General features: G+C 45.2%; 1 protein-coding gene and 1 pseudogene across 1 annotated transcript; one reads left to right on the top strand and one right to left on the bottom strand.

Annotated features, from left to right (window-relative positions):
• Positions 1-13,103: 13,103 nt before the first annotated feature.
• LOC119378381 (mitochondrial-processing peptidase subunit beta) lies at positions 13,104-36,303 on the bottom strand. Its single transcript, XM_037647544.2, has 13 exons — positions 36,148-36,303; positions 33,743-33,967; positions 32,895-33,024; positions 31,847-32,045; positions 30,664-30,743; positions 29,982-30,097; positions 29,759-29,863; positions 27,238-27,377; positions 25,607-25,675; positions 25,164-25,280; positions 22,946-23,003; positions 21,727-21,802; positions 13,104-13,254 (listed from the first exon to the last, which is right to left on the bottom strand). The coding sequence occupies exons 1-13, from the start codon at positions 36,211-36,213 to the stop codon at positions 13,190-13,192; spliced, it is 1,446 nt and encodes a 481-aa protein (XP_037503472.1). The 5' UTR covers positions 36,214-36,303; the 3' UTR covers positions 13,104-13,189.
• A 241-nt stretch (positions 36,304-36,544) lies between these two features.
• On the top strand, positions 36,545-46,862 carry LOC119378382 (uncharacterized; annotated as a pseudogene).
• The last annotated feature ends 13,139 nt before the right edge of the window (positions 46,863-60,001 follow it).

The following is a 60,001-nucleotide window of genomic DNA, read 5'->3' as shown; positions in this document are numbered from 1 at the left end:
TGTGAAATATCTCTAAATCACCGGATTCAGACAACGATTGCGTCTCGATGAAGCAGTAGTGGACGCCGTCAGAGTGTAAGCGAAGCCCCATCGGCATGTCCAAGGTTTGTTTTCACAAACTCACTTGTATCTGCTCTTTGTTTTTAGGTTTCAAAGAAACATTTTCATCCCCAAAGACTGGAGAGGTTAGGGCACTTTCCATGGTGCAGTGCAGTGAAGCCAATCATTTGCATATTTAAAAAAATATATATTTAGCGTGTATCATATGCAAATAGAACGCAATTGAATAATTTTTTTAGATGTTTCAAGACACTTTGAATCATATAGGCAAATAAAAAAATCTGTATTTTTGTATCGTTTTCAGCCAAAAAAGCTCGGTAGGGAAACAGTTGAGAATGCAGATGTTTGTAGTTGATAAGACGGAGTGCTTGGCACCTTTATAATAATAATAATATCTGGGGTTTAACGTCCCAAAACCACGACATGATTATGAGAGACGCCGTAGTGGAGGGCTCCGGAAATTTCGACCACCTGGGGTTCTTTAACGTGCACCTAAATCTAAGTACACGGGCCTCAAACATTTTCGCCTCCATCGAAAATGCAGCCGCCGCGGCCGGGATTCGATCCCGCGACCTTCGGGTCAGCGATCGAGCGCCATAACCACTAGACCACTGTGGCGGGGCTGCTTGGCACCTTTATATGAATGGAATTCTTGCAGTTGATAAGAAAATTGCCTGACACTGTGTCAATTAGGAATGCTGTTGTTCGTCAGTGATAAAACAGTGTGCCTAGAACAGCGATAAGAATGCCATTGTTTCTAGTCAATAAAACATATTGCTTGACACCGTGCCAGTCAAGAAAGCTATCTTTCGTCGTTAAGACTGCATGCTTCCAATTGTGGTGAGAATGCCACTGTTCATAGTCAATAAGACTACCTGCTTGACACTGTGCCAATTATGAATGCTGTTGTCCATCGTTGATGAGATGGTGCACCCGTAACTGTGTTAAGAATGATTGTAGTCGATAAGAAAATTTCTTTACACTGCGCCAATTAAGAGTGCTGTTCTTCGACAGTGATAAGATAGTGCGACTGGAACTGTGATAAGAACCGCATTTTTGTAGTCGATAAGAAAATTTCTTGAGAATGCACCAACTAAGAGTGCTGCTGTTCGTCAGTGGTAAGACAGTGTGATGGAAACTGTGATAAGAACGACATTTTTGTAGACGATAAGAAAATTTCTTGCCACTGCGCCAAATAGTGCTATTCTTCGTCAGTGATAAGATAACGTGACTGGAACTGTGATAACACCAGCATTTTTGTAGTCGATAAGAAAATTTTTCGACATTGCGCCAATTAAGAGTGCTGTTGTTCGTCAGTGATAAGATAGTGTGACTGGAACTGTGATAAGGACGGCATTTTTGTAGTCGATGAGAAAATTTCTTGACAATGCACCAATTAAGAGTGCTGCTGTTCGTCAGTGGTAAGGTAGTGTGACTCGAACTGTGATAAGAACGGCATTTTTGTAGACGATAAGAAAATTTCTTGACACTGCGCCAAAGAGTGCTGTTCTTCGTCAGTGGTAAGATAATGTGACTGGAACTGTGATAAGAGCAGCATTTTTGTAGTTGATAAGAAAATTTCTTGACATTGCGCCAATTAAGAGTGCTGTTGTTCGCCAGTGATAAGATAGTGTGACTAGAACTGTGACAAGAACGGCATTTTTGTAATCGATAAGAAAATTTCTTGACACTGCACCAATTAAGAGTGCTGTTGTTCGTCAGTGGTAAGACAGTGTGACTGGAACTGTGATGAGAACGGCATTTTTGTAGTCGATAAGAAAATTGCTTGACGCTGTTTCAATTAAAGGGCCTCTAAACCACCTCCGATATTTTTTCGAACATTTCAAGTAAACATGCACATCGTGTGCAGAATGCCGTCACGATCAACGAGGCCACATGTGGCAACGCTACAAGCAGCGGGCACACCACAAATTTCAAGAAACAATTACAGCTCCTCTTGGGGCACTTCCAGTCTGCCTAGTGACGTGTGTGACGTCAGCGCGCAGAATCTGTGATGTGGTAAGCAGGCGATGCTGCGATTGGTCGAACAAGAACCTACAACTTCCGGTTAGTCTGCAAGCAGCTGCCCACACTCCTTGCTGTTCTTCGTCTTGTCGATTCGCAAGCACGCACACGCGGGCAAAAACTGCAGCCCGTAACGCAACTGCCAAATCGCTAGCGTACCAGCACAGTCACGCCTAGCGGTCTGATAAGCTGTGCGGACTGAATGCGACAGTGTTTTGGGATGGCTTTCATGCATCAGTGCTTGGCTGCAAAAGTGCAGACTGGAAAGATGAAAAGCGCGACACGTGTTACCATACGCGTCCATCATGTTGGCGATCCTTTGAAGGCATGCGCACAACACAGGGTCCATACCAGCACAATTCGTACGAGCAAGGGAAGTCACGGCCACAACAGCGGTTAGCCGAGAAGCACGGAATTCACGGAGTCGTGGAAACTGGAAGTGCCCACTGTTTCGAAGAGTGCGTCAGCGATGACGGTATGTCATGTGAGATTGGGAGGGGCACTCGGCGAGGAGGGCAAAGCGGCTTTGGAAGAGGAGACCAGCAGACGAGTGGAGGGTAGTGAAGGAAAGAGTGAAACGAGGAATCGCAGCGTTTCGATCATCAAACGTGTGTAACTCCACTATTACGGAACCATTTCGAAAAATTCTCACGGCTATGTATTCATTGTAGACTCGTTCAGAACTGTGACAACTACATTTTGACCTCTGGCTGGTTTAGGGGCCCTTTAAAAATGCTGTTATATAACTCATTTTATTTTTCTCATTACTCTGTCTCTAAGACTGACATACAAAGCTCAAACCTTCAATGCCACAGGAATGTTTCCCTTGTTTTTACAGCTGTGTAATAGGCCTTAACACACCTTAGGAGGCGTGGCAGACATTACATCGTCCCCCGCATTAGACAGATAACTTGTGGCCTACCTTGTGAACTTATCAACAGAATGTTACATCTTATGTTGCTGTACCTTACTGATGTTTGCTCCAAATTTGTGCAGTTTTCTTTTGTTTGTTTGCTCTTGCACAACAGAAGTCCACAGACATCAATAGTCAGCGCTCAAGAGTTGCATATTCAGGTCTAAACCATTAACTAGAAGGGCACTGCAGTGCAAACCCTACCATGCATGGGCGTGCGCACAGGGGGGGCAGAAGGGGTGGCCGCCCCCCCTAATCACCTAAGAGGGGGGGGCGCAAAATCTGTCCCGTACATTGACCCTTCTAGTCACCCAAGATGAGGGGGGCGCAAAATCTGCCCCATACATTGACTTAGTAGGGTGGGGGGGCGTTGCGACGAACCTTCGCCCCCCCTTAAGGGGGACCCTGCGCACGCCTATGCTACCATGAACATGGACATGACAAAAAAATGTTCACCCCCCCCCCCCTTGCCCTTCAAACCAGAATCCAGAGTAAATTCCTGCACAAGATGTAGACAATAAGCATGAGGTGCATGACATGCCATGACATGTACCAGAAATGGCGGCCGACTATTGCAAAAGTGCACCTCCTGAGCAACCTAAGATTTCACATTCATTGGATAGGTATTGAAAAAAAATAATAAAGCAGGCACCTGCATGCTCTGGACAAGCTGATTGTTGCAGAAAAAAGCAACACACATACCTGCCGGCAATGCCAACAAAACGAGGAGAAGCATAATCTGCAGGAGGGTGACGTGCCACCCCCATGACTCCATACTGCCGCCGTCGTTGCCACTGCTGTGGGGCCGGCCTGCACATTGTGGAAGGCACGAGGCACCGACATAAAATTTGTATCTGATCTTTGGAATGTCACTATGAGAAATGACAAATAAAAGTTCAGTGTACAAGAAGTTACAGCTTCAGTGATATTGTGAACAAGCATTAAAAAGAACTCGGAAGCAATATTTTTTATAAATTGTTTGGGCATTAACTAGTGCAAGTAATGAGATCCTGTACAAAACTTCGGGGGGGCCAGAGACTACATTCTTTTGAACTTTTGGCTGAATACCCGGATGTTTTCGTTTTGCTCTTGCAACGATGCTCGGACAATCTCGTCTGAATGGTCTAGTTTAAATGCCCGGATAATGGAGATTTTGGCTCCAGGTCATTTCAAGGTCACCGACAAGGACAGCTATGAACATTTCATGCTTTAAAAACTTTTTAACAAGCTATAGGAGGCATGCAGCTGCATAATGGGTAAGATAGCATAACATTTAGGCCATACATGTGTCAAGCCATCGTTTACACTTTCCTACACGGTGGTCACCCCAGGTAACCACATTTTCTTAATTTTTCAACCCTGTGCATCGAATTTCAAACGGTGCGTTCTTTAAAGCTTTTGCCATTCTGACATAGATGACACTACTTTGTTCGGGCTTAAATGTTTCGTATTGCGTTTGTTTTCTTCCGGCTGTGGTCGTCTTCAAGGCACATTACATGATAGACCTGAAAGATTTTGATAGTAATAAAGGGATGCCCTGTTCTTATTGAATTGATAACGTAGGATGCCATGGTGTATAAGTCGCTAATACAAAGGAATCTAGAAATGAAGTTTGCACTCTTTCAGTGCAAAGTGCCGCATCGCTGAAGTTGGCGGCCACCTAGGGTGACCCACCGTGCATGAAGGGTCTTAGAAGGCTGCTAATGTTTTCACTGTTTAAATGGAGGAGTTTTGCTGAACTACTTTCAAGAACCTTCAAGAATGAGATAGCTGTACGCTACATTCAACGCCCCTTTCTCCTGTGGGGAAACAAGTACTTTTTTGCAGCCTTCCACCGAAACTGACTGGTAGGCGATCGCATCACATCTTTTGAACTAAAAGTGCCAATTTTTTTTTTGTATTGTGAGAAAAGCATTTTCTCGAAAAGAGTTGAGCAGTTTTTCAATAAAACTCTGTTCCCCGTGGAGTTCTGTGCATGAAAGAGTTAAGCGACATCGAGGTGATCAACCTCCCAGTTTGATACCGTTAGCGAGCGGCAGCTAATGCACAATTCATCCGGTTTTGCAATGTGGGCAGCTTCAACAATCTCTCCAGTCTTCTGATCACTGTGTGAAAACAAAAGGCAACTTTCCTTAACCCTTTCAGACGCCACCGATGAAGAGCTGCGGGCAAATGCGTCATATCGATACAATGTTACTTCAAGGCACTCGATATTCTATTGCAACAAAAATAATGTCATAATATGCTAATTTATGTGTGTTATAGTAATTATTCCCAAATAAATTGTAATTAAATATATATTTATTCTGAAGTCATTCGTGCTTTGTTATAGCATAAACAGAACCAAATCTCAGGCTAGAAATATAGCACGAATTCATTTACGGTTATGTCAAATTTGAGCAAAGAAAAATTATACTTTAGACATGGCTCGTGGGAAGCTGCATGTCGAACATGGTAGTGCCTTCAGCAAAGTAATTGTATGCAACGATACACTGCAAAATGAAGTTAAATGAAGACATTTATTACGCAGGAGGTTCAATTCATCCAAAGCTCAATGTATCTGGCCCTTAGCCACCAGTTGATACAACTAACAAAAACAAGTGATGTACAAAATTGCATATATAGCGTATGAAAGGGTTAAAGGCTTGCACCCGCAGGCCTGACGATGTGCAGATAGGTGTGAACGTTTTTAAGCACTCAATGCTCTTTCAATGTTGCACAGGCGCATATTTACATATTGCCCAATTTGACTGACGTACACACGTTTGCAAATTCTCTGCAACTTGCGAATGCGTGTACGTCAGACAAAATTGGCGATGTGTCAACATACGCCTGTGCAACCATGAAAGATCATTGAGCAATGACAAGCACTCGCGCCTATCTGCACATTGTCGGGCATGTGGGGGCAGGTCTTTGTCAATGAAACTTGTGGTTTGTTTCACAGAGATTGGAAGACATGACAGATTGTCGAGGCTGCCCATATCGCAAAAGCGGGTGAATCGTGCATTGTCTGCCCACCGATCGCGTTATCAAAGTGGGATGTTGATTACCTTGATGTTAATTACGGAGGTCCTGAACCACTTTTCCAAATAATCATTGAATCACCTCAGTATAGGATTTCATTGCCACACGATTCGATTGCCACAGAAGCTACTCAAATCCATCAAGAACGAGCCGAGTTACAGGGATTTTTCACACACTTTATACGCTTTCCCTCTTCTCTCGTCCCAAGGAGTGCGCTGGAAGCTACACAGAAAGGGACGGCATGGAGAAAAGAAGTTATGGCAGCACACGACATGACCTTAACAGCGTGTGATGTAATGCGATCGCTCTCTCCTGTTGTGATTCCTGGGCACACATGTGTGGCTACTGTGTAATGCTAGCAGATTATGGAGTGCAGCGCTGGCACGAGGTGGCCCCCCGTGGCAAGAAGCGCATCTAATCCAAATGTCACTAGACTGACGTCGGCTGTTGGCCAATATAGCACGCTATCTGTTGTGCAACGCCAAACAGCAGATGCAGGCAGCTCCAAAGAGAGGGAGCACAGGCCTCTGTATGAAAAGAGGGCGAATGAGAAAACGGCAACTTCGCGCTCTACTTCTAAACTCTCCTTGCTGTGCACAACTGCAAGATTTGGCTGAGCCGTTCATAGCAGTGTCTGCTTTCCGCAAGACCCGTTTTTTCACCAAGCCCGAGGGGTGGTTCGTGACCCCTTTAAACGATGGCTTGACACGTGTATGGCCTATTAGTTATGCTATCTTACCCATTATGTGACTGCACGCCTCTTATCTCTGAAAAATTTTTTACTGAATGTATACATTTTTCTGGGTTTTGCCATTAAACTTCAGTTGCTAGTAGTGCGTCGTCCTGTCTTATTCGTTTCTCCCTGGTGTCATTTTTTGTGCGCTTTATTTCACAAGCGAAACAAGCAATCACAATACCAGAATATCGCAAAAATTACCATAAAGTGGGTGAAATGCGCCACTCTCAGTACCATACTTTCTTCAACATGTTAGCTGATTGGTCTAAGTACAGAGGCCAACTTCAGCACTGGCGTAAATCAAGGGGGGGGGGGGGGGTCAGGGGGGATCATGGCTCTCCTTGTGTTCAGGCTGGAGGGGAGGGGGGGCACCCCTTGCATTGTCCCCCCTTGAGATTTCTTTCAAATGCCATGTATTTGAATTGCTTGAGAGTTAAGTATAGTGCAGTCATAATGCCTGTTTATTTTGTAGTGTGTGTAGGCCTGTGTTCAATACCCTTCAGCTGTGTGAGACTATTGAAATCACAACTACCACTCGACCGCTTTCGGAGAAGACTCAATAGAACAATGCAATTACATGAGCTTGGAATCCCATGCTCGTTTTTTTAAAATTTTATTTCAACGCATGATTTTAATTTTTATATAAATAAAAGTAAAAACAAAATGGCATTCATAGCACGATGTATATCCCTCCTTGTGATTTAACTGGATTTACACCACTGAACTTCAGCATAGTGGACTAGAATGAGTGCATACTACTAAGGCACTCAGACTAATTCTCTGCACGCGCACAGCAGATAACGCATGCATTCCATTTCCTCCGAGATGACGAAATCCATACAACAGGCAGTATCAGTGAGACGACTTAGTACACTGTCAAGAATGTAGAGAAACTCGCTATCTACAAAAATCTTGGTTGCCTTATTGCCAGTGCAAACGTACGGCATGAAACGACGTTTGAACTTCGCTGATAAACCCACAACAGAGATAGTTGCAAAGACTTTCAAGGTTAGCAGCTGAAAGGATGACTGCATCCGTTTCCTTTTAAAAGAAGTTAGATAGTGACCCATTTCCTGCAGTGTTGGGTATATCAAATGAATGCATAGCGAGAATGTGTCATGCAGTTTTTATTTTCTTAATGTGTTTATCATCCAGTGCTACTACTATTTTCTCTCTGTATTTATTTATTAATCTAGTATACTCTCAGGGCCAGAGGCATAAGAGGAGAGTAATGAAATTAGCATAAAAATTAATAAAAAGTAACAAAAATAGGGGTAATAAGCAACATACAATAAAAGCAGCTCCGTACACATTATCAAGAAAATCAATAAGGCAGGCAAACACACGAAAAAGTTCAATAAAATGATACTGTGAGTGGTATACAGTATAAAGAGCTATGCTATCCAATATGAGATATGGAGTTTTTGAATGCTCAGTGTTTATTATGGAAGAAATATAGGCAAAATGGTTATCCTACTCTTGGGATGTGCATGGTAAGAATGATTCAAAAGTATTACTTTTGCATGACGGAACACTGACCTTGCGACGATGATGAAATTGGTGCGATATGTAATCAAGAAGTAAAATAAGTTCATTACAAAAATAAACAATGGTGAAAGATATTGTGAGAAAGGATCATGAGAGGTTTCATGGCACATATTTCAAAATGTATCAAATGCAAAAGCATTGCTTTGGCTACCCCTAACCCACTTTGCCCTGGCTGGCTGTCTAACCTCGAATGAACCATTTTGCCAATATGTGTAAAAGAAAGGAAATTCTCGCTCAGTGAGGAATCATGGTTTGTTTGAGACTGGATAGCAAGCCAGGCCAATGCGAGTATGAGTAGCCAAATAATGAAGCTGAAGAAATACTCTCACACTCAACAATGTGGGGACCCCTACGTTATGAAAGATAAGTCACTGTGCTGCTTGCAATCCATATGCAGCTAATGTAAGGCAGAATTTTTTTTTTTTCTGGGGGGGGGGGGGGGGGCGGCTTGACAACAAAATTAAATTTGTAAAACAAGCCCAAGTTTGGAAACTATGAAAAATTCGAGAGACTTGAGATGACTGGCATGAAGGCGAAGACATGGACGGAAAAAGCATCTCATCTACATTTACACTAATAACGATTTTGCATGAAAAATGCATTCTGTTAACACGAGCCAAATGCCTCTGCTATTTACTCTTATTGGGATAAAGAACGAGAATTCCTGGATGAATTTTACCAACCCTCGAAAAAAAAATGAAAAAACACACACCACAAATGCTAGACAGCAACTGAATTTCACTGCGAACATTTGCAGTAAATGTCAGTTGCCGTACAGAATTTTGTGCTGGGCTTGTTTTCACTATGCGCAGTTTATTCAGTGCTGGTAAAAATGAACCAGGAATCTCGAAACCAACTGGCCTGTGTGACAGCGCTACTTGAAGAACAAGAAGCTTCTGTAAGAAACTGAAGGAAACTGTAATAATAATAATATCTGGGGTTTAACGTCCAAAAACAACTGAAGGAAGCTGGGAAACTATAGAAGGCACAGAATGAAACCCTTAAAAGTTATAACTTAATCAATGAGTGGCTTCAAAGTTTCACATTACAAACCCCATCAGGGGGGTGTGGCGATCACACGAGTCTTTTTCAAGTGTTTTCGAAGAGATGGGAGGAAACGATGAGTATTCATCTCTTAAGCACTCAGATTACTCCAAAAAGCCAACGAACTCGCATGACGCACTTTGTGAAGGGCATGAGGAGCTTGTGTCAGCGCGTTTTTTTTGTTGTTGTTTTATCTTCTGAAAACACCGCGTTAAAGAATCTTGGGATGCGCCCAATTTCCACAGCGACCCTGCCCCTGACCAGTTACGGAACCTACATGTTTTGAACACCTTGTACACTCATCGCTAGGAGGATATATGTAACGGAAATGCGCTGGTGACGCACGCTAACGTAACTTACCGTTGCAGCGATTGCAGTTGCGATATCCGAGTGTTGCACCGAAACGAGTCTTCTACGTGTAGTCTTACGCACTCGCGAAACAGCGCAGGCCGGGTCAGTGTCGGCGCACGAACAAGTCGTTTAAAAGCGCGACTCCCGAATTTTCTTGCTTTACCAAGCGACGCCGCGGTCACACTGAACTAATAGGAAATGAAACCAGCTGGGCTGGTACGGCGCCGTTTGCGTTTTTGTTGACTTTGCATGAGGCACAGACGCCCACACAAACTGGATCACAAGAAGCCCGTGATCGACGGTCACTGCATTTCTTTTTCGCTACTGCACCAGCGCAAGGGCGTGGCGAGGCGCTTCTTAACTCGCGTCAAAGGCGCCAGCCGCGCAGTCAACGAGCGATAAAGCGTCACGAAAGAACGAGGCAAGAGAGGCGGCTATCGCGTAGGATGTGTCACCACACGGAACGATTCAAGCTCGTCCGGGACTTCCTCCGCGTTTTGCTAGCTCGGGTTCGCAAGTTCTTAAACTGGACGGCTCGAATCGATCGGGACAAAGTTTCACAACTTACTCGAGGTTTGTCACGCTACCGTCGTCATGGCGAGGTGTCCTCGCATCGTCGCCTCTTGGAGGCGAGACCGAAGTGGCGTCGTTACGTTGTTAGCGTAGTGTTCCTTCCAAAGAGTTCGAACACGATGGCCTTGCTTTTTCCCTATCGAGGATTCACGCGCGAGCAGGGTTTCGTTTTCGGGCGCCCAGACACACTCGTCTAGTCCGGCACTGAAGCATGAGGATCAATTTTGTCGAGCCGTGCGCTGGAGAGCTGTTACGGGCCGCCGACGGTCCATCGGTTTTGCTGCGCTGACCGTGGGCCAGTCCACCGTACACCACCCCGTTCACGCACAACGCAGAGAGGAATGAAAGATGTCGTTTCGGCAGTTTCGGCCCCCTTGCCGTTGTTTCGTTGGTTTCGTAGTGGCATAGAGAAATGATCAACCTCTTTGTGGCGCTGCCGTCGCAGCGTCGTTCTACTCGTGGAGGTATTAGAGGAAGTCAGGGTGTTTCTCCACAAATCCCGACGTATCGGCTAATGTGGACTTAGCCAATATCTGACCGAGTGTAAACGCCTTGCTTCTCGCACTCACACGCTAAATGAAAGAAAAAAAATTGTCGCAGCAAACCACTTCCCTCAGAACCTTCCTTTTCAAGCATCCAAGTTTTGATTATTCAGTAAGAAATCGTTTGTTGCATTTACTGGCTCTTCATTGCAGTGCCACACAGAGTTGGTTCCAGTAGGCCAGCAATCTTTGACATTCGTGCACACCTTAACCCACTTTCTTGAGCACATCTCAATACAAGCATCCCAATATGTATGCGGTACACATAAAATGTGGTTTTTTCTGTCAGTGTCTCTTTAATGACAAGGTGGGAGAAAAGTGGCAATGGTAATTGTAAAAAAACAATACTGGTAAACTGTTGACTGTGTAAGATCATTGGCGGAGTTTTCCATGAGTGATAGCAGTGCCAGAATGCACAGGCTAGCATGTGGAAGAAGCAAAATCGGGCCATGGCTGAACTAGAGGCAAAAGCGTACAGCTTGTCTCACCCCACCAGGGCAGGTGGAGCCATGACCAAACTAGAGGCAGGAACTCACACACTTCTAAATTTCTGCACACTCCATATGGCCAATGATGGCGTTACTGGGCTGTAATGGATGGATGGATGGATGCTATGAGCGTCCCCTTTATAACGGGGCGGTGACATGTCTGCCACCAGGCTCGAAGGCGAAAAAAGAAAGAAAAAAAAAATAAACTTCCTTGTTTCATGTTGTCCTAATGCCTTATCTACATTGATTAAATCTACGTTATTATACCAAAAAATATAAATTCACGGTCCATCTCTCTGCCTCTTAAGGCAGAATGACCTTTTTTTTTTCCCCAGTTATTTATTTTTGTACTTTATCTCTACTTTTCTGCCACCAATACTCTAACCGTCTCTTACTTATTTCTATCGCGGGCGTGTTCAGCTTTCCATTGTTGTCCCTAAAACCAAGGCTTCATGTAGACTCGTGCCCACACGTATACCTGGGTGAATATCGCCACATTCAATCAGTACATGTTCCATCGTTTCCTTAGTTCCCCGCAGCATGTACATTGTTCTTCTTCGTTACTGAATTTCGCTTTATAACTACGCGTTCTAAGGCAGCCCGACCTTGCTTCAAACAGTAAAGCGCTTCCCCTTGAATTATCGTAAAACCTTTCCCTCCTTATTTCGTTTTTTTCCTTTTCGGTAGTTACTCAGAGCCGGCTTCTTTTCCATCGCTGTCATCCAATAAGTCCTCTCCGCCTCTCTGACCTTCCGCTTAATGCTCCTTGTGCCATATCGCCCGCACTGCCAGCCGTATATTTACTGGTGAGCCTCCTAGTTCTTTTTCTCCACTGCGTGTCAACGCTTTTTCTATACAAATACCTGAAAACCTTCTCTGCCCATCTACTCTCCTTCATTTTCCTCAGCCTCTCTTCGAATCTCATTTTGCTCTGCGCTTCCCTCACTTCAAAGCCTGTCCATCCCATATCACCCTTTACCGCCTCATTTGTCGTCTTCCCGTGCGCGCCCAACGCGAGGCGGCCCACCGTCCTTTGATTTACATCCATTCCTGATTGCACCTCTGACTTCATGCACACCACTGAGTTCCCAAATGTAAGCCCCGGAACCATCACACCCTTCCACAGCCCTCGAAGCACCTCGTACCTATTGTATCGCCATAAAGCTCTGTGCTTCATAATTGCAGCATTCCTCTTTCCCTTTGCCTTTTCTGTGCACTGACCAGAGAGCACGCAGCGCCCTCTGGTCAGTGCACAGTGCCTATACGCTCCAGCAACGTAAACTTGACACTTCCTCCAATGCATCGAGTCAAATGCTATGCATTAGGTGATGCTGATCAAAGCAGTTGCAGCACATCACTGAGACCTTAAGAACATGCACCCCCAGGTGTACAACAGCACAGTTCATCCATGAGGAAACACAGTAGGGCACAATAGGCAACCATTCTGAAACCATAGATAACATTTGCCTGAACTGCCATAATATTGACAGTACTGTCGATATAGGTCTGTAGTCTTTCTTATTCAACTCCCTGCTCGCATGAAATCACCCTCAATGCAAGGATAATGTAATCGCGTAGCTAACGTTTGCTGCCCAGTGTTATGCATTTTGTTTGCGTAGCACAGGTTGGGAAAGGATTGTCAAATGAGTGTTGTCTGTGATGACAGTTTAACATAGTGAGACAAATAAAGAAAGGGGTAGAGAACACACCAGTGTGCTTTCCAAAGTGAGGCCTTTTGAAGCAAGTACAGAACAGCACTGAGACACAGCAGGCCATTAAAGTGACAACAGCTTTCGCGAGGGCCGAGGAACAACTTTATTGATGGCGAAACACCAAACGCTACTATACAAGAGTCGGCAAGAGAACTGTGCAGTTGCAGAACAATTTAGTACCGGATGCGGTACATGTTGCTCCTCAGTTGGTTGTAGTCCGTCAGCGCCTCAACGGGACCTGCAAGGACAACAAGTCGGCCATCCATTACTACAGGTACCAACACAACGGGCTAGAAACTCTGTCGTCGTTCAGATGCTGTTGTTCGTCGTTGACAAAACAGTGCGTTTGGAACTTTGTGAAGAATGCCACTCTTTGTAGTCGATTAGACAGTTTGCTTGGCACAATGCCAATTAAGAATGCCGTTGTTCGTAGTTGATAAGACAGTGTTCATCACGCTGAGCCAATTAACAATGCTGTCATTCGCCACTGATAACACAGTGTGCTTTGAACTGCGGTAACATTGCCATTGTTTGCAGTCGATAAGACACTGTGATACTGTCGTTCATAACTGATAAGGATGTGTGTTTGGAACTGTGATAAGAATGGTGTTGTTCGTAGTTGATAAGACAGTGTGCTCGGAAAAACTGTGATAAGAACACCATCGTTTGTAATTGATAAAACAAATTCCTTGACACCGTACCAATTAATGTTGTTCATCCCTGATAAGACTATGTGTTTGGAACTGTGTAAAAATGCCCTTGTTAGTAGTTGATAAGACAGCTTGCTTAGCACTGTGCCAATTCCAAATACTGTTGTTTGTAGTTGATAAGAGAATGTGCTTCAAACTGTGTTAAACATGCCATTGTTTGTAGATGATAAGAGAGTGTGCTTCAAACTGTGTTAAACATGCATTGTTTGCCGTCGGTAAGACAGATTGCCTTAAACTGTGCAAATTACAAATGCTGTTGTTTGTAGGTGATAAGAGAGTGTGCTTCAAACTGTGTTAAACATGCCATTGTTTGCCGTCGGTAAGACAGACTGCTTTAAACTGTGCAAGTTACAAATGCTGTTGTTTGTAGATGATAAGAGAGTGTGCTTCAAACTGTGTTAAACATGCCATTGTTTGCCGTCAGGTAAGACAGACTGCTTTAAACTGTGCAAATTACAAATGCTGTTGTTTGTAGATGATAAGAGAGTGTGCTTCAAACTGTGCCAATTTCAAATGCTATTGTTTGTACATAGTTGATAAGACAGCCTGCTTGGAACTGTGATAAGAATGCCATTGTTTGTAATTGATAAGGAAGGTTGCTTCACACTGTGCCAATTAAGGGGCAATGAGGGGATTATTAAAAACTAGAGCTGTGCTAATAGCAATATTTTGGGTTCGAAGTGAATTCGAATGTTAAAGTATGAGAGCGAATCGAATCAAACATTTTTCGAATATTTTTCAAGTACTTCAAAGCGAAATTACAGAAAAAAAAAGTTGCAGAGGATCCCCAGGCACATATTCTTATGAGATAGGAACATGAAAGCGTTTCTTTTGGCTAAGCTAATGAAGTGCTGGAGGGGTGGTGTTCCCTAGTTGTCTTATCAAGGATGAGGCAATGCAGAGGCCAAATTGTATTTATTTAGATGATTTGGTGCAACCAGTGTGGTGTGGATAATACTTTACACGTGAAAGGAAAAGACACTATTTCCTCAACCTCTCTTCCTCCAACTTCTGTGGAGGCCCATCTGATGTGGCGGACACTGGCGCACTCCCTTCAAATCCGGAGTTCCTAATCTGCCCCATACAGTCAATATATAAGAACATCTGAGACTTTGGACGCTCAAACTGTTCGGCACCGATTTTTCGGACTTTCTGCCCAAATTTCAGGTCCGAAATGGCATTAATTAAAGCAGCGTCTATCCATCACGTAGGTTCGAACCAGTGCTTTCGCAAGTCGACCCGTTTGCGGCCGTGGCAGAGTCTGAAAGGCAGCTTTGCTGCAATGCCAGTGTGATGGGGTGAAGCATATCGAGAATCTGAATGGGGCGCAGTGCAGCGATGTCTTTACGGATAGGCAGCGGAAATGCACAGATGATGGCAGGCGGCAAATGCGCCAGTACAGCCTAATCGCCGACAACTCCTACGATAAGCATCTTTAGCTAACTGCTCAGTAGTGCATGTTGCCTAGTGCAGTGGTGTGCGTATAACCTAAACGCACCGTGCCACCGTTCATGCTGCCTCTGTGCAAGACCACTAAGTGCGCCGCACAGGCGCGTTGCCTTCCCGAACGCAAGTAGCTCGCCATCGCCGCGCCCGTGTGCGGTCAGGAACGAAGTGAGCATCACGAACACTTTCATGACAAATGCGTGCATACAGTACAGCAAGCCCCCCCGACAGCAACGGCGTCAGCTTAGTCAGCGATGTGCTGCACACAACTAGGAACGATCGGCTTCACGCGGCAGCAAATGCTGCATACCGGCAGAGATTCGGAGCTGTGCGCACATGCATTGGGTAAAGCCGGACGAGTCGTCCGCTCTTCCGCCAGTCTGTGTTCTGCGTCATCGTTTCCAAGCGCTCCATGCGAGGGAGCCGTAATCTATTCCGCGCTTTGCTGTTATCAGCGGCGCTCATCATGAGACAAAAATTTGCAACTGGCGGGTGGCACGTAGTTAAGCGGGGTTCGCAGAAGGTACCGAATGTATTCACGAGAGCCTGGGCACACACCAAAATGCCTGACAAATGTACTGGGAGGCATTAAAGCCATTTCGAAAGTGGCTGTGGCGAATCGACCGCTTAAACGGAATAAAAAAGCATGAATTCGTTTTTCCGCACTGCTCGATTTTTCGGACGATTTCGTGGCCTAAGGAGTCTAAAAAATCGGACACTGACTGCATATATCTTCTGGAAGTTCAAATACTTCGAAGAGTCAAATTCCGGTGCGAATCAAATCAAATAGCAAACACTTTTCGAAAAATATTCGAAATTTCGAATATTCGCACACCCCTATTAAACCGTTTTTGTTTCTTGGCATAGTGTTGAAATTTTGCACACACACTCTACAATTAAATTTTTGTTAAGATATCACGACTAGTTTTTGTTTTATAAAAAGTTATAAGAATTCAGGAGGGCTTTCCACAAGCAAGGACATACTAGGGGGCTGAACTACCTTGTTTGCTCACATGTTTATACACCTACACATGGTTAGATATTTTTTTTTACTGCCCTAATAATTTTCTGCCAAACAATTCATGCATGCGACTGTGTTTCAGTGAATTGCACGGTGCAGTAATTGTGAAATACTAAAATAACGGAAGTCACAACGAATATTTGAAGAATGTCCTTATGTACAACAAAGTCAATCAATTACAGTCGAACCCGTTTATAACGAACTCGAAAGTGTCGCGAAAAGTGGTCGTTATATCAGTAGTTCGTTGTATATGGAATCGCCCTTAAAAACGTACGCTTAGCGGCCAAGCCGTTTTTTTTTCTTTGTGCACTTTTATTAAAGTACTAACAACCCCTTCGGTGACAAGCTAAGCCTTTTCGCGTTGTGAAGCGACGCCCACTGCGTGCTCACGAGTGAATTAACCGCCTTTGCAATTAGCTGACACCGTTTCACCGAAGCGCGGTACCGCGACGTGGAGCCGATCATCCCTGGCTAGTTGCGTGCAGCGCGTCGCCTACTCGGGTCGCGGAGTCACTGCCGGGCCGCTTGCTGTATGCCGTATGCGCGCGTTTGTACGTTCTTCGTGCTTGCTTCACTCGGGACCGTGCACGGGTGCGGCGACTAGACTCTTCGTTCAACGCGGCGAAGACAAGCATTTTGCAAGCAACACGCACTCGACGTCTCCGCGATACTCTCGCGGCCCTGCACGACGATGCGCAGCGCACTTGAGTTGTGACCTAGTCAAACACGCAGTATATTCTCGCTGTCAGTGCATCGACGTTTCTCGGTGCCCGCGCCGCTCAACAACAGCGAGCTACTTTCGTTTCTACAAAGCGACGCGCACTTTAAAGCGGTCTCGCACGACGCGGCGGCGGCGAACTTGCGAACGGCAGGCAGCATGGCGCGCTCGTACTGCCGGTCAATCCGCAGTGTACGGCGTATTCGCAATGCCCATAGACTGTCGCGCCACCGAGCGGAATTCAGGAGCGTCCTCTCGAGGAGGGTTAGTAGACGACAAAATGGCGGCACTGTGCAGTCGCTCCTTTGTTCGGCTGTGCTAGCCTCAGTGTTAACGCGTTGGCAAGAAAGGAACACTACGACTTTGCATCTTCCCTTCATCAGTGAACAAACCGGGCCCTCCGGGACACGAGAAATCTGATTCGTTCTTGCGAGACGCGAAGTTTTCGTGAAAATACGTGGCAACTCGCGCTTTCAATGCTAGCCCACAGTGTACACAGATACTATCAGCTTCGCGAAGCTTTCTGTAGCCACGTAGGTAAGTTAAATGTTATCGTCTGACATATTCAGTTGAAGCTCACCCTGTTTTACTTGCATATATAATTGGTCAGTGTTTCTTGTAGTGCATGAGTCCCATAACACTGTACGTGGAGGGAGGGTCGCGCGGGCTCGCGATGTGCTCATGTATAGCTGAGCGATCTCAAGTTGGCGATGCATTAAAATAGGGCATCTATCCTTTGTCAGCAAACCGCTGTTATGAATCGTGCGAGCAATGTTTCAATCATTCGAGGACGCGTCTGCTCGACGCCTTTCGTGGAGCGAACGCTTTCCATCCACGCCGTCCTTCGCCAGCGTGTTGGGTTTCCAAGCCACCGCTGCGCCGCTTATTTTGTACGTTTGTTGATAGGTGGCAGCACACTGCAAGCGATTGCTTGTTGACCGGTCTGAGAGCAAAACGTTCTCCGCGCCCAGACGTCTGTCTAATTGTAAACGTGGTGACGCGGAGTGGTCGAAGTCGTTTGGCGGAGGAAATTCTTCAGATTGCTTTCAGCAGTGATGTAGAAAGAAACTATCTTGACGACGAGGATTTTTCACTGGACGTAGAAGACTGTGAAAGCACCGAGAGTGACAGCGACGATGAACCACCAGCTGCTAACTCACGAGGAGCGAGTTGCACTTCACGTCCCCTCGTGCGTTAATGTTCTTTCACGCTCGTAAGTCACTTTGATTGTATTTAATGTATAATATCATTGAGCGAGATCAAAATAAAAGCATAGTTCCTCTTGTGCATTGCATGTATCACAATTATTGTGGATATTATGGAGCGCCGCATGCTGCCAACATGCTCGAGCTCGACCAACGAAGCGAAATGGTTAGAGCAATGGAACGTGCAGTCACGGCCACAATCCGTGCCTCTCGGCGAACTTCTTCGACGTTGCGAAAAGCACACGTGTGCATTCTTTTCGATATTCACGTTTCGATCGTGCTGATCGAACCTGCAACATGCGAGTGAAGTACACCCGGCTAGAGTCTCAGCATGACTGTGACACAAGCGCTACTGAATGGCATGTTAAATGCTTGTGTTCCGTTGAAGACGTAACTCCGCGTTTTCGACTGCGCAAGTAATGACGACGGGGTATTATCACAAAACACTTTTATGTTTGCAAGCCATCGTCACGCGCAGCAGCGATGGCGCTACTCGATGGCGGTCTACTAGTGCGGCAAATCCATCAGGCAGGCTCGGTAAGTACTACCTCGGAGTACGTTCAGCTCATACGTCAATTCTAGTTCATACAGGTTTATGTAGCACGCACAGCATTTCGCAAAGCATCGTTATGCACGGTAACAGAGCTGAAATACAACCTTTCACTTCGCAGCAAATAATTAGGTGGCGAGTACATAGCACTTTCCATGGTTTGGGAAAGTATTTTAGTCTCATAATCCATTTCAGCGCAGCTCATGACTTCATCCGGTGAAAGTGGCACGGTCCGTACGTCCGCACGTCCTATCTGTTCCTATGCTAACAAACGGGTTGACCCTCCTCCTGGCGCCATATTGAAAAGCACGGCGCGCCACCTATAGTTCGTGGGCATTGCGAATACGCACACGCGCAGCCGAGCAGATATCTACAGATGACTGTGATATAAGGTTTGTCGGCTATAAGTCGTAACTGCACGTTCATCGACGGCCGCCACCTCGCCTTCGCTCTTTTCTGATGCTTATCCGCGAAGGCATCGCCGCAATCGCGCGGAAGTCGTAATCACCGATCGACCGGTCTCTGCCGTTACCGAAAAGACGGACGACTTTTCGCGGCACATTGTGGCGTCGACGAGTTTAGGGACGCAGTGAACCTCTATGCGATGGAAAGTTATCGCGGTTATCACTTCTTGCATTTATGCCTTCTTGCATTCCAAGGCATTGTTTGGTTCATCGCAGGCGGTCGTATAGCTGCAGAGAACCGCGTCAGGAAAGGTTACCGTGCGAAAGCTGACCGCAAGGCTTCATGGTGCCTACTATTTTTTTCCCCCCCTCACTGCCATTCTACCACTGAAGAAACGCCTGGAAAGTGAGCGACCTCGCTCGCAGCGTCCGAAATCTGCGTGCGGTGCTCACCGATCTGGGATATCTTAGTCGTGAGTAAACTGAAGCGGGGCATGCGCGAGCGCGCGCCCCTGTCACGCTTTAGAAGGCATGTTTTAACCTTTTTTCGCTTCGTATGCGCCATATTTTTACCGCGACCGTGTCCGAAGTGTTCGTTGTAAAAGTAGAAGGCTTTGAAAAATGTTCGCTATATCTGGACGCAGCTTCAATGGTTAGCATAGGAAAATCGTAAGTGCACCCAAATATGGTCGTTATAACCGATAGATCGTTATATGTGGGATCGTTATAAGTGGGTTCGACTGTATAACAAAACAAAGGGAATCAAGATTGGTCCAGGCATTGTTGTGCAATGCTTTCCACAAGTGAAGCAGCAGGCACAAATAACTCTTTTCAGAAAATGAGCTGCAAAGTTTTGGTTTCAGATGACCCCCATACTAAAGTGTGTCAGGACTATAATACTATTTAGTGTCCTTGTCAGCAGGCAACCTTTCGGGCCTCTGCTTTTTATATTGGCAGGGTTTCGGACATTTATTAGCCTCTATGATTTACCACAGATGTCTTTGTGCAGCCCCCTGGAGTGCAAGTGCTCCAGGCTGCATGTCAACATAGGAAGAAACGTCGGACTGTATCGGTACTTCTGCAGCTGCGAAACGTGTCACGTGGCAGCCTGAATAGTGGTGTATAGTTTGAAGAAGTTTTGCGATCACCTTTGTCAACTATTTACGCCAAAGGATCAATTTTCATGCAGAAAAAACCCCACTGGTGCAGGAGAACTTGGCCTTCTCGGCAGTCTGTAGCCATGCCACCTTCTCAACGAACTAAACCGCAGACGCGCTTCCTTACGTTGTTAGCTTTCCCAAGGGGAACAAGAACGCTTTTTCCGCTAATGGCAACATTAAACATGTGTAGTTTTGAAATGGAATTGAGAATGCATGCACACGAAGATCGGGTCGCAGCGGAGCGGTGGAAGAGCGTCGCCAGATCATCTCTGGTCTGCGAAGCAAAACGGAACCTGCGCGTCACCTCACAAGTATTAAGCAGTTTGATGACAAAGCGCAATCGTTTATTTCGCTGCCACTTTATTACCGTCACAGCAACGGATGGCTCGCTCGGGATGCCGCTATCTAATCACCGGCTCGTTGAATCCTTCCGATACCATTCCCCCTTTTCCTCCGTACAAAGTAGAAGAAGCTAGCACTTTTCTGCCTGTACATGCGTCACCTTTCAAACATTTTCTTGCTTAAAGTGTAAATAGATTTACAGACTCTGTGAAGGTAACTTCGGCAAGTTTCATAGTGTTTAGCTGACAAAGACAAGCAGCCTGCTACAGTTATCCCTATGCGACACGGCGTCTTCATTTGGAGATGAGGCTTACCTTTTTTTAAGAAAGTGACATTAGTGCAAATAAATACGGACACAAAGACGAGGCAGACAAGGTCAAGGTTAAAATGCAAGACCAACTAGCTCAACAGTCTGTTCTACTGGCTTACTTCTGCCATGTCTGTGCATTATAGGCAAGGAAGAGACCACAAAAACTGAGCTAATGGTGAACTAAGCACTTGGATCGCCTAAAGTTCCTTTATATCACTTCTGGTTGAAATATCTCGCTACTCACAATGACTTTGGTGAAGGCAGTACTGTGTTTAAATAAACGTTAGAGATGGGACATTTCGTCAGGGATTTAAATATAATTTTTTACCTTGTTAGGAATGCTTGCTGTCACCAGATAACTATTGCATGTAATTTGAGTGGGTCAATGAATTCGGTTAGTGAAAAAATATAGCATGACCAACAGTACAATAATTAGATCATTATTTACGTGGCAATTACAATTAATTGTTGTAAAGTGTACTTTAGTTTATTCTAACACTTGCACTTGCTGTAAACTTGATCTCCACAACCTTAGCACCAAATTATGTAGATTTCACGCACTTATAGTCAGTCCATCATTATGCTTGTTGCAAAGGGTTATAGTAGGCATCAAGGTGCAAAAAAAAAAGAAACCTGAACAAACACACATCGACAAGATGGAAGCCGAAGAAACACTACGCTACTGTATCCTTATCGAATCAAGTGGCCGTTATTCTCAAACACTTAACCTGTAAAAACTAAAAGTGCGTTAGATTCAAATAGATATTCGAATAACCGAGTATTTCGCCCACAGTTGAAAGAATCTGCTGCAGCCTATTGTTTTTGTGAGACACCGTCTACTCACCGACGCCGGCAACAGCAGGGCAACGGTCGTATAGGTATTTTGTGCAGACATCCCGCACCGTCTGTGCCGAGACCGCCTGCGAGATGGGCATAACAAAGTCTGTAAACATCTGAACCATGTGGAACAATTTAAGGCTGACAGAGAAAAAAAGCTCTTTCTCATTGTGCGTCATAACTGTGACTGGCACTGTCAGCGGCGAAGGACGACACTGCCACCAGAATCGGCTGTTGTTGTGAACTCATAACAGCTTACGCTGCAAAACCATCAGCATCACCTGAGTAACTACAAACTAAGACTCCCGTGACAGACGTCTTTTGGGAAGACACGTTCTAGAGTTGGACTACGGTATAACTCCAGTAAAATGAAAACAGTTCAAACGGACATTACCACTTAAATGGGCCACTCAATTGGATAACATTCCAATTCAGTAATGCAAGAAAAAAAAAACTTGATTCATCTAAGTGAAAACATTAGGCATGGCTGACTATTCAAGCACTTCTAATACTCGAATTATTATTATTCGAAATTTAAAAGCACTCGAAATGAAGGAATAGCCGTACATAGAACGCATGTAACCCCCTTGTAAAGGTGGTTTCACTGCAGCGTAGATGTGCTATGCCATGAAAACATCTATCAAGGAAACATTCGCACTGCCGCGAAGCCCCACTTCACGGGCAAATGAACATATTACCCTCACATCGATTAATCATTTTTTTAATCTAAAAGCTTGTTATATGGGCTTATGACATTCGCATATGCCTTGTTCAAATCTTTAAAAATACTGTGCAGGTTAGTTGGGTCACGACAAATCTGTTCATTTTTTTTCTTTATAATATGTGATATATACTATTCGAACTATCCAATTTGAAATTATTCAACGAAATCACTATTCGCTTCAAATTCACTTCAAACGTAAAATTGACTATTCGCACATCCCTACAAAACCTTCGTATCTCGCCGTGGGACCAAATAGATATGTCAAATTCTATTCAATAAGAACAACTGGCAGCTGAAGACCTAAATAATTTTTTTTTTCCAGAAAGAACCAGATTCTTTTAATGCCTGCTTTCGATACAGAATGCTATCCATAAAAGGCAGTTTCAAGGGCCAGTTAAATGAGACATTTTTTTTTCCCAGTTCCTTCAGCTTTCGTTCAATGAGATTTCACCGTGAATCTAAAGAAGTGACGAAGTAGCCGAGGTGATTTCAAAGCACTCACGTCGATCCTTGCTTCCAGCTCAGGCAGGGGAATGCGCCGTCCATAACAGAGCATTTGTCTGCAACAAAAACGAGATGTGAGCGGTGCAGCTCTCTTCCACACAAACGGTGAGCAGAGAAAAGAAATCACAACCGGCTTGCAAGCATCAGCGTGTACAATGTGCCTGTGCTTCCGTAATCAGGAGGCTGTTTCCAAGAATGCTCTACGAAGCAGTAGTGTTCTTTTTGTTCTTTAGCTGCTAGTAATTTTCTAGGCGTACAGTGAAAGAATCCACTGCTTTTTTTCCTGTCTGTGTGAAAGGAACCACTTGGTCGTAACAATAGTTAAGCTTGACAAGACACTGTTTTATAATAATTGTTGGGATTTAACGTCCCAAAACCACGATATGATTATGAGAGACGCCGTAGTGGAGGGCTCCGGAAATTTTGACCACCTGGAGTTCTTTAACGTGCACCTAAACCTAAGCACACGGGCCTCGAGCATTTTCGCCTCCATTGAAAATGCGGCTGGGATTTGATTCCAAGACCTTCGGGTCAGCGGTCAGGCACCATAACCACCAGACCACCGGGGTGGGTGACAAGGCACTGTTGCCATATCTATTGCATGATGTACAAAACACTTGCACACTGTCCCCCACAGTCGACAAGCGTTACGAGATTACATTAGAGGTCAACCTCAACGAAACTTCAGACACGAAAAGACAACATTGTGAAAAGCTCACAAAAATTTTAATTTTTGACACCAAAATTGAAAAACATAATAAACGCTGCCATTACTGCTTGCCAGAAGCAACACGTGACAAGGGTACGACCTAGAATGCGTCGTTCTTCAGCATGATTCTGACACAAGGAGGTGCTGAAACATCTCGGAGGTTGTGTGCATGGACACATTTCATCGCAACCGTCACCAAATGTACAGCAAAAACCAGAATACAGGTCGAATACAAAAACAACAACAAAAAGAATGCCATGGAAATCTATTCTTGTCTTATATACCAGTCATTGGCAGGAAAACTACGGGAGTCTGGCAACTATGGGCAACTAAAGTCACCTCCTTTAGTTGCCTCGCCATCGTTGGTGTCGCTTTGTTTACTACTACCAGCTTTGTGCCGTTGGGCGGCACCATTTCACACTTTTGTTGTTCTCTTCTGCATCCATTTGGGCTCTGGGCTGCTTTTTTTTTTCCCACTTTAGTTTTTAGTGAAAACAAGCGGAGGCCGACGACAGCTCAACAAAGCGTTCAAGAAAACATTGATCAAGTTCACAGAGCCACCTAGAAATCTGGCAGCACAATGCGAGTTCGGAGCATCTGAGGGAAGCATTCACTACTGGTCAACGCAGAACGATCGCATCACGACATGCAGCAATAGAAAGAAAGCTTCATTCCAGAGCCAGACCACAGCATACCCAGAGCTAGAGATAACCGCTATGGAGTTTCCCGGGAGCTGTGTTCATGATTGCTACCGGTGACCTCCGAGTGCTTTCGAATGAAAGGCATTGTGCACTTTGGACATACAAGGGTGCATTTCAAAGGCTTTTCTCAAGTCATAGTCAACATTTTATATTATTATGCTTGAGCCATTTTTATTTGTCCGTCTGGCATGAGGAACCAGCGTGTAAACGTACATGTCCACAAATGGCATTGGCACTGCGCAGCATTTGAAATTGCATTTGTTTCAAAGTAAGGGCACTTTTCTACTCCAGCCGTTCCATGTACATTTTTTCAGATTTTCAGTACTTCTAATATGGAAGGCAGGCCGGGGGGGGGGGGGGTCGACATACATTCCAGCCAGACCTACATTCCGAATTTTTGCGGTATGCTTAGGTGATGTTTGAAGGGCAATAACAAGAAAGCTGTGCCATTACCTGCCCTGCGGCCTTGCCGAGATTTTATGAAGGGGTACATACTACTCACTTGTGAATTTAGACAAAGGGAAATTTTATAACAGCTGACCTTTTAAACAGCATCGACAAAATTATTTCTGGGGTTTCATTAGCCTAAACCCTACCATCTGGTGTTCTTTAACATGCAGCTGAATACATAAGTGCACAATGATGTTTCACTTTGTCGCCATCAAAATGCGGCCGCCATGGCCAGGAATTGAGCTTATAACCTGTACACCGATGATTAGCAACGCAGCACATTTGCTGCTAAGCTACCATGGTGAAACCTTGGCAAGGGACACAATGAGAAACAAGATGTTGAAGTCACTACGCACCGGCCAATGTCTTCGCAGATGGGCGTCGTGCCGTCCAGCTGCAGCAACATGTTGGTCTTTAGCAGGTTCTTGGCCCGCGTGACTTCGCCCTCGGTGGCACTCATGCAGATCCGCATCCTGGTGACAAAAGAGTGCAGAGTATTAGGACGTCCACTATCACAGTGTACGCAACACCTTTCACTCGTCTTTCACAGCATCTTTTTTAGGGGAAAAGAAAGTGCGATCATTATGCGAGTAAATAAAGTGCGTAATGAGTGCAGTCTGATGTTGCGAAGATGTGAAAGGTTTGGTGAATCATGTTTACAATAAGGCTGCATCAACAATGCTTCAACAGATAAAGCTTATCTGTGTTACTCGGCCCACCTCAACCGGAATACATATCACTGGAGCCTAAGCAGCTCGACAGCATGGGTAGAAATCAGTGCACACACATCTGCACTCACCATTCCCTCTGAACGGCATGCACGAAGAAGTCCATCTCCTCCCGACCTTCAGACACGAAGTAGATACCCCTGGGTGACGAGAAAAAGCATATTCATTAGTTGGAGAGCTGCAGGCAGTTGGATGTGTTTGCATAGCACCAAGTAGGCATGGGCGAATATTCGAGCCCTTCAAATATTCTAATGAATATTAAAGTATTCGAAATGAACAAGTAGACATATATTTGATCGCATGTAAACCCCCTGTAAAGATGATTTCACTGCACCGCGCGGCTGCTATGCCGTGAAACTACTCCTCCAGGGGAAATCTGCACTGTCGCGAAGCCACCCTCTAAAAGTTTAAAAGCTTGTTCTACGGGCTACTGTTAACACCCTACTGTTATTCAAATCTTGGTACTACAATTCAAGGTTGCTTCCACTTCACTTCGAACCAAAAAAGTGACAGTCGCACATGCCTTGTTCCAATGCTTAAAAATATTGCGCAAGTGAGTTGGGTCATGACAAGAATGCCCATTTTCTTTTATGTCATATATATACTGTTTGAACTATTCAATTCAAAATTATTCGACCAAATCACAATTCACATTCACTTGGTTTCGAACCTCAAATGTACTATCCCTAGTGCCTAGCCATTCATAAGTGCCAACTTGATTGCCACAGCATTTGCTGAAGAAATCAGCAGAATGCAGCATGGTCAGGTGACATAATGGTTGGGTAAGAATGAAGTCAGCCAATGACCATGGTCAAAACAAACTGAAAGTAAAATAATTAATCATGTGATAAAGGGATCTGTGTAAACCTCAAAACACTGTTTTCTTTTGACCACAGCACTGTATCCATCATACTCACTTGACTAACACATTTGCGTAAAAAAAAAAAAAAGGAAAATGTGACTTCGTCACGTCATGCTAATATACTGAAACTGCAGTTAAGGCACATATAATTCAGAAAGTGGCACTGCCCTTCCGTTTTTCTCCTCAATAAAGAACCAACCATTTTCTATTATAAACACACATAAATCCAGCCTTGGAACAAACACTACACCAGAACAAAACAACTTAAGCGTTTCTTTCTGGCAGCCGCCCAATTGCGGAGAATCATCGTGCCCAGCCAAGATGCTGGTTCTCAGCATTTCAAGTTCTGTGTACCTTTTAGCAAACGGTAATGGAGACATTTCTTTAAATTCTGGCATCAAGAACGTCTGAATTTGCAGAATTTTCATTGAAAATTCGTGTTTCTTTCGTAACTCATTCGTACAGCAGCATTTCAAGAGTTAGTTCCCAGGTAGCCATCACCAGGTAGCAGTAATTTTTTTTTTACGAAAACTGGGTGCCCGCCAAAAGTTGTATTGTGCAGCTTTACATGCCAAAACCATATGATTGTGATGCATACCACAGTAAAGGACTCCGGATTAATTTTAAATCGCCTTACGTTCTTCGAAGTTGCATGCAAATCAAAGCACACGGGTGCTTTAACATTTCGCCCACTTGAAATGCAGCCACAGTGGCGGAGTATTGAATCTGCAGCCTTTTACTCAATTGTGCAAGCCCATAGTCTCTAAGCCATTACAGCATGTCAACACACACTTCCAACCAACCCCCTGAAATGTTGAGAAAGTAAGGGAGCAGACGCACCAGAGACCCGTGTCCTTGTAACAGGTGTTGAACGACTGGAAGCTATGACACGGGTTGTCGGGATCCGCGGCGCACTCCGCGGCCAGGCGGCTCGACACGTTGGTGCCGCCACCGTGCGACCGGTCCCAGTTGCCGATGAGCTGCGGAGGGAGGAAGGTTCAGCACGCCAATCTATGACACGCATCGCACTTTGTAGGATGCGCTGTATTCGGCATTCTAGCAAAGCTATGCTCCTTTCTCCAGTTCTTTTCAACGAACGTTAAGACATTTCAAATGAAAGTATGCCGAGTGATGCAACGTTCTGTGTAGGATGCAGAAATTGCTTGATTGATGTGTCTTCTTATGGTGCAAGTGCCAATTATGGCCAAAGAGCGCCAGACACATTATATAAGGGACAGAGAAACAACTACCACCATGGTTCGGGAAAGTGTGTGCTGCCTTCCTTAGACAGCCTGCCCATGCTTGCTCCACCCAGAAACAGCTGTAGTGGTTGAGTGCACAGGTGGCTGGCACTCCTAATATTGTGGTTCATCCGTGCGATGCAAGACGGGTGCAAAAGATGAGCGAGCTGAGGTGGTTGGTCACTTCATGTGCATTGCCTTCCCGTGAGCTTAGTGTTCGCAGTCGCATTATGTCACCGTTTTGGGGAAACAAAGCGAGAAGCAATGCGCTGAGACTTTTTCTCAAAAACTGCCATTATTGAATGTGGTTAAACCTAGTTTGTTGAGTGATCGCTCGGTTTTGCTTGCTTTGGGAAAGGACGAGACCAGTGGTTTGCAGAGATTTAACATCATTGCATGTCTCGTATTAGGCAGTGGGCTGCTACTGTAGCAGCAACTACTGCACCACAAGACAATACACATAAGCTGCTCAGTGTTGTCAGTGCAAACACACAGTGAACTTGGATGCAGCCAGCCCTTCTGGCGGTGTCAGTACGATAGACTGACCTTGAGCCACTGTTCGTTTTCACAAATTCATCGCACTGGCACTTTGCTGAAGCTCTTTGGCCGACGTCGCAACAATACGCGAGGTGCGTGGAACAAAGCGCGTGATCAACACGATAATATGCTGGAGAAACGTCGGCACAACCTCATTGGCAAAAACTTTGTGCCACCTAGCGGACAAAGTGCAAACAATTCTCCGCAGTGCTGATGCAACTCAGAGATTCTGGCATGACCTTGGCTTCGCTTGAAGGTCAGATTCAAGGAACCAAGTGTTTTCTGGGGTTGTACCTGAAAGAGTTGAGCTATTGCTCCAAAAAGGCCGTCCATAGGAGCCAGAAATTTTGATCCAAGTAAAGTAGGCTCTCGGAAAATGGAAATTTCTTAAATAGAACTGCTGCTTAAAGGCAACCGCCCCTAATATGATTGGTTTCATACTTAGATTCTGCACCCCTGCTCCTCTCTCGGTAAACAGCACACCTGTTAAACGGAACTTATTTTCCTGGTCCCTTCAGGTTCCGCTTAATGAGAGTCTACTGTAAATGTTAGATAGCTCTTGGCCTTTAAATTTGCGGGAGTTTTACCTTGTTCAAGTATTACAGTAGACTTTTATTAACTTAACTCTAGTTAATTTGATTTTCCAACTACTTCAATCTGACAGTCCCAACCAGCACACCATGCATTTACATATGGCACCAAACTTTCATTATTTGATCCTGAAATTGGCCTTCTCCAGATAATTCGAATTTGGCTGGTTGTCTTACACACACTCGACCCTAATGGTGACCACAGTGATAGAGTTCCAATAGCAAAAGCGCCCAACTTTTGCAGTTTTTAAAGAACAGTGAATCTCCCGTCAAAACACCTATTTTTTACCTGCCCCAGGGATATTCTAACACAAGAACAGTAGCTCACAATTAAATTTTGCACAATTTATCAGACTCTAAAATGTGCTTTTATTTCTATAAAATATTCTTCAAGAAAATCTTCATGTGATACGATCTAATATGAAGCTAAAACTGTGTTTGCAATGACATAGATCCAGCCTGGCAAGCATAATCACCATTTGCATCACAAGATTACGACCACCATGGATAGCGAGTTCTCGCAGCACAAAAACGATGGCACACATTGCTTTCAGTCCGATTACGAGTGCACTTTCAAACGACGAGTTATTTCACATGCTCTGCTATTGGCAACAAGTTGCATCATGTGTTTTCAGCAATCTGAATATCTGAATGCATTGTGATATCTTAAGACAAAACTATACGACAATCTCACGTCGAATGTCATGACACATACACGTTTTTGTTTCACATAAAACGAAATTTAGAAAGTTGGTCTTACAACACAGCATTACCTGCGATGTAAAAAAACCATCTACAATTGAACCTGCATATACTGAATTACTGTGTATATCGAACAGTTGTAAAATTCCCTCGAATATATTTTCGATATATAAAATATTTTAGTATATTGAATTACGCTTATATAGAACTCTTTTATGAACTCCTTCACATTTGACATATATCCAGGTTCGACTGTATAATAAACACCATAATACAAAATGCTCATATTACCGTGTTGGCCACCATGAGGGGGATGTTGTCTGGGTCGGCCCAGCCGCAGCTTTCCACGGCGATGGCCACGTGTGCGTACGGCATGTCATCGTCGCGCACCCGAACCTGCGACAGAACCCCACATTCGACAAGTTGCAATGCCCACGAGACAACAACAAGCACATTGCCTGGTAAGCAACAGCAGCAGCAGCTAGGAAAGTGACAACAGCCGCATCAAACCCACCTCACTGCCGGTGAAGCGGCAGGGAAGCTCCACGGGAGGCACCTTGGCATCGTAGTCGGTCCTGACCGAACCAAAGTGCTGCTGGGCCAGTTTGACCAGTTCGTCGTGCTTCACGCCTGTGCAAAACCACCAGAATGAAGACGATGGGTGAGGGGACCTCCGCAGAATGCTAAGACAGGCAACCATTAGTCAAAAGGAGATCGTGCAACGCTTCATTGCCGATCAACGGCCAGCAGTGGACGTGACAACCTCATGTACAGTACGGTCCACTGTTAAAGGGTACACCCTAATGAGCATATTTCATATTGGTGGCCTCGTGACTTCTAGTGGATGTGGAAACATTGTTTGTACACGGTACAAGTCTGTGAAAAGGAGTCAGAAAAAAAAAAACCTAATTCGAGAGGCATAAGCAGTTGTGAAGAAAAGACACGTCGCAACAATACGAGAGAAACAAACAAAATAGCAGCGTTTACATGTCGGTCAGCAAAGCACTACAGAGTACAGTAAATACTGTCAATGTACGTTTCCGCTTACCACCCCAACTAGGACCCCACTTTGCTGCCCATTACTTTTGCCTACAACTTTTAAAGGCATAACACCACTGGTCATTCACTATTATATCTTCTTTATGGGCACAAATATGCCAGAAATAAAAACATATATGTATAAAAAATTCAGGCACCTCCAGCTCCCGCAAGGACGATGCGCGGTCCCTTGTAGTGAAGAGAGATGTAATCAACCAGGTCTTGCCTCTGGATGCTCCTGCAAATGAGTTACAACAAAAAGAGTGCCATGAGCCAAGTTTATTGGCCACATAGATTGATACATACAGCACTCAAGGATTTAAATGAGACATTTATTATTTTTTTTAGTATAACGACTGCTATGAGCAGTTGCTCGTGATAGTCGCGTCATGTCGCTTCAAATCTGGCCGCTAAAGGTAATGTTGGCTCTGATGTAGGTGTTCTGAGTGAAAACTACGCCGATGTGACACGGACTGTAGATGCTGGAAACGAAAGTATCTGCATAGCTTAGCCTTAAATTTTCACGTTTCGATCCACGAGTGCTGTACATCTGTACATAAGCAGATGAGACGAGGAGGGGGTGGGGGGGGAGCCACATCAGGGCACCTTGACTTGTCTAACGTCTTTGTTCAAATCATTTCAACCACAAAATGCAATATAAGAGAATACCAGTAAAGCTTTGCAGCAAAATTCGCAGGTGTCATGCGGTTACTCGTTCGTTTTTGACCTACTCCTCGAAGAATGACAACACCTATTACTACAGTGCTACGTTGCTACTTGTTTGGACATGTAGCTGAACAGAACACGAGTGTCAATGAAAACATGAACACTGCAAAATTCACAATCTCTGAATTTTTTCCGAGAAACTGGTAAAAACAAAAATGCACAGCTGATAAAAACAAAAGAAAAACTTTTGGAAACTCATTTTGTAATGATGTGGCACAAAAACAATGATATAAGTAACTTGAAGCAGTGTGAACAGATGAAGACAGCAGAAAGAAAACAGACAGACTTGTTTTAAAAAGACAGGGCGTGCAAACACGGACACAAGAAAGAAGTCAGGACACCACAAACGCCGTTTGGCTTGTTTTGTTATGGCTGAACAAGAACAACAGGTTCTCGTTCCCATCTTTTTATATTCTTGCTGCTTCAAGTTACAGTAGAATCTGTTAATTGGAACTTCAAGGGACCACGAAAATTGCTGGACATGTTAAGTGCATCATCTGTCATGATGATGATGGTGAACCATCAATCAAGGTTGAGTCAGTGGTCGTCGTGCTACAACTGAACTGACCACTGCCCTATATGCCACTTGAGGAGCGAGAAGACGATGAGGCTCACTTGATGTTCTCGGTGGGTCCGAGGATGGTCAGGCCGAGGGAGGTGCCCTGGTAGGCTACCGAGTGCAGGTGGTCGAAGACCACCTCCTGGAGGTTGGTCTCCACCTCCTGCATCTCTCGCAGGATCACCCCGCGCTCGCGCTCGATCTCGGCCTCACCAAACTTGCTGTTCTGCAGGATGTCTGCCAGGATCTCCACAGCTGCAATACATGAACTGCCAATGAATTTGGGAAGGCATGCACAGCTCTCTGCAGCTACACGTCAAAGACAGGAAACTGCTGCCATTTAGAAAATCAAGGTCCCCTCACCGAGCCCCTTTTGAAAACAAGAGCATTTCTTTGGCAGCCATACCCAACACTCATGTGACCTCAATACAATGACAGTATAAAAGTGTGAAAGATCTCTGAAAGTGATCTTTCAAGAATGCATCCCCAGCTGTGTTGTAGGGGTATCAAACAGTGCAGCTCATGCTCACGTCTTCGTCTTTTCCAGCACTATAGCCACGTTCCAGAAAGCTAGAAAATTCTATCAGTGATAGAAAGTTTATCAATTTGTCTTCTACTCGCCATGGCAGCTTTACAGGTATGGTGTCGCTACACTAAGCTCGAGGACATGGGTTTGATTCTTGGCAACAGGGGATGCATTTCGATAAGTACGAAATGCAAGAACATCTGTCTAGTGTCTACTCATAATAATTTTTGGGGTTTAACGTCCCAAAACCACGATACGATTATGAGGGACGCCGTAGTGGAGGGATCCAGAAATTTCGGCCACCTAGATCGAAGTACACGGGCCTCAAGCATTTTCGCCTCCATCGAAAATGTAGCCGGCGCACACGGGATTTCATCCCGCTACCTTCGGGTCACCAGTCGAGCACCATAACCACTAGACCACCATGGCGAGTACCTGTGTACTCGGATTGAGGTGTACTTCAAGGAACCCCAGGTGGTCAAAGTTGATCATGGGTCCCTCACTACAACATGGCTCAAAATCGTAACATGGTTTTGGCACGCAACACCTAAGAAATGAATTCAACTTTTCTCTCTCACCCTTTGGAAGGTCCTTGGAGAGGCACTTGGCATAGTAGACGGTCTGCTCACGTGACGTGTACGCGTTCAGGTGGGCCCCCATGTTCTCCACTTCCAGCTCAAGGTCAACCTGTGACCTCTTGGATGTGCCCTGCACGACATGGCGAAGAATGGGATACGAGAACCATTTCGCGACACATTTCCTAGAGGTAAAACAAACAAGTGACCAATACTGTCAGAGAAGCTCTGGACTGACTTTGCATGGCTTTCAAAGCAGCCCCAAACTATAACATTGGGATGACTCTGTGACCGCATTTAAGCAGCATAGGAGTGTAGTGTTATGAGCGAAACAAAACCTAACAGCATGCAGGACAGTCAGGCACCTGGGTGGTTGTTAGGAAGCTTCACTAGAGGCTTCTAGCCCACTACGCCATATTTAATTGAGTGATCTTTATCGGTCGACCAGAATTACAACTACTGCACTATGAAAATAGCTCTGGCATTCCTGCATGTGCATGCGTTGAAAAGAATTTAACGGCTCATACCAGACACAGTTCATTTACCACTGTGCTTTCATTCTATTTTTGTGGACTACAAGGCACGCTCCACACACCCATGAACTCATGTGGTACGACGCGATATGCTCTTGAAGAATTGTTCCAAGAGCACAGCCAAATCCAACAGACCGCAAGGCAAGCTCTGCGTTTTATATGTACTTGTTTACCTTATCATGTAAGCAAACAAGTAAATTCAGATAATTTGTTACGGTATCGGTGTTCGTCACATGTAGCTGCAGCCTGTGTTCCGTAAATTACACCATAATCTCTGTCACAGGATTAAGAAAAGCAGTGCATGGAAACCGGGATCACCTTGAAGGCCATGTGCTCGAGGAAGTGGGCGACACCGTTGTTCCTCTCGTTTTCGTACCGGCTGCCCGCGTCGATCCAGACGCCCACCGTGCACGTAGGGTTGCCGGAGTCCTCGGTGGCCACCCGCAGGCCATTGTCCAGGGTGGTGGTCACGGTCTCCGGCACGTTCACCAGCGTCTGACTAAAGCTGGTGGCCGCCAGGTGGTGCATGTGGCGGTGAGGAACCTGAAACAGCAAGAGAAAGCACTTTGCAAATAACGCCCACGAGGCAGGGGTACTGCGTGCAGTAGCCCAGGCACTGTCGGCAAACTGCAACGAAATTCCACTTTCATTAAATATATACAATGTCAGTGAGCAGTGTAGAGCGCCTGTCCTGTGTGCCTCTTGTCTATGTCCCCGTTCCATAGCGCTCGTATGTCTGCATCAAGTATGAACCAATTTGCCCAAACACAAGTTTTGCTAGAGCACTAAAGCTATCTTGGCAAGGCCGCATGGCTATTAATGATATAGTTCTCTCGTCAGCAGTTTTCAAACGACATCCAAGAAGACAATGCGTGGAACCGGTGGTAGTCGCTGCGTGGTACGTCTAGGGCCCTCACCTCCAAGATCAGTGGCCCTGTATCTCTGAAATCACACACAGGTACGGAGCAAGAAACATTTCTTGCTCCATGCACACAAGAGACTGGGCTCCTAGCTCACACACGTGTCACGGATACCCCCACCCCAGCAAGCAGTAAAGACGCAGATGTTTTTTTTTTTTCCAGTTGTAGTGTGAAAGCAGCTATCTCTTCTGGCTTTCCACGACGCTTCCGTTCGTATTTCTAACATGAAACCTTGCACAGAGGCTCCTCTATATCAGCACCATCTGAAACTGTGTTTCATGCGATCTACAGTTTTGTTGTGCTTGGCCCTTAACTACGCAAAAGCTATCTATAACCAGGTCCCCCCCCCCCCCATATTTGTTAAGTCTCGTGAGAGTTTTGACGAGTTGGTGATTTTGAGTCGTACTTTAGTGCCAAGCATACGTTAACAAATTAAAGCCAGCTACGATAAGAAAGCATTGACTTCCACTTAATTCTGTTTAATCGCTTTCACAAGAAAGGACATCTGTGTAAACATGCGGCATGCATTGAATCAGTTGACGTAGCCTGCTTCACACGATTGTTTCACTTATCCAGCTTAAATTTTATTTTTAGTCCCTGTCGTTTGCCCTGTGAATGTGTAATTTAGATAAATAATAACATATTACTTGAGCATGTCCTTTTTCTTGGCAAACAACATCAGAACCTAGCACACAAGTTTGGAACACATTCGCACCGATGACCTGCAAAGGCTGCACGACCACGAAGTCTGTTGCAAATGGTTGTGTTGGTCTGAAAGTACTTGTTTCAATTCAGTTGTTCATCGTTCGATTTCTCAGTTACATGGCTGCAGTCATGAAACTGCACTGACCTAAAGAGTGACGTCTGCGTACAATGGTGCCTAGGCTATGTGTTCATGATGGTGTGAACAGCCCGAGGGTGCCAATCGTGAGGCGTTTCAATGTGGTGATGTGCTAGCCAGTATGAACTTTGGTCGCCGATCGTGGTATCCTCTGTCACCAATGGACTCTACTAAAGCAGTAGAATGGAACATGAAGACTAGTTTCGAGCTCTCCGCTCTTTTTGTAGTGATTTTCCAATAGTCTTACACTACTACATTACGTACAAGAACAGCGAAATCGCGGCATTGTAATACTTCGTATCAGGCATCAGAAACGTAACCGTAACCTCATGTTCACATTCAAATGCACGAGTCCAAAGGTAGTAACCGAAAGCAAACTACATCATCGAGATTTCCAGATATTGCTCCTTTTTCGCTCGCATTTACTTCTCACAATGTCTCGGAGAACGCAGCATATTTCGCGATGTCAGCTACTTCACCTGAACCCGCTCTGAAATAAAACCCCGTACAGCGTAAAAGGCACACGTGTGCGGTTGTACCGAATGCAATTAAAGCACAAATCGTGTATGTCACGTTCCATTGATCTGATGGCACAGCTTTATCCCACTGCTCATTCGTGCTCCTATGAATGGCCTGCTCCGTTTTACACTCGCAGCCAGCATGGCCCGAAACTAGAACGTGAAACTGGGCGGTGCACTAAATCTCCGAACCCGTTCTGGCCACACGAGAGCTCGCTACAATGCAACAAGCTTACGCCGCATAGGCGTGCAAATCGTCGCTCGAATAAACGCAAAGCGGTCACGGACGGAAGGTCAACCCGGCTTCCACATTGCCGTGCGGCCCCTCAGCGAGCGGAACTTTTCTCGGGTTACGCGAGTCCAATCGCGAAGATTCGCTAAAGCAGTGGCTCAAAGGAACAAGTACACTCGACGTTTGAAGGCTGAGTGGTTCGAGCAACTTACGCACGACTTCCTGGCCGCATTTTGCAGCAGAATAGCGGTACCCTTGAGCAGCCTCGAGGTCGCCATCTTTGCCGAAGTGCCCTCTTCGATCGACCGGAACTGCCGGATTTGCCGGAACTTGTGAGACAAACTGGACAGATAGAGCGCTCAAGCAGAGGGGGCAGAGGCGCTACTGATCATGTAGCTAGTAGTACCAGTAGTACCTTTTATTTTTCTTTTGGGTGCTGTGCGCACCGTGTGCAAAGCAACGTAAATGTGAGGAGAGAACACACAGACGCCAAAACAAAGTGGTGTACGCTGAAGAAAAAAAATGCAGACAACTTCGTTGCATACGTTCACTTTAGGAAACCTACGATTCTCTCGCCTAGCCTGCTGCCCGTAGTTGAGCAAGGTACCCTGAGCGAGGCATGTGACGCGCTTGGAAGGATGGGGGATGGGCGCAGCCCTGTCGTAAACAGTCCGGCTGTGGCGGTGGGTCGTCGCGACGAGCAATGCACGTACGCTGACGCCGGCTGCTCGTTGTTTATCGCTGCCGACGGCGAGCCACGCATTGGCTATTGACGCTCCGTAGCTGTCGTCATACGATCCGGCGGCGGGTGCGGCGACGATCGCGCTTGTTTTCGTTTGCGGTCAGCAGCAGACGACGGCTCCGTGATGTCGGCCACGGCACCTCCGCTCGCGGGATGCCCCGACGTCTCGTCTTTTCCGCCGTCTTACAGCGAAGCCACCCGGCAACACGCATCCCTGGGCGGTGGACTGAGTTTCGTGGACTTCTTACCTTACTGCATCAGCTCGGGCGGCCTTTTCAGCACTCCCACTTTCGAGCCGTTCAGGTGAGGCATCTTTACATTGCGCGCTCCAGCAAAGGTTCCGCACCCCACGCTGCTGCAATAACGTGGAAACACGACGCTAAGCTATTCGGGGCTTGTTTCCGATCTTTCGCGAGGCGCTAAGCGGAAAAAAATCGAACCGCTTGATTCCACCGAAAAGCACGCAAGAGGTTGTAGGCGCAGACGAAACTTGTACGCTCGTGCGTGTCTGATCGTATCGCACGGTCTATATTTTGCGAGGTCGGGTTACCGGCAGCTGCGTGTGCTTTTCTTACAGCGAACTCTGTGTTCGTATTTTCGATTCCCTGCGCGGTGCAGGTTGCGCAAACCGCGCGCAGTCGATCCATATTAAGCGAGCATTGCGTTGGTGCCCTGCCTGTTTTGCAAGTGCAATTTTCGTAATGGGGTTGCATGGTTATCCTACGTATCACCGAGACTTCCTTTCCAAATTGCGTTATGTGTACATTACTGTGGCCAACTAGAGGTCACTCGGGGTGAGAAAAACATACAAACAAAATCAAGAACAAAACTTTCCTCGAGCCGTCGTAAGACTGACCTTGGCTCAGCTAGGGTGGTCGTTTTTCCTCTCGTTAAATATATATAGTGAGCGCCATACGCGCATTACACAGATTCCTGAAAAGGTTGATATCACAAACAAGTGCAAGCTTTATGCGCGATCGTTTGATTTTTATCAGCTGCTTTCGTATCCGCGCGCACTGTAAGCATATATGTGTACTGAACTACAGGAAGGCGGTAACGGCCGGTCTTCGCGTTTTTTGTCCGAGCAGCACAAGTATATATATATTATATTATATATATATATATATATATATATATATATATATATATATATATATATATATATATATATATGTATATATATATATATATATATATATATATATATATATATATATATATATATATATATATATATATATACACATACACACATATATGTAATGTGTAATGCAGTTGGCAAATCATTTGAGGTCCTCAAGCAGCACTGATGAATTGTTTATAAGGCACAGGAAACCTTTCGTACGCAGTGTGTCAATATGAAAAGAAACGCCAGAGCTGTGTTCTGAAAGGGTCGTTTTAATGATTGCATTGCGCTTAGTATTACAATGATTGAAAGACTAAAGCACGAACAATAAGCGGTCAAACATGCCATCACGTCCGTCCGCTTTTTGTCCTTTTATGTTTGGTCTTTCATTGGTGTAACACTTAGAGCAACAACAATCATGAGTGTCTACCAACTAGACCCAGTCGTTGCTTTACTAAAGGAAATATTTGTTCATCAACATGCCCCGACAGCAGTTTGTATAGAGAACCCTATTGCCGACACATTTACAGGAGCCGGTTTCTTTGAAGGCAGATTAGGTATTGACATTGCACGCTTGTTCGTGTTTTCTTGGTGATGTTTTTCACCGTCCAACAGATCTTATGACATAATCTTCAGGCTTGATGCAAGGCATGCCTTTATGTATCGGAAGCTTCTTGAATGCTATGGACGATTCTTATCAGATTGCCTGCGCGACACAAATGGCGATATTTGTTCCTTTTCGTATAAACCTAGAGTGAGAAGTCAACTGGAGCCATGATTTTCTCAATCATGTATAATTGCTGTATTGGCTTTAGGTATTGGATTATTGGTCTATTTAACTATTGGAGCCCATGGATTGTGTATTACGTCACCCGTTCCCGTGGATCCTGCTTCGGTCCACGCGAAGCGATTTGCGAAATGACGGAAACCCAAATCACAGTTGGGATCCTTGAGGAGAAATACCGTAATCCTCCCTTGTAGCGTGAATTCTTCCGAGTCGTGTGAATGCTGGCTGCGGAGCGATCCGAATCACGTCACATGTCACCGATTCGTCCGTGATCATGTCCGTTGTGTGAATACAGCTTTACCTGCTTGCTGCCATTACTGACGTATGTTGGGCCAACGCCTGGCTGATATTTCACTCAATGCGAATCCAACAACAGTTGTCCACTGGTTTAATCTTCATTTACGCCGTTATATCCATTAATTTGTTGTGTCTATTATTTCGTTATATCAGTGTCTATCATATCGGGGTTTGTCTGTAGTGTAAAAATTGTGATGCTTTATTGTGGCACAGAATGTACAAGCACATCATATTGAAAGCGTACGCATATGTACACGTAGGCATGCACAGTCGTCACCGGGGCAAAAGACAACACCACCAATGCATGCTGGTATGTTACCCTGCTGTAATGTCACTCTAGCGGTATGGCACGTAGAAAGAAATTGCTAAAGAAACAAATTTGGTCGACGGTGTGGGTGTGGCATTTATCGATTGGCGTTTCGTGCAGGGTTCTGCTGCAGCGTGCCAACGACTGGCTGAAGGAGAACTGCACCTGGGAGGTGAAGACATGCGAGAGCGTCGAGTTCAAGACCTCGTCCGAGGTGGTCAACACCGAGCGCATGACCTACTACGAGTACGGAGAGCAGAGCACCCGCTACGTGCGCAGCCTGAGGTGTGTGTGCGTTTTGCAGTGTGAGCTGTCATGAGCTCACTAACACAGCCGATTTTGGTGGCGATGTTGTCCTCTGCCCCCGATGTCCATCGAAGTCATTGTGCACAATGAAAAAGAAAAAAAATGGGGTTCAAGCCTGGGCGTTCTCTGTGGAAGTGTTCTACCGTCAGCGCTTGAAAGTTGGCTTTGGAGAAAGACCTATTGGGGCGTCATGTTGGGCAATGAGTCATGCTAGCAGTGCTTGAAGACTGCTTGGGAAAAAGGCCCATTGAAGTCCCACATTGGGCAAGTAGTCACGTTAGCAGCTATGCAAATATTGGGTGGCAGAGGTATAGAATCGCACGAGGCGTCACACCAAGGCAATTGCGTAATGAGTGGGTAGTTTAAACCTGCCCGCTCACTAAAAAGGGCTGCGCCATAATTCACCACCATCATCTGTCAGCATAAACAAAGTGTGCAGCTACGTAGGCGCACATATTGCCTTAGAGACGCGTAGTGAGTACTTTGCAACTTTGCAAAATGATGACGAATTATTGCATAGTGGGTGCTTCCCAACTGTGCTTGAAGCAGACCCGTGGAGAGTTTACAATGTGCTCTCAGAATTCTGCTCCTCCAGCCCATACTGTGCCCTTGCTGTGTTCAGCACAAGCCTGGAGTTTTTTGTGTGTATACCAAAGCAACATTCTTGAAGATAACAGTGACTCTTTCACTTTTGCATGATGTAAAGATCAGTACAATGCACCACTGAAACACTTAAAGAGAGCGGCAGCGGCAGGTAACAGCGTGACCAAAATCGGCCTTTTTTTTTTAGCTTATAACACTGTAAAAAGAGCAGACAGTTGTGGTCTTCCTTTGTTTATATGCTCTTTATGCCTCACATGTAATATCTGAAGACATTATATGGGCATAGGGTGACCACCGTCCCATGACTCGTGGGTCTTTCCCACATTGGGGGCTATTGTTCTGCATTGAGGGTATTGTCACCGATGGGCAGTGGCCCATCGGTGACAATACCCTCAATGCGGAACAATAAGTGTATATTATTGATGTATAAAAAGTTTCATTCACACAGATATGTATTTGAACTTCAACTTGTCTCATTTTTTGCTGAGGAATAAAAAAATAAATTACTGTAATTAATTATTCATCGTTCTGCGTCAATTCCCCCTCCTCCCACGGTCATCAACTCGCACATTTCGATTGTAGAAAGGTGGTCGCACTACATGGGTGGGGAAGATTAACAGTGCGAATATTGAAATCGGTTGATTTGTGAAGTAAATTACGCCTTTGGACATATCAGAGCTTGTTGAAGAAGTGTCACGGGCTTGACCGACTTGCGTTGGCTGCGGTGCAGACTGTGGCTGGTTCCTCGGCTCGACCAGAGTCGGCCTGCCCAGCAGTTGGAGTACCGCAACCTCATCCCGCAGCAGACGGGTCATGCGGGCCTGTTTGGGATGCCCACATTCGAGACACTGCACGAGCTTCTGGAACGCTACAACCAGCAGTTAATGCACCAGCCTGCACCAGGTACGTGCGTAGAGTGTATGGCTGTGTTCCAATACTCACCGTAGACTGCTAAATAGACACCTAAGCAGACAATGGCCATTTTAATCCTCATTCCAGTTCTGTCGATGAAGGCAAAACAGATAGCTTCATGATACAGCATTGAAGTTCAAAGCGCCGTTGCCTGTACTTTGATGTGCAAACAAAATTGTGACTGACCAGAAGGCTTAAAACATCAACAGGAAGGTCGTCTGCTCACAGGAAGACACAGTCATGCTTTCTTATACATGTCATTTACGTTGCACTAACTTTTCAGCATGTTTGAACATGAAACAAGTTAGAACAATAAAAATTTTATATGCTCTGAGCTGTCTCTTTGTTAACGTAAGGTGGCGTCATGTCATGAAGACGTCTTCAAGATTACGTAGTTCCATTTCTTGGGCAATGCAGGCTTGAGGCTTTCTTCTAAGCTGTGCAGGTATACTGTCAACAGTTCTGACTGAAATTGAAATGCACTGTGTATAAGTAGAAAGTCATATTACGTGCCTCATGAGAAAAAATTGGAGAAAATTTGTCAGGCTTTCGGTAGCCTCATCATAGACAGTGAACGCCCATTATGTTATGACTGCAGTGACAAATGAGTAGGCCAAGTACACTTTTGCTGTATCCGCAGGTCTTTCAAGATAGGGTGTTGACAAGGTCTTCTTTCATACAGGAAGGGACTTGGTGAAATAGTGTAGCAGAATTCACTAATGTATGACGTGTAACAATCTTTCATGATTGGCTGTTGACAAAATCCTTCTTTGTACAAGAATTAATGAGAACTAACATTTTTCATTTCATTTTATTATACTGTCAGCCCCATTTGGGCTATCACAGGGATGGCAAAAAACAAACACACATACACAAAAATAGGTACTCCCTATACAAACAACTATAATACATAAGAACTGTGCTCTTGAGCACAGAAAATAAGCATAAAATGAACTATACATCTTTAAACACAACATCATTTAGGTTTTTCAAGAAAGATGGTACACATTCCGATAAGACAGCGGAATAGACAATAAAGACAATATACTTTCCTTGGCATTATTGCCTGTTAGTTCTCATTAATATTGTGTCTAACAAAAAAAAAACGAGCCCTAAAAGTCATCTTCTTTCCTTCATTTGTACAAGAAGGGACTTGGTGAAATAGTGTAGCAGAATTCACTGATGTACAAAATGTGAAGATCTTTCCTGACTGGCTGTCGACAAAACCTTTCTTTATACACGAAGGGACTTGGTGGAACAGTGTAGTGGAATTCATTGATGTACAACGTGGGCAGCACCAGGGCTTTTTTTTTTCCTAGGGAGGGGCAACTACAATGAGACAGGTCCTTCAGAGGGGCAGGGGTGCCCATGAAGGAAACTAGCTGTAGCATCAGAAAACTGATGAACCAAGGGATGGCAACAGAACAGGATGGGGGGCAAGGTTAGAATTCCAGGAGGGGACATCATAATCATTTACACCCCAGCCTCAACAAAGTCACATCTGCCATGAAAATAACTTTGTTATATCCGAAAATTCGTTATGAACGTTTATTTGTAGCACTATCTATGACAGCACTATTCTTCATTTACTTCGTTATAACCGATAATTCGTTATATCCGCGATCGTCATATCGAGGTTTGAGTGTATTTAACCTCTCATAGCATGTGTTGTCTTACATGCAGGGCGTGTACTGGCAGTGGAGACGCAAGAGATGAAGATCCCCAGTTACTCAAACTTCGACCCCGATCGGTCGTACTGGTCTGAGTACGGCGGGCGCAACCGACACTTCCTATTTGTCGTCCGTGTCTTCTACGAGCTTGGCTCCACGAGCTGTGAGGAAATCGGTGAGTTCCACTGTGGCTGCGTTATTAGAGCTGTTTTCTGAGCCTTTGTGAAAAGCTGTCAGCTATTGGTAATATTATACGGTGGCATCTGTGTTGGGCAAACATCAAGGAGCAACATTTTGGAGTGCCCTTTGAAGAATACGTTATTTTCTAATGAAATTTTAGGAGTGGTTTGATAAAGGGAACAGAGATAAAAGAGAATGCAGTAAAAGCTGCAAAGCGCTTGAAAGGACAAGGGCAACAGGAAGAACACGCCATGAGCGTTCTACCTGTTGTCCTTGTCCTAGCTTTCAAGTGCTTTGCAGTTATGTCACACCAAAAAGGCCAAACATCCGCATTGGAGAATGAAGTCTTTACTTTGGCTGTCCACTTGTACAGTTCTTCTTCCAAGCTGCAGTGATAGCAGTGCTTTGCTTTACCACTCATTTGTTTTTCTTTTTTTCTTCTTCTTCCAACCAATATACACACACAAGACTTACACTTCCAACACACCTTGCAATATTGTGCATGACTTTGAATGTTATTACAAAAGCTTCATGCTATTTGCTCTTGTATATACCAAGAAAGCGTGGTTAACACCGAAACTCATGTCATCACGTTCACCAATATCTCTGTGGTGCGCACAGGTGTGGCAGACTTCGTGCCCCTGCGGCAGTCGGACAGGTGGCCTCTTCTCGTTCCCGAGGTACGAGCCGTTCAGCAATGTCATCGGCCGTGCAGCACAGTGGTGCTCCCAGCAGGGCTCGCTGCGTTTCTGCAATGCCCAGTCCCTTGAGATCAAGCTGAAGTCAGGTGAGTAACCTTTCCATGTCGTTGCAAAAGTGGTCTGGTAAGCCTTTCGTGATATTGAAGGTCACCTGTAGTTGAGGAATACTCAGATACTTGGAACAAGCTGTTCGCCAAGAACTTTTAAATAGGCAGGCAGACAAATCAGTATAAAAGTATATATTGGGTCTGACTGAATGTAAAGAAATCCAAACTCATACTGATGTTTCAGGTGGTACTAAACCTAACTGCTTTAGCTTTATTCCAATTACAATTCGCAAGGACACTCCTCAAGGAGCAATCTCTAATTGGCTGACACAGCCCTATCCGTCAAGCCACTTCAACGGCTCTGATGCCCTGACAGTAGTGGCTACAAAAATTACACCATCTCCCACTAAAGGGGACCATGAGGTGATGCGAAGCCGGAGCACTTGCACGATCGCGTTCCGTTGGCGCTCGTTGGGCATGCTACCGACCGCGATAGGGCGCGAAGAGGAACGCTGCGCGCGTTGTGTCTTCCCTCTAACCGGGCCGTTAATTCTCACAGGGCGAGCGGGGAACGCGCGCCTGACGACCGCGTTCCCCGCTCGCCCTGTGAGAATTAACGGCCCGGTTAGAGGAGAGAAAGGGGAGGGGTACGCGCATGCACTGGCGCTCATCACGACGTTGTGCAGGAGAGGGGGAGGGGTAATGGAGAGAGAAGAGGAAGGGGAGAGGAAAGGGGGGATGGGGAGAGCGGGAGTGGAGAGGGTTTGCGCATGCGCAGTAAGGGTTTTCACGCCGCACACCACCACCACCGGATTGAACTCCGCCATAAGATGCTTCGCATCTAAAAATCATTTTATTGATTACAAGGTAGGGTACCAACAACTGTCAAAGATGTTATACTTCTACAACATAATGCAGCACCACAACACCAATTCGCCACAGTCATGTATATGTGCTATAGCCATTCACACAATGGAGGCTGCACAGCAACGTAAGCCAACATAGCTGGTGATATTGGAGGTCATGCCGAAAACTTGCACAGGTCTTCATTTCAGGTTCTGCATCATTTCCACAGAGTGGTAACAGAAGTATTCTGCATGTCCTGCAGTTTCTGCAGTCAAAAACAAACTTTTGTTGGCTTTTTCATGATGCACCCACTCGCATTAGAAACATTATACTTAACGTGAGAGTTCGAGCTAGTGGGTACTCCGTACTCAATGGAGTGCTCATCCGTGTTGATTACCATCACTCGTATGGAAACACTTTCGCTTAGTATAGTTGATACATGAAATTTGCCATGTGCTTACATCATGAAAAAGTAGGCTTCTTTACATGGTACAAATTTTTGTTGCACTTGGCTGTTTAGTAGAACCTTGATGTTATTGTTAGCAGCAGAATTTGTCTTACACTTGGGTTTATGCAAGAGTATCGCTTATGTATATTTCGTATTGATTAAAAGGATGGTTTCTTTTGTGTGCAGGCACCATGGTGGACACGCAGCGCATGTCGTACACGGAACATGCGGAGGCGGACCACCTTCTTTGTGCGAGTGTTGAGGGTGGCCTACAGCAAGGAGCCCGTGCCTGTAGAAGGGGGCCTGCCGCCTTCCCCTCCTTTAGCTCTTCACTGCAAGACCTTCATGCCATTGCAGTTGACGCGAGGAATCTTTGTGCCCGAGTTTGAGAGCCTGTCGGCTGGATTAGGGCACCAAGCTCCCTCCCTCCTTTCCATTTCAAAGCGACCACTTTTTGTCGAGGCCTGAATTCATAGATTATGGTGCTCGTTGCACATGGCCATGTTGCAGGTCAGCATTTGAATGTAGCTTAGGTCCCTCCCTCAAGATATACTTTCTTGTTGTTTTTTTTGTGTCATGTGTTTCTTTGCACTTTTATGTAAAGGGACCGACAACCATGGTTAAGACTACTATTTTAACGCGGAGAACGCCGTCATTTGTAATGTGTTGATGTCTTAATATCACAGGCATTGAGCGCGATGAACATGTGAATTCATAGAAGTGCTGTTGCTATTAAATTATTTTACATGAGCGTTTTTCTGGGGCTTCTTGTGTTCTGGCTTTATCACTGTCAAGCCAAGCATTTCGGCGTGGTAGAATAACATTTGAATGTAGCTCCGCCACACAACAGTAGGTGCGAGCACAGCGCAAAGCGGCTACTCTCCAAGTTGACGAGTCTCATGGCAGCTTAGTCACTAAGGTGCATAAGTAAAATTACTTACTGAGAGTGTCTTATCAGTCATTGCACTGACTTCAGCAGCTATATATAGCTGGATACAACTTTAGAAGTCCACGGCATTTCCTTCTCAAAAGGCGGATGCACAGAAGACCTGCACCAAGGGGTGCGCACACCAGACTGACGTCATGACCGGATGGCCCATGACCTCACCTTCGGAGACACATCGCCTAATGCATGAGCGGCACTATTTTCTTAGTCGCAGAGGCATCGGCTTCTGCGCTTTTCTTAACATGTATCAGACTATAATCACAGTAAGGTTAAACAATTTAAGCTGCTAACGATGTTCACTGCCATGATTTGTCCGCACCACTTGCCTAACCATCCTTTGCCTTGGCAACGTTCAGGTGCCCGTGATGCTCAGCTGCGAGACGGTGGCCATGCGCCTGTTCACCGGTGGCGAGGCCCACGCCGGCATCGAAAGCAGCTTCACGTACAACAACGGCAACCGCAGTGAATACTGGATCTTTGTGCTGCGTGTGTACCTGGACGGCTCCTACCAGGAGCCTCCGCAGGAAGTGATGCCTCCTCCGCCAGAGGTGCGCGACGTCGGCTGCTGCGCCATTCTCTGAGCTGCGCGCCTGGCTTCGCTGCACGCTTCGAATCCCTGTCTCTGTCTTCTATGGTGTACGTTTCCTAGTGTAGGCTGTGTACCTTACCTAGAGAAGCCTGGGGGTGCAGTGGAAGCATAGTGCTTGGGGAATCTCCTGGACATGCTGTGTGTTCTGCTTGTTGGGTGTATTTCGTCTCGTCAATGTGCCCTTTCGCCTGCCTTCTGCCAGCGGCCTAACCTTTTCTGCCAACGCTCTCTCATCTCGTCCGTCAGTCTTCGGGCGGACACACATCACCTCGTGTTGGGTGATTTCTGGTGCCCCCTCTGCCTACTTGGGTGCAGTGGGACAATGCGTCTCCTTGGGTGCGCCGTTACACTAGCGGGTACGGAAACGCATGGCCTGGCTATCTTACCGGGAGTACCCGGACGTTACTGCGGGGGTGCCTGCAGAGAGTCTTAAAAGGTGCCTATCTCGTGTGAGCGTTTGGTGTGTGTTAAAATTACTGGCACTGCGCTTATCCGTTGTCAAGGCAGCCTTTTTCGGTAAGGCACGATATCTCGTCACGTATGTTCAATCGGTGATTGACTGGACGGGGACCTCGGCACCTGCCTGGCAGAGACACTTATCTTGTTGAATGGACACACTTCCAATGCATCTTTTTCATCAAGCATCTCCAAGTGGCCCGTTGTGTGCGAGGGAGGCCCGATGCTTGGTTCCCAGCTGCGGTTCAACGGAGTGACTGTATTTATCGCAGTCGACCTTGCCTTGTGCCCCGAAGGTCATCCTCGTGTACTGTATTTCGGATATGTTCGCACAATTAATGTGAAGCTCTATGTGCCTTCAGCCGCTTGATATGACTCTCTATACAGGAAAATGCTTCGCTTTGAATCTTTCTTAGTGTGTTCACATGTTTAGTGATAGATAAGCTACCTGTATAGCTTTGCTAGTTGCAGCAGCTCTAACCAGCAACCGTGCATAATGCATTTCTGGCGTGGAATGGGTACGTTCGTGTGCATTCACCTTATGCAATTACTGTACTTCACTAAAACCCCAACTGAAATGCATTCCATGGTGCCACTCATTAAACTGCAAGCATGACGGTGCGCATCTTGGTCGTGACGAACGTAGAGGTAACCTCGTGATGATGTGAGGCAGCGTTGCACTGAAAGGACAGTTGGCCACAAATGATTTCTACAGGGCCTAAACTTAGCGACATGCATGAGTTTCCATGATGTTGGTCACGGTGCTTCAGAGTTAAAGGATCACTGCATTACCCACAAAACCTAGCACATGGCTGCAACTTCGAATTCGTGACTGTGTGCCCCGGCTTTGCATGAATTGGATTTCTTTTTCCCCGATTACACGTGCCATAAACATTTGTTGCCGACTGTACTCTGGAAAGATACACGACATGGTTAGTGTCTCAATTTAGAGCTGCTTCCTTCCTCGCTGATTGTATATGTAGCCATTTGTTTGTGGTATACAGTCTACCAATGTCCGTATGAGATATGTGTGCTGGCAAAGGCATGCCAACATACATGTGCGGTACTGAGCACAGGCTGCAGCTTAGGAAAGCTCAGTAATTTAACAGATTTAGCAAAAGAAGATTGTTGTCAGCACATAACAGGGCATTGTCACGACAGTACTGTGTGATGCGAGCTGCTTGTTCCACTTACAGATTGCCTGTCAAGCGGTGCTTGAGTGTTGAATGCAAACATTATCACATTATTTTTATTGCGAAAGCGTTTCTTGGATAGGTTGGCAGAAGTATGCGCCCAACTGGCATCGCCACAGTGACACCTGGCGTGCGCTTCCTAAGTAGGCACAATTAGGCCTCTCGCATTGCCCCATTCCTTAAAACACAACTCGGCCACACCACTTTACAGCAGCCCTCTGCAACAACAACCTAGCCAAAAGAAATGCTTTTGCGTTCTCATCTTAAGGATCCTCTGCACCTTTCTTATTTATATTTTTACTGTAGTGCAAGATCTGAATTGAACAGGACATTAGCGCAGTAAACTGTATTGTTTTTTTTATTTAGTTAAAACAATTGCATAATCACCACTGCTTCATTCTCCAATTTTTTTTTCCCGACAGCTCAGGCAAGCCACAGTGCTGAGTCCTATGTTGAACAATCGTAATCATAAAACGCGATTCTGCTGCAAAACATCACTGAGAGCAGAGTCTTTGAGCACAAAATTTTTTTAATTTCTGGTACGTTAAATGTGTTGGTTGAGTTACCTGACACGTGACTTATCGGAGGCTACAGTCTCGGATATAGTTATACATTTAAACCTCAGTAAGTTGATAGAACAATTATCGGATATAATGAATCAAGTGTGAAATTTGCATTATTATTTTTCCACTGATGTCTATGCTTTTAATTAAGAAATATTCAGTACAACAAACGTGTATTTTTATGTGGGATATGACTTTATTGTAATGAGATTCAATCATACAAACTTGCGTGTTCATGATGATGAAAATACTTGACATGGCTGCCTTTGTTTGATAGTTCCAACATTTTGTCATATGTGTTTTTTAGAGCTTTATCATTTCCTTTGTCGAACAAACTAGACACAGCACGCTGTCAGGCATTTATAGCTTTTGTTTCTCTAGCAAAATGTTTATTGCAAAGTTTATTACAGTTATTATTACGTTTTTGTCAGTGTTAGCAGCGAATTGCGCTGCACATGCTGCAACATTCGTGCCCAATTACCATTGAGTCATGTCCGACCTCACACTTCGCATTACCTATGACACTGTTGCTGCATTGTTAAGATTTTATTGTACCCACTGGTGAAAACACGTCAGATTTATATTACGTGTGCGCTTTCACCGTGTTCTTGTCTTGCGAAAATGAAGGAACGAATGTACGCCTTTTTTTCTGTGTGAACAGTCTCGTCCTCGGTAGGTTTGTGTTGTGTGGATTGTCAGAATGCATAGCTTCACCTTGGCATTCAGTTATGCGAATAGAATTTCTTGTATTAGATTGAACAAGTTTGGTTCAACGTCTTTGTTTTAGAGATTTACTGTGTTTGTTTGTGGCGGGGTTCGATCAAAGTTTACAGCGTCCGAGTATTGTTTACAAAGGTGAAGTGACTATGAATTTCCACACATTGCTACATAAAAAGAGGGATTTTTTTTTTCACACAAGATTGTTTTTTTAGGTCCATCTGTCATTGCGTAGATGACCTGACTTTAGTCAGCAACAGCTAAGAAGCTTCTACAAGCAGTATACATCGCTGTGGTGCGTTTGCACATTGCCGTCATTGCTACCCTTTCTTTGACAGTTCTATTTGAAACTGTTGCGCAGAATTCCAATTTCGGACTGCTGAAGCCACTTGATAGTACATTTTTAACTCACTCGCACAAGTTACGACAACAGCATAATGAAAAACTGTTTTCATTGAGAGGGTCATGTGTTCTTTGTTCTATGACATAGGAAGCTTTGGCACCAACACCTTGTTATTCAGATTCTGTCAAGGCGCTCAAAACCCACATCTTGTCATTTACATACAACTTAGCGCGAGCGGTTTCGCTACTGCGGCAAATTCGCGAGTGCTGCCACAGCTGTTGGAGGGGAAAAGCAGGCAAATGATGAATTTGTTGTGTATATATGTAAAACTATACAGAATTATCAAAATCTAGTGTGGCCACAGATCTGCCTATGTATTCGGGCTACTCAGCTGTCAATTTGATAATGCATTTTTTTTTCAGGTGTTTTCACATCCAGAAATACTGCCATCTGCTGTGCATTGTAGAATGTGTGTGAACACCACGATATTGCGTTTCCGTTATGCACATCGGGGTATTTTGTATGGAAAGCCATTGTATACAAATGTGTAACTTGTTTTAACAGCACTGAAAGTATTTCAGAGTAGGTACTGTTTTTTGTTGATTCACGAATGTACTTATGTGTCAAGCTGTCAGTTCTTCCACGTGGAACGGCATGCATGTTGAACAAATGCATTCAATAAAGCGCTTTGTTGGGTGCTACCCAGTGTGTGTAAGATATTCCATATAAAACTGTCATTTCATGCACAGACTGTCTTGGATTCTTGTCACAAATGGCGAAGTTGGAAATTGTGATTCACGCCGATTAAATAGCAATACGGATATGTGATCAATTTTAACTAGGGGCGTTTGAAAAGCAGAAATTGCAGAGTCAAACAGACTGTGAGTTCTCAAGAAAAATAACATTTGAATGCTGAATTAAATGGAGAAAATTTCCAATGGCTAAATGATTTGATGTATCAAGACTATGTCGAGTTCCTGTGGTAAAAAAAAAAAAGGGTAGCTTATTCATGTTACTTAACGATGCATTTAATGCCACTAGGTCAACTGGACAATGTTCAGAACTTTTGTCGCTGATTGCATCTCGGACAGTCAAAGGAGCACCAACGCACAAGAACTTGTTTCGCTTTGCACCATGGAAAGCTCTGGTCCGACGTAATACAGTGGCCACCTTTCCCATGCACCCTGTTCACTCAGTCTTGATATTGGGGCCTTGAATATCTCGAATTATGTGCAATTTTCTTATACCTAAAAAAAAAAAAATGAGTGTGCCATGTGTTGTGGTATCCTACAACTTTTCCATATAACCAACTGCCCTCAAGTAGCTAAATAAAAACTGTTATTAAGTTATTGTTAATTAGTCACTTTGATAAAACTTAAGCAATGGCAAAGTAGTTCCGCCTTGACATCTAGTCTCTGAAGACAACAGCTGTCTTAATGTGACAGTATTTTTATGAAAAAAATCTGTATTTCCTAAAAAACACTGCATATGAGGACAATGTGGGTGATTACCAGTGGTACTTCTGCGAGTGGTCTGAGGACTTTAACAACTCACTTGTCAGTGCAAGGCTCCCAATTATTGAACTGAAGAAATCGAGCGACCAAATGTAGTCAGCACCAGGGGGCGTAGCCAGAAATTTTTCGGGGGGGGGGGGGGGTTCAACCATACTTTAAGCATGTTCGTGTGTGCGTTTGTATGTGTGCGTGTATATATATATGCAAGCAAAACTGAAAAATTTTGGGGGGGGGGGTTGAACCCCCCCAACCCCCCCCCCCCTTGGCTACGTCCCTGGTCAGCACCATGGCTTTGCAAATTGACAAAAATGTCAAATTCAGTGCCAGCTGCTATCATTGGTATCGTAATTGCACCATTTTCAACTGTTGCCTATTCATTTCTGTGCTTTGCCATGCTGTAAATTGATGCAGTAATAATTATTATAAATATGAGGTACTATCACATTAAAAAAGAATGCCAACAGCAGAAGGTGTGGGCTTCAGGCAGAGTCTAACTCAGACATGCTTTAGACTGTCGCTAGGTGAATCTCTACTTTCAGCTAGCGTCGCTGCAGCGCTAGAATATTGCTCCAGCTGGCGCTATCACACCGTGTGTGCTTATCTGCCAGTCATGCCTAGCACTCAGTACGCGCACACGGTGCGATAGCGCCAGCCAGGCCAAAATTCTAGCGCTCCAGTGGCGGCAGCTGAAAGCACAGATTCCATAAGCGACAGCCAAAGCATGTCAGAGTTTGACTCGGCCGGAAGCCACGCCTTCCGCTATTGGCGTTTTTCTTCCATTGCGGATAGTACAAACACATTATGACGTGACCATGTACTGCAGCTTGAAAACTTTGCAGTCGACCACGCTTGACACACTGCGTGAATATTTTTCATCAATTGTGTGCTCGCAGAGGAGGCATCGTAGAGCAACTGGAGGCCTGCTGCGATTTCTGCGAGCTGCTCAGGCATGAAGGAAAGCGACGTCAGCTCGAGCTTCTTCCAAACAATGTAGACAGGAGGGAATACGAGGCGAGACTCCTCCTTGGATGGAGTGCTTCCGCCACGTACAGACCATCAGACAGTGTAGCGTTGCCGAAGAACTGTGGCTAGCACATACTCATGTGACCTTGCTGCAACTCAAGTGTTACACTCTGTTACAACCTATGAAAAATGTAGCTCTGCCCCCAGCCACGCTGTCCCTCCCTCAGAGAGAATTTGCATAAATGCTCCATCCAACAGCGCTTAACTCATTTTCGCGACGTCAAGCACTTCCGAGTATTTCAGACAGAGCCACGCCGGTGCTTGAAACTCCTTTGCAAAAGGACCCTATACAGGGGTCATGTCGGGCAACGAATCGCGTTAACATACATGTAGTATAGCGTTGTAGAAGAGTAAGCTAACACCACGACGTCACACAATGCGAATGGCGCAACGAGTGTGTGGTTTAAAGCTTCCCACCCACTACAAAGAGCTCCGCAATAATTGTTCATCATCAGCCGCCTTACAACAAAGTGGACATATTGCCCTACAGATGGTGTAGCGGGTACTTCACTTCTCCGCAAAATGACGAATAGCGGCATAGTGGGTGCTTCGTGCTTCCCTACTTCGCAAAAATTATGTCGATTTATGGACTAATAGATACCTGCAAGTGTACTTGTATTAGTTGCCCCAAGATTGCAACGGGCTGTAGAAGGCTGCCCTTCCAGCTTTCGCTGTGATTGTGCTGCGTCTTCCGCGCAGGGCCGGCGTTTTTAACAGCGCAGCTGTTTAAGCCGGCCGTAAAATGTTGACCCCTGCCGTAAAACTATCATCATCATGAACTGGTATGTGTCACGATATCTGGGCAAATCCCACTACTTCTCACCGCCACGGCATGGTCTGTAATAACCCTGATGGGTGAGAGAACGAGTGCGGAGAAAAAGAAAGAAAGAAAGACACAAAGAAAGAAAGAAAGAAAGACACAAAGAAAGAAAGAAAGACACAAAGAAAGAAAGAAAGAAAGAAAGAAAGAAAGAAAGAAAGAAAGAAAGGAAGAAAGAAAGACACAAAGAAAGAAAGAAAGACACAAAGAAAGAAAGAAAGAAAGACACAAAGAAAGCAAGAAAGAAAGACACAAAGAAAGCAAGAAAGAAAGACACAAAGAAAGAAAGAAGGAAAGAAAGAACGGAGAGACGGAAAGAAAGATGTAATAAAAAGACAAAAATTCTTGCCCAGAAAAGTTCTACCTAAGGCGGGATTCGAAACCGCGTACCCTCGATCCGAAGGCAAGCATCCTAACCACTCGGCTATCCAGGCACGCTAGCAGACCACAGTATAGCCTTGTGTAGTATGGTGTAGCAAGGGTGTGGGAAAGGGAAGTGAGCGTGAAGAGTAGAGATGTGATAGTGAGGAGGAGGGGAGAGAACAAAGCTTAGCACAGAAAGAGTTAGAAAGAGGAAAATAGGGAGAAAGAAATGCAGAAAGAAAAAGAGAGAGAGGGAACATCAACGAAAGACAGAGAAGGAAGTAGAGAGAGAGAAAAGGCGGAAATAAAGATAAAGAGAGAAATTCTTCCCGAAAAAATATTCTTCATAAGGCACAACGGAAGAGAGAGAAAGAAGTATAGAGAGGCAGAAAAAAAAAGATACAAAGAAACATTCTTGCCGAAACAAAAATACTTCACAAGGCACCCGATTGTGTCCAGAGAGTCATATGGGGCGTCCTAAGAAAGTGCGTACTCCCGAGGAGTAAGTCGCGCATCTCGAAGGTAGACGTGTCGGTCGACGGGGCGTTCGAGCGGCGACGGGCCTGTGCTTCGCTGTGCTAAGCTTTGCGCGACTTAGTGCATACATGAATATTTTTTCTTCCTTTTCTCTTTTTTTTTGTCTTGAAATTCCAGGATGTCAGCGAGAAAAAACAGGAGACTTAGATGCGAATTTGAGAGCAAACTGGCGTAGCCGATTTTCTAGTTGAAATTTGAGACTTTTAGTATAGGTTTAACGATACAAATGCCGGATTTCTCGACTGCGCGTGCGCGGGCGTTGGTAATGTTACCGGGGTGCTCCCGCAAGTGCGACCCGGTACTCCGCGCAGTGCGGTCGTGGCAGCTGGTCGGTGACGATAACGCTCAGCTAAAACTCTCTATAAAGATAAGGAAAACAATGTAATAAAATTGGTTGGGCGACTGATTTATCAAGTGAGGTGGACAACCGATATTCTACAAGAGTGACATAACGACAGGTGTCAAAGGAAGGGAGCAGCGGTGTAGGTGGTCAGCGAACTTCACGGGATAATGTATACGTTGGGAAATTCGTATCGTGCAAGCAGCAGACGTAAGTCATCGTTCATTGAAGTTAGCTTTATTCATGCTGTTGAGCTATACAGCGCGATAGTGACGCCGGTGACTGCGTCTATTTATTTATTTATTTATTTATTTATTTATTTATTTATTTATTTATTTATTTATTTATTTATTTATTTATTTCAAAATACTACAGGCTAATTGGCCCAAGCGGAGGGGCAGTACACATAAAAAATAAAATACAAGGATGGCATAATACATGTATTGGTACAAACTAGAACTAATACAGAACAATAAAGGCTCGACAACAAAAGGCAATGGGTGCATAAATTTAATAACGCTCATATGTAGTAAAGAAACAAAATCAGCACTTAGAAAACATTTAAGCTAACAAAGCTACAAAAAAACTGGACCACATGCACTGTTAAGAAAACAGAAATAAAAAGTCCTTTTACTCCTTTCGGAGAGTTCTGGCTTGCGACGTATATGACTCTCTTTGAAGATCATTGCACTCTCTTCGGAGAGTCGTGTGGCCCAAAAATGAGTTAATGTGCCTCTTTAAAGAGAGTCATATACGTGGCTGGAGGGAGCTATCCGAAAGGAGTCACTCATACTCTTTTATTTTTTTTTTCAGAGTGTGGTTTCTGCGTGTCTATTTGTTTCTGATCGTAATTGTTGCTCTGGATGTGAATGCGCTTGACGTCTTGCGCTTATGTTTGTTTTGTTTTTTTTAAAGTTCCGAATTGTGATTAGACCGCCCGGCCTGATCACGCCAGCGCGAGACGAATTAATGGTGGTCCTACGAGAGGCTTTACAACTGTTATTTTTCTTTTTAGAGCACTTAAAGGAAAAGCGGCGAAAGAGAAGGGCAACACACTTGTTAGAGGATTCGGAGGCGCTAAAAATTGGAGCGCTAATCCGCCGGCGTACAGGCCCATAGACCATGTTCGCGCGGCTTGCTTTGACATATAGCTACCTTGGCGTGCAGCTCATGGTGGCGTATACGTGACTCGATGTTTTCGAGACTGCCTGAAAAAGCAAACAACTTGAAAAAGCAAGAAAGAGTGTGTGTGTGTGATAGGGTGGCTAAGCTCTTCTTCTTTATGGTCCTGTCGCAATAGCGAGAAGAGATTGCTCGCGGGCTGTGCTTCTCTCAAGTAAAACTTTGCTCTAAGGTTTTACCCAGCTGGTGTGCGTGTCCCAAGCACACGGCTTTCTGTCAACGTCGCTTTGTTGTGATTTCGGTGCTGTGTACCAATTTTCGTTCGCTTAGAAATGTTTTTATTTTATTTTATTTTTTAGGTGGGGTGGGGAAGGTGCACAACGCAGGCAGGCTCTTTGTCAAATGCCACCCACGCGTTAGATAAAGCGCGCGGAGGCGTCGCCAGATGTTTTAGTGGCCGATGACTCGCGAAAAATTAATAGCAAAAGAAATGGCCCCGCGCACAGCCAGCGACTGTGAGGATGCCTGGCCCTGCTATTGTGCAGTTCAATCGTTCGAGCTCTCATTTCTTCGGTGCTCGGCGAAATTGTCGCGATTTTCAGCACCCACACTTCTCTCAATCTACTTATTATTTTTTTTTCCTTCGACGTATATTTGGGACTTCCCGGACTGTAAAAGCCTCAATATTGCTACCCACGCTTGGTCTAGTTTCTCTCCAAGTGGTAGCGTAACTTTTCTGTTTTATCGTAATCGCCCAAGGCGTATTGCCTCGCTGCTTTTCGATGGCATTTTTTATCGCTTATCCCACTGAACCTGTCGGTCTATTCGCTTGGAGTTCTTTATCGCTAGTAGTAGCGTGCAGCATTTCCCTCTACACCCTTATTAATCAGCTAGTCCCGGTTAATGTACTAGATATAGCCAGGAAACGACACTTTTGTTCGTCTAGTTGCTTCCCTGTAACGAGCACTTTACCCTGGACATGATTAAGGGTAATATTAGCAGCTGACGTTGAGCTGCGGATTCGGATCTTTCTGCGGCACTCCGCAGTCGGTTTTCGGCATCGTCACAAATTCACAGACTATGCGGGTAACAACGGACACGCAACATCGACCGCTTTGCAGCTACTCTCTGTGAATACAACTGCACAGTACATTGTCGAGGAGGCGGGGTGGGGGAGGGGGTTAGAAGTGCGCACGTTGATAGATCGTGGTACCTTGCATATATATTCGCCTCTGAAACGGAAAACGTACCACATGTTCATACAGTGCGTGCTTGAGGACCCGGCCCATTGCAAACTTTCATCTCGACACCGCAAGGCAACATACATTTCGCAGTGGTTTTCAAACAACGTAACGCCTGCGAGTTTTTGCGCGGCTGAGCTTTGTCCTAGGACGTCTCATCTCTCTTGCGGCTTCTCTACGTACGTTGCCGTCGTTCTCGAAGCGTCATTCTCGATGTAAACTTTTCTTGTCCACAACTGTATGATGGGTGTGTTTCGCGACCGCAGTGTCTTATATTTTGCATGAGGTACCAGATTGCTTGGCTTCCCCATAAAAATGATGACGTGTCCTTCAGAATATAGAACTGTGGTTCTTCATTTCCTTGCTCTTGCTCAAGTCCCCCCCCCTCCTCTTTTTCTCTCTGTCTACGGCCTACGTTTCACAATTTCACAATTTTGGCTGCGTGAGTGTTTGGGATCGAGGCGTTCGTCATTCCATGTGTGATGCAGTGAATTGCTATGAGGCATTTGTGAATTATAAATCATAAGCGTGGTATAAAACAAATTCCGTATGGCGCTATAGTACACGAGATCGAAAATAGGGAGCTTATTTAGGTTTCTCAGCGCCGTCGCCAAAATCCTCACTGTCATAGGTTTTCCGGCGTACCGCGTTCTCTGCGAAGCGCTGTTCTGTTAATGTTTTTCTTTCTTTCTTTCTTTCTTTCTTTCTTTCTTTCTTTCTTTCTTTCTTTCTTTCTTTCTTTCTTTCTTTCTTTCTTTCTTTCTTTCTTTCTTTCTTTCTTTCTTTCTTTCTTTTAAAAATTGCGAAAAACTGCTCGGACAACTCATCTTGGATTGGTGTCACAAAATGTATGCGGTTAAAACTGGTTCGGAGCTCTCCAGTCTTTACGCTACACTTGGCACAACCAGCGTACGTGTCGCTTTGGGAAGGCGAACGCAGCTAATCAATAAACCACTGGGTGATAAGCTTATAAGTTTACCGTTCAGTCATGAAATTCTTATTATATCTGTATATCTTGACATGCCGTCATTAGGACCTCGTTAGTTCGTGTACCATGAATTTGTCTCACTCTCACTCTCTTTTTTTATCTTCTTGCTCTGCCTCTTTCACCGTTGGAGAAGCACACCGTGCGCAAGGGGGGAGAGGGGGTGCACCGAACTAGTGTTGATGCTATCGCGCGTGCGCGACGCGCTATAGGCGTTGCATGTTTTGCATACCCTAAAAATCGCAGTACCAAAACTTCCAGTGGCTGTCACACGCGGGAGAATCACGTGACTTGAAAAGAAAGGTCACGCGTGACGTCAGGCCACAACCAAAGTTTCAATAAAATACAATGGTTCTGTCTGGCGTTGCGTTGCATAAGTGCATCGCTATTTTGCCAGTCTCAGTGGTTGGTGCGTGTTCCTAGGGGAGTCAGTAACCTACGCCGTGACCCTTGGCGGTTATCACTACGTTGCCAGCTTCACCACTGCCTGAACCAGAGTGGAGAGCAACGTGACGCTCTACCAGTGACGTCATTCCTGACGTGTCTCTTGGGGTCACGTGACTGTCCCGCGTCGGTCTCCGGCGGCCGGAAGTTCCACTACTGCGCTTAGTAGGACTGGCGTAGCCAGGGAAAGGGTTGGGGGGGTTCAAACCCCCCTCCCCCCAAACTTTTTTCCAATTTTGCATGCGTACATAAACACGCACACATACAAACGCACACACGAACACACAAAGTATGGTTGAAAACCCTGCCCCCCGCACGTCCCCCCTGAAAGAAGTTTCTGGCTACGCCACTGCTTTTTTAGGGTATGGAAACGCGCAACGACGATTGGTTTTGCGTCCGGGAGACTGCACTTCATTATAACAAAGTCAGATTAGCGCAAATGAAGACGGACACAAAAAGTCCAGGCAGACAAGGACAGGCACCTGTCCTCGTCTGCCTCGCCTTTTTGTGTCCGTCTTCATTTGAGCTAATATGACTTCGTTATATATAATGCAATACCAAACAGCCCAACAACAGCCTGTCCTACTGAATAGTGTATTTCGGATTTATAGTCCTATCACCCCTACACACATCGTTGAGCAAAAACAAGGAAGGGAGGAAGGAATGCAGCCTTGCATAATGTCGACCGCGTTTCGCCGAGTTCTGTTTGGGCGGCGCTTTATATAGCGGATGCGGGAAGCGCTTTTCCGAAGAAAAATGCCTCTCTGACATTGATTTCCTAGCTTTGTTCATTATAGCAGGAACAAAAAGCTACGTTATGTGCTTACTCATGCAGACAGACGGCAGCTTCTTTAATAATAACAATAATAATAACGAGGACCAGGATGTCGTCCTGTCGCCGAGGCATAAACGACCTATCTGCTAAAAATATCATATCCATCGTTCTTCTATATAACGTTTCCTACTTGAGATGTCATGCGCACTCTTTGTGTTTCGCGTTCAGCGAAAGCTTTTCGACGCCTGCAAGAGACGCGTGGTTTCACTTCTTGTTTGTTTGTTTGTTTGTTTCGCGTTCGAAATTCCGATTGGAAAACTTTTCTGTCCTTTTTTTTCCGCCTTCCAGCAAAGAAAGCAGCCGCTTTAGCCTCGCTAAACGCCACTGTCTTTAGCAATGCTTCCTTTCGGGAACTCCGTGCGGGCCTTGCGCGTGACCGTGTCCTCGCAACGAGCTGCGATTTCCCGTCGCGCGCAGATTTCCATCACTGCATTTTCCCGTTGTCTTCGATTCCTGGAACGACGACACGTTAGCGCCTGCTCACCATTGTGCGCATTGGAAGCGTACGCCTCTCTCAGTGAACTTACAAATGAGAATAACATTAGTGTCGGAAGCCAAGCCGAGGCATTTCGCTGGCAGATGTGAGCGGAGTGTTTTTTCTTTCTTTCGTTTCGCTTCATTTAGCCTTCTACCTTGTCTTAGCCTTGAATGTCTGCGCTGCCTCCCTTGCTTTAACTGGTTTCAATACAGGCCCGACGCTAACAATGGCCAGCAGCTCGCCAAGACTTAAAATATTTCACAACTCCTCCAGTCCAATGTTCGTTATACTGCCTTCATACATCGATATTGCGGCCACCTGCAAAGCAGTATCGGGTTATTCAATCGAATCCCAAGGGCCCTTTGCCGTGGCGTCTTTCACAGATGGCGTATTGCCTTGGCGAGTTGGTCAGCCGATGTATCAGCCAACGAAGTAATCAACTACGAACTTTTATGTAAAAGAGTACCGCTTGCCATGCAGATAGTTGGCTTGCTTTTGACAGCACGCGCGTGGTTATGCTCATTAGCCTGCCTTCAGTAATTTGCCACGTTAGATAATGTTATAATGCAGTGTGTCCAAATTAGG

This window comes from Rhipicephalus sanguineus, unplaced genomic scaffold, assembly GCF_013339695.2.
Source record: "Rhipicephalus sanguineus isolate Rsan-2018 unplaced genomic scaffold, BIME_Rsan_1.4 Seq812, whole genome shotgun sequence".
In the NCBI taxonomy this organism is placed as follows: Eukaryota; Metazoa; Arthropoda; class Arachnida; order Ixodida; family Ixodidae; genus Rhipicephalus; species Rhipicephalus sanguineus.
Note: the sequence above shows the minus strand (reverse complement) of the source record. Positions and strands in the feature narration are given on the sequence as shown.

Excerpts from the sequence above, each read along its gene's own strand:
- LOC119378381 (XM_037647544.2), bottom strand. The coding sequence starts at position 36,213 with ATGGCGACCTCGAGGCTGCTCAAGGGTACCGCTATTCTGCTGCAAAAT. Across the intron at positions 33,968-36,147 it reads ATGCGGCCAGGAAGTCGTGC|GTTCCTCACCGCCACATGCA; the intron begins GTAAGTTGCTCG and ends TTGCTGTTTCAG. Across the intron at positions 25,676-27,237 it reads TACAAGGACACGGGTCTCTG|GGGTATCTACTTCGTGTCTG; the intron begins GTGCGTCTGCTC and ends CTCGTCACCCAG.